Genomic DNA, 66,344 nt, shown 5'->3' with positions numbered 1-66,344 from the left:
TGGAACAACTACATTTACTGAAAGCTTGTTTGGTGCAGAATATTTGTATAAATAAAAAACAATGGACTAAAGGAAAATTGTGAAATAGTCCATAAAAATTTATATTTTTTTCAAACATGATTGTTATATCATTTAAAATCCAATGTTTACAAATGAGTACCTACACATTTAATGTAAACCAAAACATCATGAAAGGTAAAAATATGTATGCACAATATAAAGACCCCAAACAATTTTTAGTCCTACCAAAAGGTTATTTATAAAGGAAAAAAAAAACATTCGTAATGACAATTCCGAAAAAAAACCAGGAATATCAAATATTGTATTTTAAAATTACTACTTTTATTGACAAATAGAGACCAAACATCCATTTTATAAAATATGTACCCATTGTGGTAGCAGTATCAATTCTTTTGATGTGTTTGAGCTTTTGCCATTTGATGGTTGACTTGCCGTTTTAAAATTTCATCGGGAATTCGGTATTTTTGCTACATATATCTTTTTGAGATCCTCTATAAAAAATCCATAGTTTGTGATTATAGAGTTACATGCATAGTTACAGTAAATAAAGGCAACAGCAGTATACCGCTGTTCAAAATTCATAAATCGATAGAGAAAAAACAAATCCGGGTTACAAACTAAAACTGAGGGAAACGTATCAAATATAAGAGAACTACGACACAACATAGTCACAACACTGAAATGTAACACACACAGAAACGAACTATAATGTAACAATGGCCATTTTCCTGACTAAGGACAGGAAATTTTATGAAAAAATGGTGGGTTGAACCGTGTTTTGTGGCATGCCAAATCTCCCGCTTTAATGGCACTGTTACTTATAACATTAAAATGACAACATTACACGACAGGGTTACAATAAATAAATAAGCAGTAAAGGATTCATTTATAAGAGCCAATATATCTGCTGAACCTGCCACATTTCATCGTCTGTTTAATTGTCACTTTAACACACTTTAGATCTTATTCAAAGGCTACACAACCTATTTTAAAATCAGTTATTGAATGGGTGTTGAAAGTAAAACAAAAATGTGCATACTATAGAGATATAGATAAAATTGAGAATTGAAACGGGTAATGTGTCAAATAGACAACAAACCAAATCAAAGAGCGGAAAACAGCCAAAGGAAACCAATGGGTAATCAATGTCAACTTTCGTAGTGTGTCAACTGATATTTTATCTACATCTATGATATACATATGTGTACATTGTAATGTCTTACGTATATCTAGGACGAGCCTTTTACCCTTAGAGAATCAAAATAATGTTTGGATGTGTATCTATATGTGTTGATGGCGATGGGTGGCAAACAAGTGTCCACATGGCTCATCCCCGTACCATCAACAGCACAGGTCTATATAGCTTCTATATTGTTTATGCAAAATTGGAGTTTTACTTACTCCGAAAAAGTCGCCTTACTATCTCCGAAACAGAAAAAGTTCAGGAATATTTTACTTTTGATATACACTCCCCTTTCCATTTGAGTAGGGCTTTCCGTTAAGAATTACCTCGGAGTTCGATATTTTTTATTATGTTACCTCCACCTTTTCCCAGGTCTAGCATTAATAATAGTGACAAGTGTTTTCTAATTGAATATAACAAAAAAAAACTATTGGTCAACTTTAAGCAAAATATGCTCTAAAATTAACCTACTTAAACATGCATATAATTCTAAATCTATTTTAAAACTATCAATGTGAAATATTTGAAAATAATTCTAATATTTTTTGGACCGTCGACCAATAACACAGCACTTAGTATTTCCTGTCATAACTTTTTGTATTACAGGAAATTGCTTGTTTGATAATTGTTGTAAATCACAATACCAAATTAATATTGTGTGATCTAATTTCAAATACATATCATTTCCTGATTTTTATTGAACAAGTCTAAATACAAGTAAGTTTTATTCATATACCATTTCAAAACCAGAAAAAAACTGCATACTTGTTAAAATCAAATTTGTAAATGTAGCAATTTTATCTTTCTACTAAAAAAGAAAAATCTGTGTTTACTATTAAAACATGATATTGTTTTTGATCCTATATATTAATGTGTTAAATTCCATAAAATTGGAAATACCTCAGTGTCGAAGATATATAAACAAATATACAAAAGTTGAAATGAGAGAGAACTCTTGAACTTGATCATGTCATTATGAGTTCTAGTATAATAAGTATTCAAAGAAGACATTTCATCAACTATATCATGTCTCATCATGCATCTGAATGACAATTTGCAGGAATAAATTGTAAGTAATCGATATGCATCATTGTACATCTCACTTTTAGTATCGTCAGAAGTCACATTTCTTTTTTCAATGCTGGGCACACTGCATTTACAGAAATGGTGCATGCTATTTATTTGTACTGCATTCCTGTCATGTAACGTTGTCATTTTAGCGGTATTTTTAACATTGCCATTATACGCGAGGTTTGGCTAGCTATAAAACCAGGTTCAATCCACCATTTTTAATGAAAATGTTCTGTAACATATCAGAAATATGGCAGTTGTTAAATTCTAGTTAGTTTCTAAACATGTTGCATTGGCGTTAATTTGTGTTGAACTAGAGTGTTTCTGTTGTTTCGTTTTTCACCTTTTATAGCTGATGTGTTTCTCTCGGTTTTAGTTTGTAACTCGGATTTGTTTCCTCTCAAATGATTTATGACTTTTGAACAGCGATATACTATACTGTTGCCTTAATTTATGGCCATTAACTTTAAGTGAAACTTGTAGCAAATGTTTTGCACATTAATGATACAAACATATATCAGAGAAGGAAGATATATGGACTTAGTTATTTAATTGTATTGACAGCATATAAGGAAGAATGATGGATACAGTACTTCAAAACATATGGACATCATATTGAGAGAGGCGGAGATGTTGATATTATAATTTATATATTTTGACAGTAGGAAAAGAACCAATAAACGGACACGGTATTTAAATGTGTTGACATCAGTTTGGGAAGATATATTGGTTCTTACTGGTATATATAATTATATGATAAACATGCTACCTCTTTCGATTATCAGTGCATGCCAAAAATGAAATTTTTTTCCCGAAGAAAAGGGCCGTCCCCTTCTACTTTCCACTAATATGCAATTTTTAATTCAGGACGGAGAGAGGTGGGTACAATACATATATTCATGCAAACATAAGAGAATATATAATTTTATTTATTATGCCATTTCAGAATGAAACTCCTCCTTTTTCTCGCCACCATAGAAACAGTTACAGTTGGAATTAAGAATACAGATGGGTGTCCAATTAACTGCACATGCTTCCAAGACAAAAGAGTGGTTTGTAAAGGACTAGATAGATTTCCAACAGGTTTGCCAGACGGTATGAAAGATATTGTTTTTGATGTTTCGTCGTTCAACAATTTCGGGAAAAATAGTTTTCAAACGTTCAAAAATTTGAAAAACATAAGTTTCATTAATTCGAATTTTACATCTATAAACCCATGTTCAATATCAGACTTGAGTAATCTAACAAAACTAGAACTTTCAAATGTGAGGATTGATCAAATTGAAACACACGGATTTTCTCACCTTTCACAAATAAAGGAAATAGTCATGAGAAAAGTGCTAGTCCAAAGGTTGCATAAATACGCATTCAATAATATAAAACACGTGGACAAGTTTGTGATGGAAATTTTCACTGCTGGTAATATGGAGAACTTTGTATTCCACGACTGGTCAAATATGAGACTAGTGCAGCTAAACAAATTCCAAGTACTGTACATGAAATCAATACCCTTCAAGAATTTTGATGCAATCGATCAGTTTGAAATAACCGAATGTACATTTCCGTCACCAATGTGTGGACTTAAAGACATCTTGCGAAATCCATCTGTAAAGAAAATAAAATTACATGAAAATGCAATTGACTGTTCGTGTAATACGAAATGGATTTTTGAAGTCGGTCGAAGTGCAAAAGATTTTAGACTAGTGAATAACACTTGCTCATTGAACTCACCTTCACAGTTAGCAACGAGAGAAGTTTTATCTATTAACAGAAACCTTTTCTGTAAGACAGACGAAGTTCCTACATGTGGTGACGGAACATATAAAACAAGGACACCAAGTTGTCAAGAATTTCCCAATGAAAGCCACAACGCTGGCACACACAGACACGTACACATGTATACTTTGTGTATTGTTGCGGTTCTTTCAGTAGCGTCAAAGCTAAAAGGATAATCCAATAAACAATATTTAACTAACAGTGTACAATATCATACTCCGACAACTAAACTTTGAAAAAGTCAGAAGAAATGGAATGAAACAATTAATTTACATCTGATATGGTATAGAAACGTTAAATTGAATATCCAAAACTGTACAGGTTATATTATTTTGTTTTTAAACAGTCTATTATTTGCTTTAATAAACATTAACACGATTAACTATTCTATAAAACCAATTCAAAAGTTATATTCTTTTGATCACAGATAGTTCAGGAATTCAGAAGAGAGAGAATAAATACATATCTGTACAGACCAACTACAAGTACCACAAATACCCGTTCTGTTATGATTGAAAAAAAAACCAAGTTGTAATGAACAATTGAATAATTGCACATGGTGCATTTCAATAATAAAAAAAAAAGAGGATGCAGTATGTCTTAAAGTCCTTAACTTGAATATTCGCTGTCTAAAACTCTAGTATTGGTTGCTATTCTGGATAGAAGATTTCATACAGTATTATCATAATTGAAAAGAAAGGATACTTGTTGCATCAAATCATGACACAACACAACTACATGTACATGAAAACATCAAAAGCATAGTAGAATAATGCTTATTGTTGTTTTTCATATCAGTCATAGTATGGCCTTCAACAGCAAAATACTCATCATACGCATCTATGAGTTTGACTGTCCCTCTCATTACTAAATATAATCCAATGACAAAACAACCTTAGTAAAGTTATAAGAAAACATTGGAGCAATCTGCAAAAGACAAACAATGTAGTGAAATCTTCACCCAGGTGCCTATCATAGCGTAGAAACGTGTAAGAAAACATTGAAGCAATCTGCAAAAGACAAACAATGTAGTGAAATCTTCACCCAGGTGCCTAGCATAGCGTATAAACGTAACTAAAATATAAAAAATACCTTGCTAAATCAAGGAAATAGTTGGGAGACTTATGAAAAGTGACCCATGCTTTAAAAGTGTAAGCAAAAAATTATAGGCAACAAACTTTCATTAAATGAAATAAAAATTTTAAAAAAAACGGTGTAAAGTCTTGAGATTTATTACGTATTTTGGTTGAAGGAACCGCATTTAATTACAAATAAAGTTAAAATACCCTTTGCTATAATAATTACAGCATTTGCACTATTTATTACAGCATTTGCACTATTTATTACAGCATTTGCACTCATTATGCAGTATTTAATATAGCATTTGCAGATTTAATATAGCATTTACAACAAAATATTCCGTTATGGAATAATCGTTTCACAAATGATATCGGATATGTTCCTTACGTCGTCACTACAATCCCCTTCCCTTTCATGAATGAAACCTACCGAATTAGACTATTTACCGGATTTGTTATCACATAAGCAACACGACGGGTGCCACATGTGGAGCAGGATCTGTTTGTCCTTTTCATTTTTAGCCATGGCGTTGTCAGTTTATTTTCGATTTATGAGTTTGACTGTCCCTCTGGTATCTTTTGTTCCTCTTTTATGAATTGAATCCGAAGTTTTGATCCATCAACAAACATGGCCGTCATGGCTAACAATAGAACATAGGGGTCAAATGCAGTTTTTGGCGTATATTTCAAAAACTAAAGCTTTTGGAGCAAATCTGACACGTGGTAAACATTTTCAATTGGTCAAGATTTATCAGCCCTGAAATTTTCAGACGAATCAAACAACCCATTGTTGGGTTGCTGCCCCTAAATTGGTAGTTTTAAGGAAATTTAGCAGTTTTTTTTTGTAATTATCTTGAATATTATTATAAATAGATAAAAACTGTAAACAGCAATAATGTTTAGAAAAGTAATATCTACAAAAAAAAATTAAATTACCATAAGTATCAATTAACCCCTTAAGGAGTTATGGCCCTTTTATACACAATTTAACACAATTTGTTCATCAAGTTTCAGAGAGAGTTTTTTAAGAGCCTCTTGTTTATATTTTGTGTAAACCAAAAGTATCATTAAACGTAAAAACATATCTTGTACAATATACATTACCAGCAATTTTTGTATATACCAAAATTATTAATAAATGAAAAAATACTTCTTTGCATGATAACGGACGATATCAAATATAGTGCCAACAGCAGTTGTGATGGTTTGGGGACCCTCCATAAAGGATCCCTATTTTGTTTCATTTGTCCAAAATAAACAACGACAAAGCCATGGTTGTTATTGGGTGCTACATATTGCTTCTGATTAATGATTTTTTTCTTTATGATATTAAATGCTGAGAGTGTTCTTTGGTGATTTTCATACCAGCTTCCTGTTCCATGTTCACGGGCATTTGCTGTTTTTTAATTTCTCCCGGTAGCTTACTCAAAATAGTTGGTACAAATTATGTTCCATAAGAATCTTGTGATTGGCCTAAAGATTCTAGCCCTCTTATATAAGTTTCCATTTTATCATATAAGTGTCTCAAACTGACAAGATTGTTTCCTGGCGGTGGAATTTCTAATAATATGCATATGAAGTATACATATTTATTGGTGTACAGTGATTTAATCAGATAATGGCTGCAATTATCCAAGAGACTTAGCCAGTCAGTGCTTAAAAACTTATTCTGTTTCCACGTTTGATTACACTCAAAGCCGGGACACATGATATGCATTTCGACTTTGGAAAAATATAATTAAGTATATGGAGAATCTTTTTTTTTTCTTTCATTTCATTTAGCTAAAAGTAAAAAGTGACTAAAAAGATAAACTGTAATATTGCTTGATTTTAAATGCAACATAACTGTTTGAAAAATTTAAATTGTTACGCTAAATTTGCACAGGTAAAACAGAATTGCACATAACAATAAATACACATAATATTTCAATTGAACAAAGCAGTAGTTCAAAGATTTAAAACCATGCCAATATAAGAGCATAGCTTCTGCATATATAAATCAATAACTTGTATAGCAAGTACTATATAAATCAATGACTTGTATAGCAAGTTCTATATAAATCAATGATTTGTATAGCAAGTTCTATATAAATCAATGACGTGTATAGCAGGCACTATCAAGCACTATATCAATCATTGGCACTCATACTACATCTTCTTATATCAATTAAATGCTCTATCTGTAACACGATTTAGTATGATAATTATATTAATGGGTTGGATTTAGGGGAATTTTTATGATGACGATTATGCTCAGGCAGTGTGTATACATTTATTTGTGCTTTGAGTGTTTTTCCTCATCTATGCTATACAAATGTGTACATTAATATGTCATACCCATATTAAGCACGAACGTTTTTCCTTTAGAAGTCAGAATTACATGTATATTTAATTGTATGCATTTATCTGTGTGATTTGGTGGAGATTGTAGCGAATATGTGTCCTCCGTTGCCCATCTCCTGACCGTTAACACCACTAACCGACTTCTGTGTGTTTATTTTACTCTTGCACAATTGATTGAATACAGAAGTGATGGAGGATGAAGGCAACAGTCGCATACCGCTTTTCGAAACTAGAAACTGAGGGAAACGCATCAAATATAAGAGAAGAACGACACAACAGAAACAGAACCGTTACGATAAATGTAACACACACAAAAACGAACTATAGGAGCAGATTGCCCAAAATGTGCTTGAATATAAATCTACATCATTTCCTTTAATATTGTTCTTCTACAAGTGCTTGCATAATAGTACTTGAACACTTACACTATATATTTGATTCATTTCTTTTTTTAACTGTCAGATTACCAATTAAGGATGCATACAAAGAGTTTGTACAAAATGATAAGTGTAAGATACCACTTTTGATAAAGTCCTAATCATTGGTTAAATTCGACTTTAATTAGATTCCGTAATTTCTATTGCTGGACAAATATAAGTAAGAAAACTTTATTTTGATTCCGCATATTGACATACATTTAAGCATAATCTTGAATGAGCTTTTCACAGAATCCATTCCTAAGTCATAATTCATATCCCAATGAAATTCAACATCAATGGTCGCTGCAAGTGCATATCATGATAACATTGCATAAATGTTTGGAAAACAGACGAAAAGCAAAAAGTGTTATAATAGAATAAATGCTTACGTACCTTTACAGAGTTATAAAGCGTTGAAAATGTGCACATGTTTTTGTATGATTCATGCAAAATGTGTACACAGTAAACGCTTTGGAAAAAAAATTGTAAAGAAGCATTCAATTCTTAAAAAAACATGAACTATAAAGTTTCTTTTTAAAATCTTGACTAAGAAAGTGGGCAAAATAGCTTTCAAATGTCAGCTAAACCTTGTCTTAATCTCGCCTGTTGTGATTGTCTTAATCTTAAGTTATCGATGAAGATTCATATGGTTTCAACATGGACAGCGTAAGATTTATGGAAAGGGCAACAATTTGGACAAAATTTCTGCAGTAATGCATTGCATATGAACGAAAGGATTATGACTAATATCCCTTAAATTTATCACACACCAGGGCCATTTAAAAAAGGGTCATTGCATCTTTCCCTTGCCTTAAATTCCAGTATAATATACTTTACGGTACTTACAACAGTATTGCATATTTCTAAACAGTTCATAAAATTATAAACGTTTTTAAAAATAGTTATCAAAGGTACCAGGCTTACAATTTGATACGTCGGACGCACGTCTTCATAATACTCGTAAGTCTCAGATCAAAATAGTTAAAAAGTAAAAAAGTATAAAGTTGAAGAGCATTGAGGACCCAAAATTCCCAAAAGTTGTGCCAAATATGGTTCAGATTATCTATGCCTGGAATGAGACAATCCTTAGTTTTTAAAATAATTCATACTTTTGCAAACAAAAAAAATACATATAATTGATATTCATGTCAACATCAAAGTGCTGACTACTCGGCAGGTGATACCCTCGGGGACGAAACGTCCACCAGCAGTGGCATCGACCCAGTTGTGTAAAGATTGCCTCAAACCGCAAACTTAGGGAAAATGTTCATATTCTCAGTGAAAAGTAATGAAATTTATTTAACGAACGCAAACTCCAAAACTGAACAGTAAATAGGTATGTACCTTACATGTAAGGGCATGCATTCTTATGTACCATAATTCCACAACAAATAGGCTAATTTACAATTCATCCACCTAGGGTGTCAGTAAAAGGGTGGATAATTTATATTCGTGTCGGGGAAGTTGATCAATGTGAACTAAATATCTTCTTTGTGCTTATTTGTTTTAATTTTTTCCCCGGTCTTGCGAATTGTTTTAAATTTTACAAGGTACAAAGTTATTTCCTGCATTTCGTGTTGCAGAATATTAATTTCTATGTTGGCTATTTCCAGCTTTTAAAGATCATGGTATTCATTTCGAAATCTTTCTTGACAGAAGCACACATGTTCAAAATGTAGACAACTACCAATTGTCTATATAGGTTAGAACTATCAGGCGACTTCTTATTTGCGATATTGCCGTTTGAAGACGATTTTTATCACTTTATTTTGCGTGTAGGCATTTCATCTTAAAAAATTAACTAAATAGATAGGAACTTAAACAAGAAAATCATCAGCAAGACAAGATCAACAAGCAAGACAGTATGGAGGAAAATGTCCTCATTGAAATTGTTGCCTTCAAATGACGATTTTTACCTTTTTTTGCGTTTAACTGATATCATAAAAATCATAAGAGATAGATAGAAACTTTAAATAAAAAAGCAAGGAATAATCTACAAATAAGACAAGACTGGCATTTATTGTAGCAGTGATAACCCTTAAACGAGGATTCCCCCAACCCCCCTCTAATGTGCTTTTCTTTTTTATACATTTTCTCGATCCTATTAAAATTCATTAATTGTATTGGCATGTTCAAATCGCTTCTGCATGTCTGCTTATATTCTTTGTGAACAGTCTTGAAAATCACCTTACGAATTCAAAGCAAATATCGAAACTGGAAAAATGTTTTCTTTCCAGTCAACTGTATTATACATTCCCCTTTCCCTGACTGGCAGTAATAACTACGACTAATGTTTTCTAATTCAATATAACAAAAAATATGTTAACTTTAAGCATTGAAATTAACCTACTTAAAAATTCATATAATTCTAAATTTGTTTTAATACACTATTCCGAACAATGTGAAATATTTGATAATAATTCTTATTTTTTTGCGACCGTCGACCTATCACCCTGTACTTAGTATTTCCTGTCATTACTTTGTGTGTCACAGGAAATTGCTTGTTGGATAATTGTTGTAATTCACAATCTAATTTTAATATAATGCGATCTTTTTTTCAAATGCATCTCATTTCCTGACTTCTTCGTAAGAAGCCAAAATAACAGGTAAGGTTTTTTTTAATATTTAATCCGTTAAAAAGAGTGGAACAAAAAACCGCATTTTGTACAATGTAGCAAGCAATCTAACTACAGAAAATAAATTCTGTGTTTAAAAAATATCCATGTGAATTGTATATGTCAGAAAGATACGGTAGCTATATTTGCTTGATAATATATAATAACTTTTAAGATCAATATTGAAAAATATAAACCTCTGCTATTTACAATCATACACATTCTAGCACCTATTATACAGTTTTGTATATTGAATAATGGACTTGACTGGATTTATATAAAAGTACTACAATTCCTTTCAGTGACAAAAATACAGAACAAATAATGCACAAAAGTTAGAAATTGTAGACAACTCGTGGAGATATGACTTTCTAACTAAATTATTTCGTGTTCAATTATGCATCGGTACTTTTAAATGTCATTTTGAAGGAGTAAATTGTAACTGATTGAAGTACAGTTCTCTTTTCGTGTCGCCCGGAGCCGCATTTCATTAATGAAAGCTTGACAAAATGAAATCAACTTTACTTAAAGTATGTAGCATCATATATATGATACAAAATATTCCTACGGTTTTTGAATATGCTTATACTATTCTCATTAGAGAAGAAAAAGAGAAGATCGCAATATTTAGATATTCAATGGGAGGGCTACATTATCTAAACATGAGAGAGAGAGAGAGAGAGAGAGAGAGAGAGAGAGAGAGAGAGAGAGAGAGAGAGAGAGAGAGTATATATTTTTAACATGCTAAGATAAGAGGTCTTTAAATACATACAAAAGACTCTTTATTTCATGTGCTTTTTCAGAATGAAACTCCTCCTTTTCCTCATCACCATAGCAACAGTTGGAAGTCAAAATCCAGATGAGTGTCCATTTATGTGCACATGCACCCAAGACAAAAAAGTGATTTGTAAAGGATTAGATAGATTTCCCATAGGTTTGCCAGACGATATGAAAGATATTGTTTTTGATGTTTCATCGTTCAACAACTTCGGGAAAAATACTTTACAAACGTTCAAAAATTTGAAAACGATAAGTTTTATTAATTCCAATTTTACATTTATTCACACATGTTCAGTATCAGACTTGAGTAATCTGACAAAACTAGAACTTTCAAACGTGAGAATTGGTCAAATTGTCACAAATGGATTTTCCCACCTTTCACATGTAAAGGAAATAGTCATGAGAAAAGTGACTGTCCAAAAATTGCATGAATACGCTTTCAATGATATCAAACACGTGGACAAGTTTGTGATGGAAGATTTCATTGCTGCTAATATGGAGAACTTTGTATTCCATGACTGGTCAAATATGAGACTGGTGCAGCTCAGATCAGTGCAAGTATTAAATATGAAACCAAAACTCTTCCAAAAGTTTGATGCTATCGACCAGTTTGACATTATCAGATGTACATTTCCGTCATCAATGTGCGGACTTAAAGACATACTTCAAAATCAATCTGTAAAGAAAATTAAGTTACATCAAAATGCAATTGACTGTTCCTGTAATACAACATGGATTTTTGAAGCTGGACGAAGTGCAAAAGATTTTGAACTAGTGAATAACACTTGCTCATTGAACTCACCTTCACAGTTAGCCAGTAAAGAAGTTTTATCTATTGACAAAAACCTTTTCTGTAAGACAGACGAAGTTCCTACATGTGGTGACGGAACATATGAAAAACGGATACCAAGTTGTCAGATGTCCTTGTTAGATGAACCTATCATGCCGGGAGAAACAGTAGAATACCCCAACCAAAGTCATAACGCTGCCTCACAAATACACCACATTTCTACAGTGTGTGCTGTGATGGTTCTTTTAGTGGCTTTAAAACTAAACGGATAATTCGACAATTAATATTTGCCTTATAGTGTGCAATATCATACTCCGACAACTGTCAAAAAGTTGGAAGAAATATAATGGAGAGGGAATCAACGTAGAATAAAACAAACTAATATAACAGTGATATAGTACAGGAACGTTTATATTCAATCCATAGTTTTAGGATTCTGTTCTATTATAGTCAAATTAACCTGCTTTGAAATAGAGTTAACCCTTGATAGTCAGGGTGCTTCCCTAACAATCAATATAGTTTTATTCTAAATAAAGATATAATCTCTACATCGAAGCAAATAAAGTACCTGAATTATGCAGAGAAAAAATAAAACTGATTATTATTATGTTTACAGACAATCTTAATACCATTTCTAATCGTTCTTTTAACCATATCACTTTGAAATGTCTGCAAACATCAAATTAAATAATTGCTTTTAATGTGAGGACTGCTCAGCATACGTATTGGTGACTGATAAAAGTTTGTACAACAATAAACAACACGTTAAACTTTTTCCAGGTCATTGCTTTCTGTAACATAAGTTGCTGCCTTTCTTTCATCCTCCTTGTGACTTATTACTTTTGTTGTGAATACAGATGATTCATTATAATTCGTGGGATGCCAATTTTCGTTGATTTCCTGGTTACAGATGAAACATGAATGTAAATGATAAAAAAGTACAAATTTTGTTTGCATGTATGCAAACCACGAAATTATATATCCATGAAAATACAATGTTTCCTCAATCCACGAAAAATCGTACCCATGAAAATTAATGAATCCACAGTGGGCTTGGTAGAAGTATGTTACTCTACTCATGCATTTCAAAGTTTGTATTTTTTTTGGATGTTGCTCATTTTTTTGTTTATTAACATCAAACAACAATTTTGTAAGGTATTTATTATATCTGTATGTTATTGGGATGACTGATCGATCAATGGCGGCTTTACTTCAAGAGGCAAATGTTCAAGTGTATTTAGTATAATAACATGTAAATGAGATATGAGTATATAAAAAAGAAGATGTGGTATGATTGCCAATAATACAACTGTCCACAAGAGACCAAAATTACAACAGACATTAACAACTATAGGTCACTGTATGGCCTTCAACAATGAGCAAAGCCCATACCGCATAGTCAGCTATAAAAGACCTCTGATGAATCATAACAAGGATATTTTGACAAATCACTATAAAATTTAAATCAATTTGATTTAACGGTAGCCCAACATTACTGTTTGTCTCCTGACGGGAAAGGGTTTTACTACCCTCAGTTAAGCAGTGAAGTGACCTTTCCCCTAACTCATACACATATATTTGATTCCTCAGCAGTTAGAATATGTAATCATATTGTGGTATGCCTGGTGGAGAAAAAGTAATCACCAATTTTGATTTGAGCAAGCTAAGGATTTATTCTTTGGCCTCAATAAAGGAAGGATGGGTTAAGTGTCTCAAGATCACATAGTTCAATTCACTTTCTTATGAGAGTTACTACATTTGTACCTTAATTTCAATAGGCTTGTTTATTTGCTTGCGTTTCTATGCATATGTTTGCATTTATTTTCACAAACCAAGGTCAAGGTGACTGAGTTTTGTTCCATTTGCTCAGTACTTTCTGAAGGTCAGCTTTTAAATAGATGGATAGAAAGACTTGCAAAGAAAGAAAGCTAAATAATGCTTCTCACTTGTCCTTTTTCAAGGTGGTGTAAAATTAAATATTTGAACAGCTCAACATTCATAACATTGTTCTTATATCAAAGAAAAACAATAAATTATAATTTTTAATCATAAAATATTTCTACAATATCAAAAACCAAAATGAGTAAGTTAAACTGGAATAAGACTTAATAATATCACAGATAAATATACATTCTTATAAAAATAATGATCCATAAAATAATTTTCTTGGGTCAAAGTTGACATCAACAATATCATACTAAAAGTCATTGGTCAATATTTACAAAATGATACATATAAATGTAAATTAAAAATCAATGAAGAATTTAAATGCTGACATTACTTTGAAGAATAATTAAGAGTACATCAGATGATAAAATGTATTGTTTTACATAAATAAACAGAAGTTTGATGCCAGACATCAAGAAGTCATTAATTACATGATAGGCCTCGTCTTTTTTTTTCCCTACTTCCTTCCGTAACATTTCATAAGATTAACATAATTATCATGATTATACTTTAAAGAGATGGATGAGACATATTTTCAATACAATCAGGTTGAGTTATGATGATATAAACCCCTAAATCCAAGTAATTTTACAATTTTACAGAAAGTTTTGTACTTTAATACACAGAAAATTTATATTATCATTATAAAGATGCATGAGGAATACTAACTTACAAATATAACTGATTTACATGTTATATTTGTGTATTAAACTTATTTTATATTCTAACAGTAAAGTGTTAAAATGATTTTTTACATGGTATAATAAAGTATTAATCTGTGTTTCATTTAATCTGAGTTTCATTTAATCTGAGTTATCTGGCTGACTTTGTACTTTACACAGTAATTTGTCTAATTATAACTAACATTCAGCTGATATTCTCCTTGTATAAAGGGAGATAATTCAACAATGCATATAACAACCTGACCTCTGCTTGTAACTTTGAATAAATACTAAACTTTCAAAAAATGATTTCTTACATTATTGTATAAAAGCTGCTGCAAAATAAAAGACAACCATAAATTAACATGCTGGTATAGCATAGATAAGACTGAAAATAATTTCAGTATTTGAATTAAAATTATGAAACTTCTAAAATAATCACATCCCCAAATTTTATTTATATTTAAAATATTCACTTTTACTTGAGTATTACAAAGAAAAAATAAAAATCCATTAATATAATATGGACAAAAATATTGCACAATTTTCTTCAATTAATAAAATAGTACAGAAAATTACAAGATTATAAACTATTGATATTCATAAAATTAAATATGTGTCAGAGCCATATAAATATCACATACAAAAGCTGACAGCCGACAAATAAAATAGAATTGATTTCTAAAATATCTATATAACTTCATATCAACACAATAAAATGTTAAAATATGATGTAAAATAATAAACAGGAAACCATCTAATGGTTTCATCTCATTAAAACTGACCTATTCATTTGGAGGTAAATTGTAGAAATCAAATTTAATATGAGTATTTATATCACTTACAAAAAGCTTTATCATAGTAACACATTAATCTGTAAATCCGTTAAATTCTTTACATCATAGCTTTATAGTACATTTAATTTCTTTAAGAGATTGTGCAAACAATCATTACAGTTACAGAACAAACAATACAAAACAAGATTTTTCAATCTCTAGTCTCAGACATAAATCAAGTCAATGAAGTACATGCCTCTTGTTGAGTATTAGTATTGATGGTACTAACGAATTACAAAATCTGTGAATTTGCTCCTCATGGAAAATGTACTATCTAAGTATATAAATTCAGGAATTTCAGGAAATTTTCTCCAATCGCATATTTTATTCCAATACACTGGCACACAACCATCTCAAACAGGAATTGTTTTAATACTTAAGCACTAGATCTTTTGGCTCGTATAACAAGAATGATGAAGGAAACAATCCTAAATCCAACAAACAATGCTGAAATCAGTCCAAAGTCTAAATACCAGTTGTCCTGTGGAGACAAAATATTACTTAAGTTTTTATTCTTATAATTAGACATAGGAAGATGTGGTATGAGTGCCAATCAGACAACTCTCCATCCAAATAACAATTTATAAAAGTAAACCATTATTGGTCAAGGTACGGCCTTCAACAGGGAGCTTTGGCTCACACCAAACCGGAAGCTATAAAGGGCCCCAAAAATCACTTGTGTAAAACCATTCAAAGCTTATCATTGTTATACACACATGTACACTCACTGTTCTACAATCTGTCGATTTAACCGAAAGTTTGGCATTACACAAGGTCATATTTTCTCTGACTGATAATGATGTCTGTACACTAAATCAATTGGAGGTTAGATGTGTACTGATTGACAGTTTAGGCTTAGAAACATGATTCTTTATTAGTTGTTATAGGCCTTGAACTAGCTTTCAGTAACTGCAAGTACTCTTAAAGTCTTATGATTTGTGTCTATTATATTTTTTGGGGTTTTTATTTTGTGCTTTATTTCCATCTGATGAGTTCAGCCCTTTTCAACTGATTTTTTATAATTTGTTCTTATGGCTTACTTTTACACCACTGTTCTAGGCCTAGGTTAGGGTTAGGGTTTGGCTTCAGGAAACATTTTTTACCCCACCTACATGAATATATGCCAAAGAGTACACAGGACAACTTTTATACATGAGGTTGAGTATATCTAATTAGGTAAACTCAGTTCAACAATTTTCAGGTTTATTCATTAAGATTTCTGTTTCAAGGTTTAGTTGAAAATGTTAAATTGAATATTAAATTGATGAATGATATTTTATAGTTGCATCTAAGTTTCACTGTAACAAGGTATACAAACCTCATCAAAACTAAGAGACTCTAAAACTTGACTCCCTGTAGTAAAGCACCTTGAAGGAGTGCCTACTGTTGAGTTCAGCGCCACAGTCACATTTTTACAATCTGCAAATAAAAACTCACCCTTCAGTATAATGTAGTTCATTCATTAAAAAAAATCACTGGAATATTCACCTTAGATGAAATAAGAGGTATTGTGTATGGAATAACAACAGGTCCAATTAGGAAATTACAAAATAATCCTTCCTTGAATTAGTATCAATGTGCATTATATCTTCTTCCAAATGTTAGACTGACAACAGACCCCATCATTTTATACATTTGTTATATTGTAGGTCTCAAATTATGTTGTCTTTCATGTAGATTTTTTTTTTAAACAATACTCCTGATAATTAATTTATTAACTTGAATACAGACAGATTATGATGTCAACAATCACTACACAGAGATCTGATTATAAGGAATAGACTGATTTCCTGTTTTTTTATATTTCACTACTGTGGTCTGAATTATTTTCGTGGGTATCAATTTTCGTGGATTGAGAAAAACTTGCATTTTCGTGGATATTTGATTTCGTGGTTTTCCCAATCTTTCCATACAAAGCCTTTGGAAAATTTGTAGTTCATTGAACATTTGAATTTGTGGTTCACCTGTACCAACGAATCCCACGAAAATTGGTATCCAATGAATAATAATGAATCCACAGTATCTTAATTTACCTTACAATGTGAAAAAGTTTTTAATAGTCAACTTGAAACTATAGATCAAAAAAAATCTATTGAAAAAAAAATAGTGAAGTATAATATTATTGTGTTTTAGGTATATCAAAGTTGTGAAAATGGAGAGACAAAAGTATAGAATTATCACTGATTTTGAAAATATATTTGACTTATAAGAATTGTCTTCCATCAGAGTTAACAACAACATTAGGACACTTAGTTTCTGTGATCTGAACTTGGCTGCAAACATAAGTGTCTCTCATACACCTTAGCCTTTTTTTTCATTTCACAGCTAGAATCTTTCTTGGAAATGCTGAGTCCAGGTGTGACAGTCGTGCAATGTCACTGATGATATCACTAACTTGTCACCTCAAGTAGTGGCTATAATGCCTGTCTTCGCTTGCAATAAAACCTAGATAAATATTTATTACATCACAACACTACCACAGCCTGTGTATAAACCCAGATAGGTACTCCCAAAAGTCTTTTTCAACATTCTTTTGGAACACAATACGGACAGATTTCTTTATACATACACAAAATTAAACTATTTCATTCAGGATACATCAAAATATTATACCTATATGATCTATATCGCTCCACTGGTTTATGTTTAAAACTTCATTGCTGTACTGGAACCAGGACAAATACTTCAACCAAAGTAACCAGTCTGGAATGGTACTGAAAATAAGGTAAAAACAAACATAATTTTTCTGAAACCAGAAGCCAAATTAAATACACATGAATTTATTTGAAATACCTACCTAATTCGTGAAATAAATGCACACACTAAAAAGTACAAATACAGTCACTTTCAGTTTTTGTCTTTTGTTGAATAAAATGTGTATGGGTTCTGAAGAACCCAGTGTCTCACCTACTTTATGAAGCTAATAAATGTTTTAGGAACTTTAACTACAGATTGTATGTAATGTGAACTAGAAGAAAACTATGTATATAATAAAGTAACATACGGAAAAACAAGAAATATATTTTTACAAAATTTTCTTCTAGATACTAGCTTTTGATCATAAACCAGCTTCTGTCCAAGTTTGGTAGAAATCCAGGATAGTTTAAGAAAATTTCAAAAACTTTAACCACAGAGTGAATATTTGTGAACACCGCCGACAACAACGCTGATGGAATGTAGGATCACTATGTATCCCTTTTTTCGACAAAAGTTTAAGGCTTGACAAATATGTAAATTATTAGAAAGTCAGTGTTGCATTTAAATTCTAAATTCAGCCATTTTGGTATCATAATTTTACTGCTTTTTTATAACATAAAAATTTAAGTCTAATGTTTATAGTATAACTAATCGCCGTATTTGAATATCAAAAATAACGCGTGACCAAACAACGCATGGATTAAACGAGTGCGCAGCACGAGTTTAATCCATAGCGGCGTTCGGTCACAAGTTGTCTTATTTTTGATATTCAAATACGGCGATTAGTTATTCTCTTTATTACATTGGCAAATGGCTTTTTTTTATGAAATTAATGTAGAAAATGTAAGGAACTATATCTTTTTCCTACGCATTGACAATTTGTTTTGATCCGACGTTATCGACGTCTTGACAACGCCTATTATTATACCTTACATATATTTTAAACAATTCTATTGGGTGAAACGTTATCACGTGACATGGAATAATTCAGTTGTTTTTCATTCAATTGCAAGGAAGGACGAATAACCCTAAAAATTTGCACCAGCGGTGAATAACCCTATTATTCACCGGTGAATAACCTTTTCAGTTTGTTGATTTGTACTTGAGTTACCTCCCATGAAAATGACGTCACAGACGTAAATAAACAAAATGGCAGCGTTCACGTTACACTGGAAGCCCACCGAGAGAAATGGAAATAAGGCAGTGGTCATGAAAAGAGTGCCAGCAGCCGTGTCTCTTATAAACGGTCCTTTTCAGGGCCATCAATATTTTACAAAAAGATTCTACCTTTGTTGTACATTCGAGAAATTCTAGAACACAAAGCCGTTAAAGGTATTTTCAGCTTGTGTGTTTGTGTTGACTTGTGTAAAGTCCAAAGAAGTGTTCGAAAGGCCTTTCCAATGTTAGTTCGGTATAATAAAACAATTGTGGCCCCTTAGAGTCGATGAATATCCAAAATTGTCAACCCTTAAAAGTTATTTCACTTCGGGCTGCGCCCTCAATGAAATAACCTTCTCGTGTTGACAATTTTGGATATTCACCTCTTCAACGGGCCATAATTGTATATTGTTGTATGACGTCAGAGAGTGAAATAACCACGTTTATTTCACATGTGAAATTATCGGTTTTTATCTAACTGGGAAATCAATGTAATTCATTGCAACCATCGTAATAATCCTTTTTATTTCTAAATATATAGAAATTTTATAAAATAAAAACCCAGTCTTTCCCTTTGGAGTCTTATAATTGAAAAAATATTGTAAACAATAAATGGAAGCATTTAAAGGGCAAGCAAGTGTGTAATACATGTTTAAAATGTTTAAACAAAAATCTCTGTGAATAATTTCAATCTAGATTATTTGTAACAAATCTAGGTTTGAAGTGCCACAAAGTTTCTTGTTCCATTGATTGCAATGAACAAATAAATGTTATGTCTGTACCCTCTTGATACAGATACATGTACAAATGAATGTCCCTTTTTCAGTATCTCTGCTGTTTTGATATTATTGCACACTGATAATTTTGTAATACACAGGCCTACAAAAAAAGGGTCATAAATTTTAATATTGACCAGTAAACTGACCTTATCTCAACAACATTAAATGTTGAATCAGATAAAGATCAGGTGATCCCTGTCCAACATGCTTTTTTTTATAAATGATTCTAATAATATACAAAATACAGATTTCCTATAAAGAGTAAATAATAAAATTATGAACCCTAGGTTCCAAGTCTTCTACCATATGAAATATAATCTTGAAACAAATATTTTACACTGTCAGCCAAAATTTTAAATTTCTATAAGTCCATTATGTTTTTACATGAATTGCTTTGCTGAGTTCAGCTGGATACGACTGCAGATGTCCACCCTCTCATGTGTTTAATTCTTGTCTGAATTTTATGACACTCATTCCATAGGTTATATCAGCAATGTGTTTGACAATTTATAAAGTAAGTTATGATCAAATATCTTCAACAACTTATGCCCCTCGGAAATATTAATTATGATGGAAATTACATTGCATTTGCTTTTAAACCTTTATATTGATATATAATGAACACAATATTCACACTTGATACAGGTCTGAATTTGGATTGTAATTAAATTTTTGACACATAATAGGTTTCTGACACAGAATAACTGTAGTCAAAGAACTTCAAATTGGTTATATGATTTGAATTTATGTTTAATATTTTACTTTTGTGCAATACATTATGCTGTTGAATAATAACCCCCTCCCCCCCCCCAAAAAAAAAATAATTTCTGTAATCCGAAAAAATTGTCCCCCCTCCAATTTTTTCACCTTTCCACTTTCCCTTATTCCAAAAAAAAAAAATCTTTTCCTCAAGATATGGTCAGTATTTCAATTCAAATTTCTAATGGAGTTTGCAACCATAATTACCCATTTAAATACATCATAAAAGTTTTAAACTAGATGTGTCAAAGCAACACAAATGACCCTGTCTCCAAAAGTTGAAAAATCTGCAATTTCAATAACACATGTGGACACAAACATGATGGTAGTCTCACATCAAAATCTAGAGGCGTATAGAAAAAAAGTCTGTATATAAAAAAGAAGATGTGGTATGATTGCCAATGAGACAACTGTCCACAGGAGACCAAAATGACACAGACATTAACAACTATAGGTCACCGTATGGCCTTCAACAATGAGCAAAGCCTATACCGCATAGTCAGTTATAAAAGGCCCCGATACAACAATGTAAAACAATTCAAACGAGAAAACTAACGGCCTTATTTATAACTGTGATTTTCAACAATTTTCAAAGTTGTAAACCCTTAATTTTGGCAAAAATTAGTGGGGCAAATTGAAAATTAAACTTGATCTGTAACTCATCATGGGAAACTCACATACCAATCAAAGAGCTGAATAGCTCTGAGGGGAAAGACGGCCCTTGTTTCTATTTTATTATGTTTTTGGAAAGGGGGGGGTTATGTTTTGATAGTTTTCATATGAAGAATGAAAAAAGTAAAATCACAAAAATACTGAACTCAGAGGAAAATCAATATAAGAGAACAGCTAGAACATGTAGAAAGGTTGACAATATTGAAATCAATTGTTGTTTATGTAATTTCATTTCCTTAGTTTAGAATTCAATTTGGACCAATGGAAGTGATCTGCATCTTCTAAATCTAAACATTTGATTAAAGTTGATAGCTAATTATCTAAAACTCAACTGAATTCTGTCATTTCACAACAACTACAATATTTTTTGAAATCTTGATTGTGTACCACTGAACTGCAGGCTAGGGCCATTTTCCATTTTTTGTGACAGTACTCTTGGATTTTTAAGTTTTTTCTTTAGAAAGTGTGGACTGAAAAATCTATTCAGTTATAAATTTCCATTGTTGAAGTTCCGAGTTACAACTCTCATCACAGGGAAACAGGTACTAATAAAAAAAACAATATGAGTGATGTAAACTGTGTGAAGCTTGTTTCCAAATCATAATTTTGAAATATTTGTAAATAATAAATATGTTTAAACTACAAAATGCAAATTTTTATTATTTATTTTTTTACCATTACAATGATTATGTAGGTACACAAAAATTTAGTTTTAATAGAAGACTACTAATCCAATGAAATGTCACATTTGAAGTGTTTAAATACATTAACTTTTATTTTAGTGGATTATTACTCATCAATTGATTGCTCCTGAATTGGAGGAAGATTCTCAGAATTTTTACAGAAAAAAGTGGTCTCACTAATTAGCGACAAGAAGAATTTTAGCGACAAAAAGCGACAAGAAGAATATTTTTTTCTTGTCGCTAAATAGTCTTCTTGACGCTTCTTGTCGCTTCTTGTCTCTAATTAGTGAGACCCGAAAAAAGTAATAAAATCGTTTCTTTCCCCCTGTCTCATGTAACCCCACGATCTTTGTTTATTTTGAAAGTTGTTGACCTACAAATTAAAGTATTGCATGTTGATGTTTAAATCATCTACAGTAAACAATATTATGTTTAAATTTAACAAATGCAAATTTGTGATTAGTACACGATCTCTAAGATTGATTTAAATAACCAGTGAACTAGTAAAGGATATCCCTGCTTCTTCCAAGAATGACGTCACTATAAAATACAATGTAGGTTGGATATATTTAGAATATCTCGTCATACTAATTTTTCCGGATTGTTAAATAAACGTAAATAGTGTAAAGGAGAGTTCAAGATACGATAATTTCGTTAGAAACAGAACGGAAATGTGTAAAAAAAAGTGTTTAAAGTCAAACTATTCATTTCTGGGTCTCCTTCTCTTCAATCTAAGTAAGATTTGTTGGGGGGTTTTCCACACCATAATATGTATAAAAACAAAATGAATGATGTGAGGGAGTGTCACTCTGGTCAATCCCATAGGGGATTGACGGCTTGAAGCCGTCTTTCCCCAAAAATAAGCCCAATATCAGAAAGTGTTTAGAAAAAACGCCTGTATAACTGTGATTTTCAACAATTTATCAAAGTCCATAGCCCGTAATTTCGGCAAAAATTAGCCGAGCAAAACAAAACTTAAACTTGATCTGTAACTCATCTTGGTTAACTCACATGCCAAAAATCATCACAATATCTGAAATCGTTTAGAAAAAAAGTCTGTATAGCTGTGCTTTTCAACAATTTATCGAAGTCCAAAGCCCGTAAATTCGGTAAAAATTAGTGGAGCGGAAGGAAACTTAAACTTGATCTGTAACTCATCATGATTAACTCACATACCAAAAATCAACTCCGATAATGGTTTGTTGCAGAATGACGGAATGAATGAATTACGGAATTTCGGACAAGGGTAAAACTATCTGGCACCAACAACTTCGTTTGCGGGGCCATAAATATAAAAAGACATACATAGTCATGACTAAAATTAAAATGTATTAATAGTAACTGCTAAAATAGATTGACAAATAACCACCTCATTTCTTAATACATAATTTACAAGCAGTGTAAGGGAGGTAATCAAACATTATTTTTTAAATTGATTTGGATTGCCTCCCTTACACTGCTTTTAAATTGTCTCAATTGTCCTTTAACCAGAAAAAAAACTTGTCTTTACCTTTTTTTTGCCCCTATTTCAGAAATGGTTTGAGCCATAACCCCAAAGTCAATTCTGACCATCCCTTTGTAGTATGGAAACTTGTGGTATAGTTTCAGAGAGATTGATACACTTTAACACAAGTTATTTTCTGGAAACTACAAAAATGCTTATTTGGGCCCCTCTCTGGGCACCTAATTCTTAAACAGTTGGGACCACAAACCCCAAAATCAATCCCAACCTTACTTTAATGGTAATAAACCTTGTGTTAAATTTTTGTTGATTTCTATTTCCTGATAATAAAGTTGTTGATACCCGGAAAAACGAGGACGACAACTTGATGGCATAATACGACCATTTTTTGTTTTGGATTTTTGCGGTCGTATAAAAATGCAATGTTCAGGCAACAGCATGTAGAGCTTTGAAGGAACTGAAAACATGCCAAATGATATCAAATAACAATATGAAGCTTGGTGCATCATATTAACAAGCTATGACTTGTAGTAGCTTAGAAAACAGAAATGGGTTGTTGTCAGACATATATACAAAGGATTATATATACTACCCTTTTTTGGAAAAGAGTCAAATAAATTTTGTTGCAAGAATTTCCAAGACAAATTACCCAATGATAAAAGTCATGCAACTTGGTTTCAAATCAATATAGACTTATGCAATAGTAAAGGAATACTCTGACTTACTCATTTTGTACAAAAAATCCCCCAAACAACATCAATGGTATCAATAATGGAGGTGCTACAGCTAAAGCCATGGTGGCTGAACTAGACAGTGTTGATATTATCATTCCTACAAATATATATAAATAACAACTAGCTACAAGTACACACACAACATATATATAGAGAGATACTAGCTACAAATACACCAAATATATATAGAGAGATACTAGCTACAAATACACCAAATATATATAGAGAGATACTAGCTACAAATACACTAAATATATATAGAGAGAGACTGAGCTACAAATACACAAACAAAATAAGAAACTGATACAAAACCTAACATTAACAATTTGATTTTCAAAATTTAGCACAAGAAGGGAACATAAATGTGACTTAACCAAGACTGAAACTGATAAAGATGTCTGGTGATGTTGGATTAGGCTTATAGTAATTATAGTTTATCTATACAAATGTATTCAAATACTGTGGATTCATTTATTTTGATAAGTACCTATTTTTTCGTTCGTTAAGAAAATTTTACATGTTCATGGATATTTAATTTTGTGGTTTTGCCGAAGTCTGCATACAAGCCTATGGGAAATTTGTTATTAGTTGAACATTTTATTTAGAGGTTTACTTGTGCCAACGAAATCAACGAAAATAGGTATCCCACCAATAATAATGAATCCACAGTAGTGAGCTAGGTCAATTTTCAATGATTCTATGAACAATTTTTTCAATAATACAAGTTTTTGTTTTAAACAGATCATGCTTTTTTTTTTTTTATCCCATTGATGAAGGAGAATATCTATTGATAAACTATTCTGTATATTGATGTAATTAAAACACCAATTATGGTATGAGAAGCTCAAAATTCATTCTAGTAAAAAGGCAATGAGTTGTCCTAAATTTTACTTGTACCCTTAGTTGGTTTGTGAATATGATAAACAGTTAGATGGACAGGTTTTTGTTTATTATCTCTGTACGATCTTACCGGGCATACTGATGAATGGAAAGAATCAGATCCAGGATTTTTTAAGGCATGCATGTTTACTTTTAAAACTTTATTGAGGTGAACATATATTTATTTAGTCCAATAACAGGATAGTTGCTGTCAGCCTATTCAGGTATTCTCTATGTAATTTACTTAGAATTGTTTATGAGAAAGTAAATCCTGATATATAACCTCTGACTTTCATATCTATTTACATACCAAATGATGCTGCTGTATTAGCCACAAGTATAGAAATGCCACAACAAATCAGGAAAGATTCAACATTATAATATAAACCTGAAATGGACAAATAATTCTTTTTCATTATCTTGTCAAGGCTGTGTTTTAATGTTATAGAAGTCAATTTGATACTCTAAACTAGAGACTCTAAACAGCCTGTGTCGCTCACCTTGGTCTATGTGCAAGCAGCGTATTAAACAAAGGACACAAATTATGGACGAGAATAGAATTCATGATAAAATTGTGTTTTAGTGATGATGATCATGTTTGTCAAACTCACTTTACTGAACATTCTGTTTACAATGTTCTCTATTTATAATAAACTTAGCTCATAAGTTTCAAAAGTGACATTTTGTAAAATTTTTCAAAAATTTACATAATTTACGAAAATTGTTTAAAATTTACTATACAGGGAAATAACTCCTTAAGGGGTCAATTGACCGTTTTGGTATAGTTAACTTATTTGTAGATCTTACTTTGCTATACATAATTGCTGTTAACAGTTTATCTCTATCTAAGATGATATTGAACATGTTGAAGATAATAACCAAAAACTGCAAAATTTCCTTAAAATTACTACTTCAGGGGCAGCAATCCAACATTGGTTTGTCAGATTTGTCTGAAAATTTCAGGGCAGATAGATCTTGACCTATTACATAATTTTACCCTGTCAGATTTGCTCTAAATGCTTTGGTTTCAGAGATATAAGCCAAAAATGTACATTTTACCCCTATGTTCTATTTTTAGCCATGGCGTCCATCTTGGTTGATTGGCCGGGTCATCGGACACATTTTTTAAACTATATACTCCAATGATGATTGTGGTCAAGTTTGGTAAACCCAGTAGTTTCAGAGGAGAAGATTTTTGTAAAAGTTTACAGACGATGGACGCCAAGTGATGAGAAAAGCTCACGTGGCCCTTTGGGCCAGGTGAGCTAACTAGAGGCTCTAAAGAGCCTGTGTCGCTCACCTTGGTCTATGTGCATATCTGTACAAAGGACACAGATGGATTCATGACAAAATTGTTTTTTGGTGATGGTGATGTGTTTGTAGATCTTCAACTAACTTTACTGAACATTCTTGCTGCTTACAACTATCTCTATCTATAATAAACCTATGAATCTATCCCAGTAGTTAAAATATTTTGTAAAAATTAACAAAATTAACAAAATTTATACAAATTGTTAAAAATTGACTATAAAGGGCAATAACTCCTTAAGGGGTCAACTGATCATTTTGGTAATGCTGACTTATTTGTAGATCTTACTTTGCTGAACACTATTGCTGTTTACAGTTTATCTTTAACTATAATAGTATTCAAGATAATAACCAAAAAAATGCAAAATTTCCTTAAAATTATCAATTCAGGGGCAGGAAGCCAACAACCAATTGTCCGATTCATCGGAAAATTTCAGGGAAGATAGATATTGACTTCATAAACAACTTAACCTCTCATCATTTGCTCTAAATGCTTTGGTTTCAGAGTTATAAGCCAAAATCTACATTTTACCCCGATAATGTTCTATTTTTAGCCATGGCGGCCATCTTAGTTGGTTGGGCCAGGTGAACTAAAAATAGGATGACTGTATTCAAATTTTAAGGAAAATAAATCTCAATGCAAAACTGAACTTAGTAAATGAAATGAACAATTAAAATATTATGGTTAATGCAAACACATTACAATGATCACATACTAAAAATATACTAAAAATAGGTGGCTTTGTATAAACTGATTTAAAATGAGGTTCATTATTTTAATATCAATTATATTTGTGGTTTTTTTTTTTATAGTTTTTAAATCCCTTCTTTAAAAATTTGGCTCTGTAAGTCACATCGACTATCTCAACCTAATATTTACTTACAGTGTTTTGATAGAAAAAGTCTAGTTCTGTAAAATCATACATATGACTAAAAATATAAATATGTCAAAATTTGGTTTACAAAACAACATTTGCAGAAGTATTGGTTTAAAAATACCAACCTGCCATCCAGTAGAGTATAGATACAAACAATGTAGGAAGGATGATCAATGCTGGTAGTTCTGTAATAGATTTACTCAGGTAATATGTATCTACTCTGTATAAACCACTGCCATGCTCTCGTAAGAAAATAGGTAATTCTGTAGGGAATGTCTGAAATGTACAATTTAATTCATAAAGTTTACTGTAAAGTTATAATTATACAGTGAATAAGAAATAACTTGTGATAGCCATGCAATTGTACATTGCTAACATTCAAAGGATAAGGTTCCAATATCAGCGCAGATGAAACAAATGAGTAACATCTTTTATTAACTGCCTTTAATACAAGGTTAGATAAATGTCATGAATTTTCCAATAGATTTTTAAAGAAATATTGGAGTTATCTCCCTTGCATGAGCTTAAACGTATTCATTAGAACTGATAAGGCATAATTGAACTGGTAAAAGTATTTTGAAAAATTAAATAGGAATTTCTACATCTGTATACACCTTAAATAAGATATGAAAATATTTTAATGCATAGTATTTCAACACATGAATCCCATTTTACGTGAATCAGATTTATTGGACTGGTACTAATATAATGCAATGCCAAATAAGGAACAATCCAGTGAGTATTTTCCTTCCATAAGCACAGTAAGTGTACTTGCAGTACAGATGAATGTTGGAGAAAACCGAAAGCTTAATAAAACCTAAATGCTAATATTTCTATGTCTATTTTTAATTTCCTGTCGTTACATTTAACAGGTGTTTAACCCTTTATACATGCAACACATAAAAGGCCTAAATTAATATATTGTTTGTTTCCCCAATCCTGACCCTGCCAAGCCAGGTGTGGGAAGGTAGGTAGGGAAATAATTTTATTTTTTCCAAAAAGCTGGAACATTATTGGTCGATCTGGCAAGTCTGAAAATTGGAACTGATTAAAACAATATTTGACTTAGTTTTGACAATAAAAGTTTATGAGTCAGACCGTTTTTGCAGGGTCGGTAGCAATTGGGAAAACAAATAATATTTTATTTTAGGGCTAATACACTTGCAATTACAGCTTATGTACATAAAAACCATATGATTGAATAAATATATAGTGTCAATAACAGCAAATATAAATTAATATCATATTTGTTTACAACCTTAATGTCCCTTTTCTATGGATAGCTGTCTCATTGGGAATCATGTCTCCTTATTTCATATATATATCTAACCATTCTAAAATATGTGACCATTTACTAAATGTGTCAAAGACAAAAGATGTTGAGTAAACACTAATTTAAAATCAGTATACATGTCATTTGTTTTCTTTTTGATCAGTGCATAACTTAGTGTATATGGAAGACTAAATTTGGTAGACTTGATTAGTGTATATGGAAGACTAAATTAGTGTTTATGAAAGACTGTAACAGTATATATGGAAGACTTGATCAGTGTATACAGAAGACTTGATCAGTGTATATTGAAGAATTGATCAATAGGACCCCCTATATCTTCCATTGTTATGTTTCATTTAATTTTAGCAGTGTATATGGAAGACTAAAGCAGTGTATATGGAAAACTAAAGCAGTGTATATGGAAGACTAAAGCAATGTTTATAGAAGACTAGATCAGTGTATATAGAAGACTAGATCAGTGTATATGGAAGACTAGATCAGTGTATATGGAAGACTAGATCAGTATATATGGAAGACTTTATCAGTTTATATGAAAGACTTGATCAGTTTATATGGAAGACTAAATCAGTGTATATGGAAGACTAAATCAGTGTATACAGAAGACTAAATCAGTGTATACAGAAGAATAGATAAGTGTATATAGAAGATTTAATCAGTGTATATGGAAGACTAAATCGGTGTATATGGAAAACTTTATCAGTGTATATAGAAGACTTGATTACTGTATATAGAAGACTTAATACGTGCATATGGAAGATTTGGATCAGTGAATATATAAGAAGATACGCATCAGTGAATATATACAGACTTGTATCAGCATGTATGGAATACTTGATCACTGTATATGGGAGATTTGATCAGTGTATATGGGAGATTTGATCAGTGTATATGTTAGACTTGTATTAGTGAATATAGAAGACTAGATCAGTGTATATAGAAGACTAGATCAGTGTATATGGAAGATTTGATCAGTGTATATGGAAGATTTGATCAGTGTATATGTAAGACTTGTATTAGTGTATATAGAAGACTAGATCAGTGTATATAGAAGATTTGATCAGTGTATATGGAAGACTTGATCACTGTATATGGAAGATTTGATCAGTGTATATGTAAGACTTGTATTAGTGTATATAGAAGACTAGATCAGTGTATAAGGAAAATTTGATCAGTGTATATGGAAGACTTGATTAGTGTACATAAAACACTTTATCAGTGTATATAGAAGACTTGGATTAGTCTATATTGAAGAACTGACCAATAGGATCCCCCCCTCCCCTAATCTTCCATTGTTATGTTTCATTTAATTTTAGCGAGGGGCACTCTTAAATATTTTATTGGTGTCTATTTGAGTAACAGTGACCTTGAATTTTTACCTACTGACCCCAAAATTTCCACTCTCAAAGGTATAACTTTAAATTTAGTTCCATTATAATTTAGCATGGTCAAGATTCCTCCAAGAAAGAATTTGTTTCAAATAAAGTCAAGTATATATTCTTCCAAAATGTATTTTATTCTTTAGGGGAGCATATTTATAATGAAAAAAAGATCCAACAAAACAATGATGAAAAGGAATGGTGATTTGATTTTTACATCCCCACATCTATAAGTAAACAAGCCCCATTACTGGACTCACAGGAAAATAACTAAGCTAGGTATTTGCAATGGTTTCAAGAGACTTAAAACTCACAAGAAGGACACCAAACATGGTATTTGCTGTGATTTCCACGAGAAGTAAAAAGATAACACCACTTATGTTGATCAGGCGTTCTTGGTTATAATCGTTGTCTGTATCTAAGAAGATTAAACCAACAAGACTGGCTATTATCTGTAAAAATATTTAAACTTACATTCAGTATAGCAAACATGTTTGCGAAACTCATGTTGGTCAGCAATAAGAAAAGCACTCCATTGACGTTGAGTACTTGTTTCTGATCATAATTGTTGTTGTCATGGAGATATATCAGACCAAGTACAACTCCTATAAACTGTAAAATAAAAAGACATCAATCATTCCATATACAGACAGATTAACAGACTAATTGTATTTTAATTTTTGATTATGACATCATCAGCAAGAATATTACAGTAGCAAAATGAGATGAGTTGATTTTTTTTCCAGATGATGAACAAATAAAATGCAATTTATGTTATTCTTTATATCAGCATTTTGTCTGAACAATATGTTGTGTTTTTTGGGGGCTTTTTTTTTAAATAACAAAACTTAATAAAATCAGCAAAACTTTTTTATGTTAAAAAATGGTTGGTTGGTTGTATGTATTAAGTTTAAAAATTGATGCAAATGGACGTAAAAGTGTGACACTGCTGCATTGGCATCATTGCCTTATATTTTAGAATATAGTATCCTTTCCATGATCTTAAAAAAATAATGTACATATTGCAGATATATCCAGTACAGTCAAACCTGATTAAACCGGACCCTGAATAAACCGGTTTCCTGTCCATTCAGGCCGAAAATGAAAGTCCCAATTTTCCCCCTTCAAAGTCTTTGTTAAAATACCCTTTGTAAACTGGACCCTGTGTATTCTAAATTCCAATCTAATTATGAAGTTCCAATTCTCTTAATTACATTAATTATTACCTGTCAAAACTGGTTTGTCTAATTAATTTCAATGATCAATATGCAATCAAAACATATTTGTTTATACAATATGGCTTTTCAGGTAATCAATTAGTCAGGTGTTAATCTGTGAACTTACAATCGTACAGTAGTGAGTTGTATTATTTATTAAACATTACAAATGTGTCAATTAAACGAAAAGACACAACGAATATATCTCGGAGTGAAATTACGTTGTAACTTAGATAAACAAATTTAAATCGCGGAGTAAGAAATTTACATCATGATTTAGAAGTCCCGGATTCCCTGTTGTGAACCCCTAAACAAATGACCTTGATAATGAAAAACAGCCGGATGACAACAATCAATGGGTATTGTACACTGTACGACAACGTTTCGATAGTGATGAAATTACGTTTGATAATATTCTGGCTTTTTAATCGGCCATTCCAACATTTCAAATTAATGATCATGAAGGTAAATCAAAACTCTCGTCTGACAATCGAAAAAACGCGAGAATTATGATGCAAATTCAAACAATGAAAAATGAAGTGAAGTATTTTAATTTATCAGATATAATTTACAATCAGAAAGAACTTTTACATGCAAAATATCGGACGTCACAAGTCATTAACTTCCGGTCAAAACAGAAACCTGAATAAACCGGCTCACCGTCCAAACCGGTCCTTTTTCATAGTCCCTTAGCCGGCCGGTTTATACAGGTTTTACTGTACCAGTATTTACTCATTTAAATTACAATGCAGCAATTTTTGTTAGCTTTATAAATTATATATATATATATAAACTGACCCATATTTTTATTTTAATATCTAACCAAATTTAGTTGGAAACAAACATAAGATCAGATAAACCACAATATCTTTCCATACAGTGAGGTAAAATAAATCAATTACTATAATAAAGCAATCTTATTCTAAAGATAGCACCTGCTTACAATTGTTTGAAAGATTTTGACTTTCATAATCAATGGATCTCTGATGTTCTGTGCCCAGGCTCTCCATGTTAGGCTTCCAAACTGTTGGAACCAATTTGCCCCATAGCTAAAAAAACAGAATAGCTAGTCTTAATTTATCTTGCTAAAAAAGTTTAAATTCATAAAAAAGCCATTATTTGTAAAGACAGATCTACACCTACTCTATAAACAATCACAGTTTTATATAGTCAATAGAAACAAAATAATCAAAGTACAAAACTAGTCTTTCTTGAATGAGTGATTGAGTTATAAAATCTTAAATTTACATTGATCAATGAACCATGCAGATGACATGCACACCTTAAAATGATTCCATTAGTTTTTTATAGTTGGTTAAACCAGTATGTAGGCACCAACACTCCCCTAACCTCGGACAGGTGCATAACAATACAACATAAGATCACATGTATGCTTGTATTGCTGGTGTTTGGTGATATTGGTCTGTTGTGCTTATTTTAGCTATTTCTTTTTATAATTTATTCTTTTATGTATTTCAAGAACTTTATGAAATATCATCCTACCTTGATTCTCTGTCTACAACCTACAAAATAGAAAATAAGAAATTGTCAATATGGACAAATAGCTGCAATACATGTACATGAAAAACAACACGTAAAACTGCCCTGGTTGTATCATGAAATACTGTAAGAGAAATCTGTCTGAGATAGTCAATCAACAAACAACTTTGATGAGCTGTTTTTGATTGAAGATAAAGTAACATTTTTCAAATGAACAAGATATAGAAAAGGGGTTTAGTTCATCCAAAAGATTAAAAAAGATAAATTTTACATATTATACTACAAAGTTTGATTTTTATTTACCAAATCAAGGCCTCTGTGACCCTACTACTTGTTAGAAGAAAAGTGGTTATCATGTGTAATGATAAGGGTAACCAGATGCTTCGCAGGGCGCAGATTTATACTACCACAGAGTTTGAACCCTGAACAGTTGGGGCAAGTATGGACACAACATTCAAGCTTGATACAGCTCTGAATTTGGATTGTGATTAAATAGTTGACACAGAATGAATGTGGTCTAATGAACTTTAAAATGCGTTTGAACAATTCACTATGCTTTTATCCGGAAACCATCTGTCTTGGACGGCGCTGACGACGAAGTGATACCAATATACGACCAATTTTTTTTTAATTTTCGCGGTTGTATAAAAACACTGGACTTTTTGTAAGGGGAATAAAAATAACTACATTCAACATCCTGTCATTTGCGGAAAATTTAGAAGACAAAGGAAATTCAGTATATTTGCACATAAGCAGTATGTAATCTAACATCCTGTATAATACAATAGTTCTGGATTGAAACCTGTAGGAGGTCCCTTACCCAACATTCAGAATTTCCACAAAATTGACAAAGTTCAACATCCTGTCAATTGTGGAAAATTTAAAGAAAATCAAAATCCTGAAATTATCCACATCCTTCATATATGTGCTTATATCCTGCAACATATATAACAAGAAATTTCTAGCTGAAATATGTAGGTAATAAATATAAATGTTCCCCTTAAGCCCCCACAAATCTTCATAAAAATTATTAAAATGCACTGCCCAGTAGTGCATCTTAATTTTTTCTTCTTCTAGCTTTTAATCGAATAGGGATTTAAGACGAATACACATGTATATGACATCAATGCTTGCCTTTAAGCTAAAAAATTTCATGTAGATTGAAGCATGCAGCTTTAAATAATTACATAGTTAAAAGCTTAATGCATTGAATCTACTTGAATATTAAATTGTATACATATCATTCTAATATCAGTGAAAAGAATGACACACTAATTCTTCAATTATCTCTCATCAAGATGTTAACTTATATTGTATGATGTATATTTTACTGCCTTTTATGTTTAATTTTAATTAATAGTTAAAACAAAAATCTAAAATCTTAAATCTGAATTTTCCTCTAATCTAATCAATTGAATAAAAAAATTAAAATCTTCAGTGTTAGTTATGATTTACAAATAATTTTCCAAACAAGAAACAATCCCTGGAACTATTACTTTTCTATTCTGGAATATATCTGGTTGGAACAGAAAACTCCAGAAAGTCTTGAGCTATCGTGTGTTGTCACTTGTATTAAAATTGTATAAGACCCAATATACAGTAGGATTACAAAGAACATATTCTGTTAAAAATAGTTACATATTTAAATTTTGTACACAATTTTTTATCCCAAGGCTTTTCAGATGGTTTGGGTTTTGCTCATTTTTGAGTGATGTATGACGACCTAAAGTTATTTACACCCTTGACCTTTGGTCTCCTTATTGCTGTTTTGACCTTGTTTTATACAAATTCCTCAGACCATACATCTACCTATAGTTCCTAACATCTATGTCAATTGGTCTCTGGTAAATTATAGTTGTCTCATACGAAATCATACCACAGTTCCTTATTTTTACATTAAAAAAAACATGTTTCTTTTCACTACTTTATTATGGCTGTTACTAGTAAAGGAGTTTTTTTTAAATCCAAGCTAGATTTAATTTCCTGTAGACACAGATATGACAATATTTTTCTGGTTTGAGGATATCTTTATTCTTGAATGCCTAATTCACTACAATGTTATTATAACTTTTATAGTCTTATGTTCATTTCCTATGTTTCATTTTCATAACCCATATTCCTTGATAGTTTAAAAAGATGACCTGTTTTAATTTTTTTTTATGATTTTCACTTTCAAATTCTAAATATAAAATAATAGCGTGAATTGCAACATCCTGCTTTAACCAACAAATTTTTATGGTCCCAATATATACCTATCCTTGTAGAAAAAACCTGAGTAATTCCAACACCCTGCTTAATCTGACATTTTTTTTCTGGTCCCCCAGTGTGTCGGATAAGACAGGTTATACTGTATCTCTATTTCAATCTCTTCTTCATAACTTTACAAATCTTTTTATTACAAACTATATATATTTTGAAGGTAAATTACATAATAACTACTGCTATCTTAAGTATACATATTGTATTCACCTTAAAAGTCTGCCGTATTATATCCCTACAGGCTACAACTAAATATATACTAGTATTTAATAAAATTGTTTGTTTTCTGAAAAACAATAGTTCATTGTAAAACCTCTAATTATGAAAGAAAAAATGAGGAAATAATTCTAAATTGAAAAAAATTTAAAGGTTAGACTTCAAAGTGTCGTAGGTGTTTTATTCAGTTTTAACTTCTTTCATAAGGAAATTATCAAACATCTTAATTGTAAAAAAAAAAACGAAATTGGGTTCATAATTCAGTTTTGAACAACACAAGACAGGAAATAACAGATATATATGAAATTGTCAAAATTTTAATTTTGAAATTCAGTGGATAGTGACTGGGATTTAATATATTACCTGTAAGACCTATCTATAAAAAAGAAGAAAAAGACAATGGCTAACATATTAGAAAACATCAACTTTGCTAATTCATCTTTAAGTGATATAAACAAACATTTTGTTCGTATTTTCATTCCAAACATTGCTTTCCTGGCAATATATATTCTCATTGGAATAGCTGGGAACAGTTTAGTGATATATATTTATCTACGTAAAATGGAGAAAACTACAGATAACCACTTTTTTATTCCATGTTTGGCAGCGGGGGACATGTTGGTATGTACGGTTTGTAGCACTGCCGCCATCATCATGTTTTTTTATTATACTAATTTCACACATGAAGTAACATGTAAAATAATGTGGTACTCAATGACATGGAGTGCCAGTGGTGCCGCTTTAATTCTCGTCTTTATAGCTTTTCAGCGCTACAAGAAAATATGCCAACCTTTTAAACCCTCTACTCTACTGGATAGAAAACTTACAATTGTAATATGCCTTTATGTTTCATCTACTTTTGTATCAAGTCCATTGCTTTATACCTCTGGATTAAGTCACCTGACATTAGAGCAGGGAAACGAAACAATAACTTTACATATTTGTGAAAGAATCAGGCAGGACTTGAGGGAAGACTGGAGTATCAATATAGCATTAGCCTTTACAGGCTTGGAAGCTTTTATAGTGTTGAGTGTCGCAACAATTTTAACAACACTGTATTTAAAAGTCGGATTGAGGCTTGCTAAACATTTGAAGTCAATGGGCAAGAAAAGGAAGGAGGGAAGAAATGGAAACACACAAGAAACAGAATCAAGTTCAGAGGTCAGCACTATCAAACCAGGCCAATCAAAATCCATGAGAAAGAAAGGGGCATACAAAAGTTTTAGACACAAAAGAGAAAAGTTTAACCAGGAACACCATTACACATATATATTCATAGCTATATCTGGTGTCTGCATTGTTACATACTCTCCCAGGTTACTGTTGATGATTTTAGAATCTATTAAAGAAAATTTCTGGTTAAGTTTCTATGAGAACGAATCTTTACTTAGATTTCTGAAGCTCTTAAACAGGTTCCATATTATTAATAACATAGCTAATCCATTTCTTTATGCAATGTTTGACAAAAAATTCAAAGCACAACTCTTACAGATTCTACAGTGCAAATGATCAAAAGCATTTCAGAAATCCTAAGAACTATTGTCATATTGTTAATTTTATCAGATATGAAAATATAATTCCATGGTACTTAAGCAAACATTTTTACAATAAAAACTTTTACAAATAATTTATTTTATTTTATCTTTTTCAATACTGATCTGAAATTTCCAAAGGAGTAGGTCTTTTTTTGGCCTCAAATTTCAGGTCCATCTGAAGAAAGATTTTGAACACTTTTAAAACACTTAAGTGTCTACTTCAGTCGATTCAAATAGTTTATGTGAAATATTTGAACTGATTTAGTCATTTCAGACGCTCATATTCAAGCTTAAATATGAAAAATCTATCAATTATGCCATAATATGTCAGACTTTTTCAGATTGTTTTTGTCAAAAATGAAAGTGGCCACATCTGTGTTCACCCTCAACCTTTAGTTTAGTTTAAACATATTTATTTATACTGTGGATTCATTATAATTCATTGGATACAAAGTTTCGTGGGTTTCGTAGGTAAAGGTGAACCATGAATTCAAATGTTCAAAGAATAAAATATTTCAATAGGCTTTGTATACAGAGATTGGCAAAACCACGAAGTCAAATATCCACGCATATGCAAGTTTACAGCAATCCACGAAAATTAAATGAAATAATTCTTTTCATTATGACTTTATTGAGATTTTAATGCTCTTTCTTAAATATTGGAACACTCTTGTAAGTCATTTTTGAAATCTATTGCCCACTGATATGGCACAAATTTGTGATAATCAATTGACCAGCACATAAAATTCATGCTTGAAGAAAACCTTTCAAATAACTAACAAACCCCAGATGACAGAATACAGCAGAGGTGACGGTTGGGATCTTACAACCTGCATTCTAGGGCTATGTATATAAAGTGTTTACATCCGATTGTCAGGGTTGTAAAACATTTGCTTGTTTTAAGTATATACGTCATCATTTTTCTAATTTAATGATACATAAAAGTCATTGTATTAACAAAGATTATTACAAGTGATATGCTACAGAAGCACAAAAAAAAAGTCCAAAATTTACACAGTAAATAAAACTAAATATGCTAGTAATCAGATCTATTGCCTCATACCTTTCATAAAACAATTACAAACTTATAATTAACAAATAGTTATAACTAGAGGCTCTAAAACGCCTGTGTCGCTCACCTTGGTCTATGGGCATATCATAAACGAATAAAAATTTACAAAAATTACAAAATTTACAAAAATTGTTTAAAATTGACTATAAAGGGCAATAACTCCTTAAAGAGTCAACTGACCATTTTGATCACGTTGACTTATTTGTAGGTCTTACTTTGCTGTACATTATTGCTGTTTACAGTTTATCTGTATCTATAATAATATTCAAGATAATAACCAAAAGCTGCAAAATTTTCTGAAAATTACCAATTCTGGGGCAGCAACCCAACAACAGGATGCCTGATTAGTCTGAAATTTTCAGGGCAGATAGACTTTAACCTAACGAACAAATCAATCTCATCAGATTTGCTTTAAATGCTTTGGTTTCTGAGATTTTAGCCTAAAACTGCATTTTACCCTCTGTACTATTTTTAGCCATGTCGGCCATATTGGTTTGCAGGCAGGGTCATCAGACACATTTTTCAAACTACATACCCTAATGATGATTGTGGACCAGTTTGGTTAAATTTGTCTCAGTAGTTTCAGAGGAGAAGATTTTTGTACAAGATAACAAAAAATTAAGAAAAATTGACAAAAATTGACTATAAAGGGCAATAACTCCTTAAGGGGTTTATTTGTAGATCTTATTTTGCTGAACATTATTGCTGTTTACAGTTTACCTCTATCTATAATAATATTCAAGATAATAACCAAATACGGCAATATTTCCTTAAAATTACCAATTCTGGGGCAGTAACCCAACAACGGGTTGTCAGATTCATCTGAAAATTTCAGGGCAGATAGATCTTGACCTGATGAACAATTTTTCCCCCGTGTCAGATTTGCTCTAAATGCTTTGGTTTCAGAGATATAAGCCAAAAACTGCATTTTACCCCTATGTTCTATTTTTAGCCATGGCGGCCGTCTTGGTTGGTTGGGCGGGTCACCAGACACAATTTTTAAACTAGATACCCTAATAATTATTTGGCAATGTTTGGTTAAATTTGGCCCAGCAGTTTCAGAGGAGAAGATTTTTGTAAAAGTTAACGACGCCGGACGCCAAGTGATGATTTAAGAATTACATATTTGTCGCCTATGATTATTAAAGGTTGAATAAAATAGGAAGGAAACAATTATTGTATATGCGTCACTCATAAAATCAAAAGTTATATTGGTGTCAAGTAAGTGTTAATTGTTTCACATTAAAGATGCTATATAATTAATTATCAACGATCATTAAGTGGTTGACATTTTGTGAAAACTATCAATAATGGAGAACATTAGACATAAAATTTGAAATAACTGTGAATCAGTGAATTCTGAATAAATTCTCTCATAATTGGACTAATTAGATTCCTTCATAATTGGACTAAATAGATTCTCTCATAATTGGACTAAATAGATTCTCTCATAATTGGACTAGTTAGTTAATCTCTAAAATGGACTAAATAAATTCTTTCATAATTGGACTAGGTTGATTATCTCATAATTGGACAAAAAAGATTCACTCATAATTGGACAAAACAGATTCACTCATAATTGGACTATCAACCATCATATATCACATTTAGTAAGACTGAAAGTATGTACACTTTGAGTTCAATCATTGAGCAGGACAAAACTAAGGCAATAAACAATTCCTTTAACAATTTAACTTTGTTCAAAATGGACACAAATTCATCAGATTGGATTATGATTTATCCATCGGCAGATGATATAAACAAGAAATTATCATCTGCTCTTATTCCCCATATTGTCATCCTTGGACTTTATATACTGATAGGAATAATTGGTAATAGTACAGTTATACATGTCTATCTTTATAAGATGAGAGAGTCAACAGACAGCCGCTTTTTTGTACCATGCCTTGCAATTGCTGATATTCTGGCTTGTACAATTGGAGGATTTTGTGGTATTTATATGTCAAATCACATTGTGGATTTTAACAGTGATTTAGGATGTAAAATGATATGGTATTTAATGACTGCCATTACAAGCGGAGCTGCAATGATCTTGGTGTTCATTGCTTATCACCGTTATACTAAAATTTGTAGACCATACAATCATACAAATCTAATGGAAAAGAAAATAACTATTGTGATTTGCTTGTACGTTACTTCTTTTGTCATTTCGAGTCCACTTATTTTCACATCAGGTGTGACAACATTTACCAGAGGCAACAATACGTTTCAAACTTGTGAAAGAATCAGTGGTGACTATATCGATGGGATGAAATTTAACATTGCTATAGGGTATACAGTGTTTGAAGCTTTAGTTGTCATAACCATTGCTACATTGATGACCATTTTCTATACCAAAGTAGGTTTAAAACTTTTCCATCATTTTAAACAGACAAGTAGGAATTTGAACAGTTTAAAGGCATCAAACATAGAAAATGAAGAACATAGTCGGGACTCAGTTGCCTCTATAGATTCTCAATTAAGTGTTGAAATACATGAAAATAAGCCATCAAACTCATCTAATAACACAGCATCCAAAAGGATAAAACGCAAAAAGGAGAAATTCAATAGGAAACACAAGTACACCTTTATCTTCATTGCAATATCTGTTATATGTATTGTAACATATACACCACGTCTAACTCTCATGATCATTGAATCAGCAGATAGAAAATTTTGGTTTATGTCTACTAGTAATTTAACTTTGTTTCCTTTCTTGAAATTTCTAAATAGGTTTTATATTGTAAATAACATTGTCAATCCTTTCCTTTATGCCATGTTTGATCCCAAATTCAAAAGATGTCTAATAAATATATTTACTTGTAACAGTCAAGAAACTCAATTTAACTAGTAAATAAGAGTGTGAAAATTATTTTTGTTTTCTTTTTTTATTAAACAACAGTTTTTAAGCATGATGCCATATATATGGTCCAGGTTGACATCAGTGTCCATCTTTATCTTTAAATATTGTTTGTATAATTTGAAGATGAAGACAGGATTTATTTTACTCTCTTTTCCAAACAAGAAATTTATTTTACCCTCTTTTCTAAACAAGAAATTTCAAAGTTTTGCATCTTACTATTTTGATGAATGGTATTAGGATGAATACCAGTTGATGATGAAACCTTGTGTTATTTCAACTTCCAAGCAAGAGCTGAAGCTTATAAACTTAGCAATAAGGTTCAACTTCATAAAGTTTGGATAGCTGACAACCTTGTTTTTGAAGTTAAAGATATTCATGGCAGAAAGACATTATAACCTTTTTAAACATTTATAAATTAAACTGTGGAAGCTGTGGCAGTTTTAGTATATTCAATGTTTTTTATGACTTCAAGATTTCATTCTTTTTGAAACCAATGTATATTGAACCACACCTGACAGGAGATCAAGTTTAGAAGTTACTTCATCATAAACTGGATTCATTAATATTCGTTGGATATCAATTCTAGAGGATTTCATGGGGACAGGGGAACCACAAATTTAAATGTTCAACAAATTACAAATTGTTTAAAGGAACGTATGTAGACTTTGCCAAATTAAATATTAACAAACATGCAAGTTTTCCTTAATCCAAGAAAATTGGTACCAATGAAAATAAATGAATCCATAGTAACGACTTTTCAGAAGAAAATATTGGATATATATGCTTAGTGAGACTGCATCCAAATAACACTAAAAACTTTCTAGAGGTCAACCTAACATATTGTTTTCAACAAAAGAAACTTTTAAAAATAAGGAGATGTGTTATGATGGCCAAAAAAAACTATTCACTAGAGTTAAAAGGACAGTAGGATGAAAACTTATATGTTAAGCTTATTATCCTTAATTGAGATGAACTATAGAAAATGGAAACTTTTAAGGGTACTTAAGTCTTAACATTTGAAAAAAAGTTTGGGAAACATGAACTAGGTGTCTTACAGATTCTGAAAAAAACTCACACATAAAAACTCATCACTCCTAAGCTGATGGCCAAGTATGGAATCTATTTGTTCACCAAAACATGAGAAACATGTAATGGAAATATATCTTGGAGAAACAGACAGACAGACAGGGTATATGCAATATAAACCCCAGAGTAGGGATATAATTTTAGAGTGTGGTTAATACAAATTGTTTCTGAATATAGAAAGGACAACAATAGTTTACCGTAGTAAATTGTATTTAATATACAATTTAATCCTTTTAACAAGTTTTTTATATATATATTTGTTTAAAATTTGAAAGTCCTGCAATAACAAAATTCATGGAAGCCTTTGGCTGTTGTCTGCTCTTTGGTTTGGTTGTTGTCTTTTTGAAACATTCCCCATTTCCATTCTTTAAATTAGAAAAATTAACAATTTTCAAAGAACCAATAAAAGGTGATTTACTGCCTAAATTATGCCTAACTGGTGAATTGTATACATTTTTCATTTTGATAGATATTATTGTGAAAATTTTGAAAAAAAACCAAACAATTTGAACTTTCCATTTGCCTGTGGCATTTGCCAATATGACCATGATAATTGATAAATCATAATCATGGCATATAATAATGTAATTTCTGACAGTTTTAAAATACTGCCGTAATAATGGCTTATAAATATCATGTAATAAATAATTACATTAACGGAACCAATTTAACTGCACCTGAAAAAATATAATAGGATAGCCAAATCTGTACAGGGAAGCATAGCTTCCTTAAAATATGATAACAATGAACCAGTATGAACTTATTACTTCAGGAAAAGGTTGCACAATACATCCGATGTATAAACAAAACTACATCCTTCTAATGTGATAGTTTTAACATGTGTTTATACTATATGTCACACTCTAAGTTGTCTTCAGTCTAAAATAAGTTGCTGATAAAAAAAAATGATGCTTTTTTTTTTATCTGTCCAACAAAAGCAGTTTATAAGGTCACTTATAGAAATCCATATTTACACCAATTATACTGACTTAGAATAAAATCAAGTCTTTTTTCAAAGTGTATAAATTTTCAAAGGGTATATTTGTTACCATGCCAGTTGTTTTTATGACTATTTTGTTTCTTGATGCCACATCAGCTCAGAATGGCTATATCAAGATGATGATTAACTTACCAAGTTTGTCGTGGTTACAGGATTGGTACCATTGCAAACTGTATCCGTTTCCTTGGTTAACTCAACTGCATGTTTACTTTTGGAAAATGCATCACAAATTTTCTGCAATATAAAGATGACTACTGATATCTGTTTTTCATCTCAAAATCACAGTTAGTTTTACACCCTGGTCATAATGATGTATGGTCTTCAACATGGTGTCAGCATCAAGATATATACTTTTCTATATCTATTTACATCTATCTATCTATATCTACAGTAGCATTGCTATTTTGGCAATATGGTTCATTTTTTTTTCAGTACTAGTAATTTTGCTATAACCTTGCTTACATTGTTGTGTTGCCTGTCAAGTAAGCAATAGCAACATAAAGGGACACTTTCTCAGATCAGTCCATGTTATACTCTATGTTATTATCAATTCGTATATTTTAACTAATTTGATTCGTTCAGGAATAGTCACATGTTAAACTATATTTTCAAAGGTAGAGAGAAAACGGCAGATAGCAAAAAGCATATTGTACAGCAAAAAGTATATTGCACGGTTATTTTTAGAAAATCTAAAAACCAATATACTTTATGACATCATGTAATGAATTTCATGATATTGTTGAAAGTTTTATAAAAAAAAATCTATGATCAATTATTTAAAGATAAAAAAATCTTCAAAAACATAAGATGTAAAAAAAAAATAACAAAAAAAGTAAATGAAAAAACAACTAATGTGTTGTTATTGTCTAGTAAACAATATAATATCTATAAAATCCAACAAAATGAAATGACGATTTTTATACAAATAAGGTCAGAAATTAATAATATAACAATTATAGCCTATATTTGAGGTCAATACAGGACATATTGACCCAAAGAAGTAGCTCAACCTCTGACTTCATCCTCAGTCAATATACTTCTTTCAGGTCAACATATCCTTGTATCAACCTCATACAAAGGTTATAATTGTATATTAGTAGTCAACTTCTTAAAACAGCTTAATAGAATTAAACTAAGGTACTACATTACAACATTGTCCTCCATACATCTCTATGTCCAGAGTGTGAAACTCACTGTGACACTTTAAGATTTAAGATGAAAAACAGCAATAAAAGCACTGTTCCTAAATTGTTTGTGTTTTTTTTTTGCTGTGTATGTACTGATAATGTGTCATGAATGAATACTTCATATCCTTTGTCAATCTATTATTATAGTATATGTTATACTGAATCTTTGCTAGCGATATGGGTTCATATTTTCATATTTCTGTCAGTATTTGATATTTCCTGAGCTACCTGAAGAAAAGAATAAAGGAGGGTCTGGATTTGGGGGGGGGGCAATGTTATTGAAGCCAGAATAACCTTTATACTATACTGGAGTGTCCTGATTTCAAATTAATCACAATTCTGACCTTCAATTTTGTTCACAGGGTAAATGGGGATTAAATAATCTGTCAAGGTAACCAATCAAATTGCATTACTAGCCTGGATATTTCACTCAAGCATAATATAAAGGTTATATTGAATGGTGACACCATCAATAAACCATACAGTAAATATCTCTATGACAAGGATGTAAACAAGATAAAAGATAGACAATCTATCGTGACACAATATTAAAATGACAAATGATGTCAATGATGCTTATTAAGTAAAGTTTGACCGGTGATGACACAATATTGAAAACATTTTGGTGACATCACAATGACGATGATGTTTACAATGTAATGAAAGGTTAACCCTTGTTAAGGTGTTATTGAAATAATACCATGAAATATAACAAAACCATGATTTTGACAATGTTAATTAACCAAGCAAACAAGGATGGTTATGTTTTAACACTATAATATTAAAATTATAATGTAAACATCTCTGTCAATGTAAATAAGGTATATTTAGTTTGACCAATGACTGTCTAATTTTGTTGATTTTTGTACCATATCATAAAGTAACAACTAATAGTTTAATAAATAAAGTTTGTAATGAAAAAAAAAATGTTTAATTTTTGCTGAAAAAGTTAAATTGCCAAAATGTGGCATGTTAAGTCAATGGAAAATATATTGTATTGGCTGAAAAAATGTTTTTGGAATAGCTTACCTCTACTCTCTTCCTACAATTATCTAGTTGATCAGGTAATATGGCCATTGTCATAATGAAGTAGTCGGCTGGATTGTAGTTCACTGGACAAGCGTAACCCTGCCTGCAATGAAAATTATCATTTATAACATGTTTAATCAACTTTCGTTATCAACTACTTGTAAAACGTGTTCTTATAAAAAGCTTTTCTAGGTAGTTAATTCAAGTCTTGAATAAAATGAGAATGAATTTAAATACTTTAAAAATACAAACACAGTTAATCATGAGATTTTCCTTCTATTTTTTTTTCTAGAACTACTTACTTTTTTACTTCATCACACTGAATCATTTAAATATATTGTAGGCCCCATGTTAATATACACCTTGAAAAAAATTCTATTGAAATTCAACATGATACAACTTTTGCATCAATGGGCATAAATGTGTATTGTATCAACAATCTCAAAAATACCTAGTTTTTACTTTCTCTATTATTTCCTACTTACTCTTTGAAGAAATCTAAGCCTTCCTTGGCAGGTCCCATATAAGCTGTTCTTCCCTCCGCTAGCAATAATAACCTGTAAGCCAAAGGAAGACAAATTATAAACTTATAACTTATAACTCACATAATTTTTTAAATAATTACATTGTAAAATAAAATAGAGTCTTCATCAGTTTTGAAACTTTGAACGCAAAAATAAAATATTGAGAAAACCACTCTGAATTTGTCCAAGTTAGTCATGGGTTGACCAATGCCTAGATCTTATTGCATGTTGCTCTTTTTTATAAATATATTTGTAACTAAATGCTAGAAACAAAGGAAAATGTACAATTTGGTCCAAATCAGCCCTATTAAAAATCAATTATTTTTAAAACTATCTTGTATTCTGATATTTAAATGTTAAATATAGGAACTGTAATAAAACCAATTCTTGTTTTCGTTAAAAATATACCCTTTTCATCATTTATACAGTCATGAATCGACAGTAAATTCAATAAAGTGGTGAAAATTATGTAAAATCTTAATATCTATTTGACTTTTAAATGTGCATTCTAAGATATATAATAGAGCACAATCATCATCCCAAAAATAATATTTAAGGGTATGTGTATTTTGATATAAAAATATAGAGATGTGGTATGATTGCCAATGAGATGACTAAACATCAAAGTTGAAGTGAAGCGCCTATATATAGATGTAAGCAATTGTGGGCACCATACAGCCTTCAACAATGAGAAAAAACATGTAACATATAGTTGGCTATAAAATTGGAGATAGGGCCATATTGTTTCTTTGGAAATGAGAGTTGCAAATGCAAATACATATATTTACCGAATATTATTGACTTAACATAAGTGATTCAGCTAAAGCTGATATAATCACAACCTTTATCATGTAAACTATGCAAAGCTTCATTGTCAATAGACCATGACTGAGTAATCAATTTGTTTCCACTATACATGTACTATTTTGCTGTTTGGATTTGTACCACATTTGACAAGAGATTTTTAACTTCTTAACTAACTGGCATCATACAACAATCCCATTTGCACAGTAGTAAAAATAATTTTCTCTTGTGATATCAACAGTTTAAGCTAAAATTGTTTCCCCCTGTAATGGCAGAATAAAATATAACTATGTATAAGAAGGCATAGGTTTTAAATGCTAAACTAATCAATCAATTGTTTTTTCACATTACAAGGGAGATAATTACATTCTCTTTTATTTACTTACTGATCAAACATATCGTAGACCTCAGAAGATGGCTGATGTATGGTACACAATATTGTATGGCCTTTGGCTGCCAGGCTTTTTAACATATCTACAATATTCATGGCCATATAGGAATCTAATCCTGAGGTAGGCTCATCACAAAATAATAATGGTGGGTTTGTTAGTATCTGAAATATAAATACTCTTTTAATTAAAGAACCTTAGTGAGCACGCTCACATACCCCACGTCCCCACATTGTCATTGGAGAAATTAAATAAGTATAAGAAAAAATATTGAGTAATAATTTCCTGTCAATATACATAGTATGTCCTTATTATCTACAAAATTTCATGAAATTCTGTTGTGTGTTTTCAGAGGAGTTGAGATGACAAACTGTTGCAGAAGTACATTGAAGCAAATAAGTTCAAAGGGGCATAACTCCTAGAAAAAAATTGAACCGTAATTTCCTGTTGATATGCACATCTACATAGTATGTCCTTATTATCTACAAAGTTTCATGAAATTCTGTTGTGTGGTTTGAGAGGAGTTGCGATGACAAACTGTTGCAGTAGTACATTAAAGTAAATAAGTTCAAAGGGGCATAACTCCTAGAAAAAAAATTGAATCGCAATTTCCCGTCGATATGCACAACTACATAGTATGTCCTTATTATCTGAAAAGGTTTCGTGAAATTCTGTTGTGTGGTTTGAGAGGAGTTGCGATGGCAAACTGTTGCAGTAATACATTAAAGTAAATAAGTTCAAAGGGGAGTAACTCCTAGAAAACAAATTGAATCACAATTTCCCGTCGATATGCACAACTACATAGTATGTCCTTATTATCTGAAAAGGTTTCGTGAAATTCTGTTGTGTGGTTTGAGAGGAGTTGCGATGACAAACTGTTGCAGTAATACATTAAAGTAAATAAGTTCAAAGGGGCGTAACTCCTAGAAAAAAAATTGTATCGCAATTTCCCGTCGATATGCACAACTACATAGTATGTCCTTATTATCTGAAAAGGTTTCGTGAAATTCTGTTGTGTGGTTTGAGAGGAGTTGCGATGACAAGATACAGGACTGACGGACTGACGGACGGACGGACGGACGGACGGACGGGTCAAAAACATTATACCCTCCGCAACTTCGTTGCGTGGGGTATAATTAGTTTTCATAATAACATTTGCCATAATTATTCATTTCAATAAAATTGCATATTTGAAACTTCTTTGGAAAAGACAAAGTTAATCTTAAATATTTTGGCGGTTCTGTTTTTAAACCCCCTTTTTTCTTTCTACTAAGGGGTTTCAGACCTTTGTGTTTTGAGTGTTCCACATGAAAATTTTGAGAAACTGTCAACATTAACATATGACAAGGGAGATAATCACATTCTTTTTTAATTACTTACTGATCTAACAGATCATAGTTCTACAACATAACAAGGGAGATAATCACATTTTGTTTTTAATTTCTTACTGATCTAACAGATCATTCTTCTAAAACATGACAAGGGATATAATCACATTATTTTTAATTACTTACAGATCAAACATATTGTAGACCTCTTAAGATGGCTGATATATAGTACAATATATGTTACTTTTCTCAACTGAATTGTTTCATATTTTCATGTCACAGTCTTTATAGCTGTCCAGTTTTTTTTCATGTTAAAGTCGTACCTTTGCCTATAATTGCTTTCATGAATTTTATTTGAACTTTGGTGGAAAGTTGTCTCATTGGCAATCATACCACTTCTTATTTTCACAGCATTGTCTCATGTGCATCAGTATAATATCTTTATATACATGTACAATACAGAATACAAAATTCTTATTTTAATTAACACCACATTGTTAGTTCATGTGTATGTCTTACCATCTTTTCTGTACATAAACATCATCAAATTACAAACTATCAAACATTCAAATCTACAACATACTTTTTATAAATAAATACAAATGTTTTTACCTCTGAAGCGAAAGAGAGTCTCTTCATTTCGCCGCCTGATATACCTTTTATCCTTCCTGGAGTACCAATCAATGTATTAGCACACTTTGACAGACCAAGCTGCAATAAATAACATACATATCATACAATTGTAATGTAAAACTTTGAAAATACTTTTCTGCTGTTTATATTTATCTCTGCTTGTAATGTTAATTCTGATATATTACTCCTCCAACTCACCAACCCCTCAAAAAGTTATTAATTTTTTTTGAAAAAAGCAGGGATTGTAGGCTAGATGGAAGAGGTCCATGAAACCCTTTGACATTTTACTTTTTTTTAATTTCAGTGAGAAAAATGAATCTTACCTGCAATACCTGTTTTCATTGTAAAAGTGTAAAGTTTATGATAGCTAAAAATTAAGTACATTTAGCTAGTAAATATGGGGGTAAAAAAAAATTCTGCTTGACCATGAAGAAGCATATGCTGAAATTTCAAAACATTCCATGAAGGCTTGACAAAGTCATCAATGTTTAAACATCTTTATCCACAGACTGAAATTTAATGTTAATTACCCGGGCTACTCTGATTTAATTGATTGCTACTTTTGCTGCCACTACTTTTGTCACTGGTTAACATAATATTTCTAAAGAAAAATGAAATAAAATTCCTCGATACATTAAACACTTTTTCTTTTTTTTTAAATATTCTTTGTAAAAGTGGATGTCGAGCGAAGTCGAGATTCACGTTGATAGTAAACATGCATATTTAAAGTAAAAATATGGTATATTAGTATATATATGGTACAAATAAGTGATATATATTAAAAAATCTGAGATTTATGATAATAAGGGGGAGGGACTATGGGGGGCTCATTACAGGATCCTGTCCTCAAGCACCTATGGTTAAATATATACAATTTTCTGTCTTGTATCCTTTACCTCATGTATAACCTCCTCCACTCTTTCCAATCTTTTACTTTTTCTTATACTTTTATTCATCCTTAAAATGGCCTAAAAATATATTGAAAAGGTCAATACCAAAAAAAGTAAAATTATTACAATTCCCTAAATCTGTATAGTTGAAAATGTATTGACTGTAAAATATCAGATCTGTCCTTTGCAAAAGAATTATTGATTAACTAATGTCATTGAAATAAAAAATGATGCTCTTGAAACATTTCATTATAAAGCTTTAATTTAATAAAACTTCAAAAGTTATTGTGAGATGTGTTTTATATATGAATAATGCTACTTGATGAGTATACCTATTTAAGAACTTCCTGAAATGGCAATTTAATTAATCTCACATTTTTGTCAATTCTTAAAAATGGCAATAATAAATGCCAGCAATTATTACTGAATTGATAGTATCCATCTGTAATCACTAGTAACCAACTTAATCTAGCAGATACTTTTTCACTCTATGCATTGTCTAGACCATTGTTCCCAATTTTACATTTGTTTTATTTTCATATTTGTAAAGTCATGCAACATTAGATTGTGTAAATCGATTGCTCACAAATTCAGTTGTCCTTGTTAATGCATGAGAAGAATTTTAAAACAACATTCCTTTAAAAGAATGTGAACAAATAAAAACAATTCATTGTTTCTTGTTCTGATTACATACCCTGAATTGTAAGTGTTCCCTGACTGTTAAGGCACCTATAAATAGATCATCTTGTTGGACATATGCTGAGACGTTCCTGATACTTCGTCCAATTTCTATCCCATTGACCCTAACATCCCCTTGAACAACAAGTTTCCCACAATTTCTGAATGTTAAGATGTTCATAAGTGTTGACTTTCCAGCACCACTAAAAAACATCAAGTATATTTCATGTGTATGCTTCAAACACCAATAAATCATCAATCATACTAATAATTTTAGTTTGAAGAACAAGACTGACACATATGGTTATATTGGTCTTCAAAAATCATGTGGTCGGCTAGATTTTATAGTTTACGGTAAAGATCAGAAGACCACCTTTGAGTGAAAGGGGTGTAATTCTAAATCTAAGTGAAAATGAAAATCCTCTCTAAAAAAATTTGTGGCAGTAAAATGTTAAATCTTTTGTGTCCTCTCTTATTTTTCATTTAAACTATTTTTTAACTTCATTGCACATTCCTGTTCAACACTTAAATACAGCTTTTGGTGTTGCTCTCTTTATACAGCAATAATTAATTAATCAATGCGTTTTCTCCAGTTATTTCAAAATAGAAGTTTGGCATATTATACATAATTCTTACCTTGCACCCATACAGGCCATCAATGTTCCTGGTTTCAAAATTCCATTTACTGAAAGTAAAACATCAAAAAATCTTTTAAAAAAAAGTAATTTGTGATACTTGTTTTTTTGCAATGGTTTTGTTTGCAATTATCATGCCCAATTTTGGTCCATTGCTCAACAGTCCCAATAATAAATGCATGCAAATATTTCTGAATTTAAAGTTTTTTTTCATGTTAAATGACCAACCACCATATTCCTAGGAAAGATTTCGAGCATTGATGTGTAGTAGCATCACTATTTTCAGGAAATATTTTGAGTATTGATGTAGGATTTATGTATCCATGTGTTATTAATACTTGTCATTCTCAGGAATGTTTTCCAGTATTGCTGAAAGATTATGTATTCCATGTATGTGAAGTACTCACTATTTTCAGAAAATTCAGGAAATTGCTTGAGTATTGATATAGGGTAATGTATTTCATGTGTGGTACAACTCATTTCTCAGACATTTTCGAGTATTGGTGTAGTATTATAGGGTTATTGCATTAATATTGGGGAATATTGTCCCGAGTAGAACTTTATATTGCACGAGCTTGCAAGTGCAATATATGTTCTACGAAGGACAATATTCCCCAATATTCATGCAATAACCCTTTTATTGTAAAGCAATATAATATTTGAAAGTAAAAACGGGTTTAAACTAAGATTTTGTCGTTGATGACGTCATGAATTTTGAAGATTTATTGCACTAGTGTAATATTGGAATTTATTTTTTGGTTACTTTCTGTGGGAAATATTATATTGCTATGCAATAATACGTATTCTATGTGTAGCACTCACCATTCCTACATTTGTCCTAAGAAAGTATTGTATGTTTTTGGTGCATCAACATATATAATATATATCCAGAATTTCTTTAAAATGTACTTTGGTATCTATTGTTTGTCTTAATTTTTTCTGTTAAATACCTACTGTTCAAAACATTATGTCACAATTGCTGTACATCTGTAGCGTTTACTCTATAAGTATCTACGGTTCCTAAAAATAAGTTTCGGTATGTCTACTAAATTTTCTCTTTTGAGAACTACCTACCATTCCTAAGAATACGCTTTGGTATAGCAGCAGGATTACTTCCACGACAGCATTTCTTGTCTTCAGGTATAGAGTACACATTGACATCCTTCCAAGAAAGTGTTATTGGGTCAACAGGGTCAACAACGCTGGTCCTTGGCCTCTGAAGGTAAGTTTCCCGCATATTTTTGGGTGGTTGAGATCCATCATACGGTTGGTATAAATCATTGTCTACATAGATTGTTTCTTTTACAGATCGACTGTTTTGATCAATATTTACATACGTATGAGAGTTGCTATCAGCAGACAGTAATGGGGTTTTCTCAGACTCCATCGCAAAGTTTAGCTTTTGTATTCAAGGGCAATTAGTCAATGCATTCTGTTCTGAAAACCAATAACAATGTTCTGAAAATCAATAGCAATGTTATTAAATGTGCATATATCTATTCAATACAATATAAATGTTATTGTGATTAATAAGGCAAAAAAATCCTGTTCTGTTTTCTGTCTCCCTACAATAAGTACTATTTAAGCCTACCCTTGTCTCCCTACGATAAGTACTATTTAAGCCTACCCTTACACATTTTATCAACATTTTTGGTCACTGTCAAAGGAGAGTAGTTACTCCCCTTTGGCTGATCATTAGACATTCTTGCTTTAATACCTGATTTTTTATTTGAGTTGACTCAACCTTTTAAAGTGAATTGTTTTTCTAGTTATTACATTAGATTTCTTTATGGTTATAAGACTGAAAATTTAAGATTTGAAATGAAGTTTTAAAACAAAACCTTGACAAAGAGATATAGACTCAGTATCTTAATCATTGTAATATATGGAACTGTTGAATAATTAGAAACTGTGACAGTGTATTTGAATCAAATAAGTTATCATTTTGCATCTTTGCCAAATTGAGATATATATATAATGAATTGCTCAATTTTTGTAAAAAAAAATTATTTCTCCCATCTGAACTATTGTAGAATTGTATTCCAATCTTTAATTCTCCAAAAAAAATTAAGCTCTCCCGCCCAAATATATTTAGATTATAAATGAAAATTTCCTAAGCTGATCTATTATTGAGGGGGGACACTTCCTTTTATATATATTACAAGGTGATAGGATGTGTGCCCTTTGAATGGGTCACATTTTCTAGACAAGATCTGAAAAGGTATACATTTTTAATCTAAATTATATATGAAAAGGGTGGGATAATGAACCCCAGCTATATCTTTTATCAATTAAGTATTGAAGTGTCCCACCCTTTGAGGGTCTATTCAAGCAAATACTTTATACGCAATATTATTATTGATTTGTATATTTAAAATTAACTTATTTCATTGGTTCAGGGATATTCACATGTTAAACTGTATTTTTGAAGGGAGATAGAGGACGGCTGATTGCAAAAGTGATATTGCACGGTTATTTGTAAAATGTCTCAAAATTGATATACTTTGTGATGTCATCTAATAAATTTCACGATATTGTTAAAAGTTTTCAAAAAGTGTATTTTAATGATCTAGCTACCATTTGGAAAAAAAATCTTCTAATACATATTAAAGATATACACAAAAAACTTACCTAAATAAATATTTGAAATAACAACTAATATGTTGTTATTGTCAAATTCAATATGATACCTACATGTATAACTGTATAATATTCCAATAAAATCAAATGATTGAAAAAAGAGAATATAATGCACCGACTTTGAAACAAATCTTGTCGAAAATTAATAATATAACAATTATAGTCTTTGTATGAGGTTAATACAGGATATATATATCTATCCAAAGGAGTATATGGACCACGGACTTTGTCCTCAGTCAATATACTTCTTTCAGGTCAATATATCCTTGTATGGATTTCATAAAAAGGCTATAATTGTTTATTAAACAGTCACAGACAAAAACTATTACACAAGTCCCAAATAATTCATTTCAGTATACCTGGGAACAGTATATCTAGATATAGGAATTTATAAAAGTAAACCATTAAAGGTAAAAAAAACAAGGCAATGTACGGCCTTCAACTCGGAGACTTGGCTCACACCGAACAACAAGCTATAAAGGGCCCCAAAATTACTAGTGTACAAATGGTGTAAAACCATTCAAACGGGAAAACCAATGGTCTAATCTATATAAAACTAGAGGCTCTAAGAGCCTGTGTCGCTCACCTTGGTCTATGTGAATTTTAAACAAAGGAAGCAGATGGATTCATGACAAAATTGTGTTTTAGTGATGGTGATGTGTTTAAACATCTTACTTTACTGAAAATTCTTGCTGCTTACAACTATCTTTATCTATAATGAACTTGGCCCAGTAGTTTCAGTGGGAAATGTTAGTTAAAATTTAGAAATTTTATGAAAATTGTTAAAAATTGACTATAAAGGACAATAACTCCTTAGGGGTCAATTGATCATTTCGGTCATGTTGACTTATTTGTAAATCTTACTTTGCTGAACATTATTGATGTTTACAGTTTATCTCTATCTATAATAATATTCAAGATAATAACCAAAAACAGCAAAATTTCCTTAAAATTACCAATTCAGGGGCAGCAACCCAACATCGGGTTGTCAGATTCATCTGAAAATTTCAGGGCAGATAGATCTTGACCTGATAAACAATTTTACCTTGTCAGATTTGCTTTAAATGCTTTGGGTTTCTAGTGATAAGCCAAAAACTGCATTTTACCCCTATGTTCTATTTTTAGCCATGGCGGCCATCTTGGTTGGTTGGCCGGGTCACCGGACACAATTTTTAAACTAGTTACCCAAATGATGATTGTGGCCAAGTTTGGTTTAATTTGGCCCAGCAGTTTCAGAGGAAAAGATTTTTGTAAAAGATGACTAAGATTTACGAAAAATGGTTAAAAATTGACTATAAAGGGCAATAACTCCTAAAGGGGTCAACAGACCATTTTGGTCTTGTTGACTTATTTGTAGATCTTACTTTGCTGAACATTTTTGCAGTGTACAGTTTATCTCTATCTATAATAGTATTCAAGATAATAACCAAAAACAGCAAAATTTCCTTAAAATTATCAATTCAGGGGCAGCAACCTATCAACGGGTTGTCCGATTCATCTCAAAATTTCAGGGCAGATATAGATCTTGAGCTATTTAACAATTTTACCCCCATGTCAGATTTGCTCTTAATACTTGTTTTTTGAGTTATAAGCCAAAAACTGCATTTTACCCCTATGTTCTATTTTTAGCCATAGCGGCCATCTTGGTTGGTTGGCTGGGTCACCGGACACAATTTTTAAACTAAATACCCTAATAATGATTTTGGCCATGTTTGGTTAAATTTGGCCCAGCAGTTTCAGAGGAGAAGATTTTTGTAAAAGTTAACGACGACGGACGCCGCTGTACGCCAAGTGATGAGAAAAGCTGACTTGGCCCGTCAGGCCAGGTGAGCTAAAAACAAGAAACACGTATAAATTACATAAACAAACGACAACTACTGTACATCAGATTCCTGACTTAGGACAGGTGCAAATATTTGCAGCGGGATTAAACGTTTTAATGGTACCAAACATTCTCCCTTTTTCTGAAACAATAGCATAACATCACAACATAAAAAAAACACACGATAAAATATCAATTGGCAATCAAAATATCAATCAAAAAACGTAAATTAACACACTATGAACGAATAAATTAGATCTGCGATATCTGAATGATCTAACATGTTTCTGAGTCACAGGCACTTGTTTCTATCCATTGGAAGACCCACTATCAACGTATATTTACAAGAGTGAAAAAAGTAGTTGGGTACCTTCTCGTAAATATACGTTGATAGTGGGTCTTCCAATAGATAGAAACAAGTGCCTGTGTCCTGAGTATACCTATATTGGGATTCAGTGGCTGAAGAAAAACAGAGAGATGTTTTGAACAGTTTTTTTATTTAGCTATTATTTTAAACTGGTCAAATATTTACAAATATGACTACTTCATTTTTTTATTAAGCTCAAGCAACTTTCACGCGTTATAACTTACCGTAATATGTTAACAACATGCAATCATGCGTGTGTCAACAATTTAATTTATACTGTTTGTGAGTTGTTGTTTTGTTATTTGTGCATTTTCTTTTACAATTTGCGATGGATTTATAATATTCCTGTCTATATTCAATCATGGAACTTATTAAATATTACAAACATTACCTTTTTTACAGTCTTTTACTTGTTGTAAATAATATATGTTTTTATACTTGATCAGTGAACTTTAGTTTAGGGTCAACCTTTGTACTGATATCACGTGTTCTGTTGAGTATATCTCCCGCCGAAAATGCAAATGGTTCGCCTGCACGGGGAATGATTCTATTTTATGAGCCTCGGGCTACTCATGGAGTTTCAAATTCTGATTATGTGATTACTTGACCGTTTTTATAGTGATTACCAGACCAAATATAAAATATGATAATTTGATTTTTAGATAATCTAGTGCTGTATTTTTTACTGATTATGTCATTATATTGGCAAAAAAAAAAATATGATTATGGAACGACCATTTAACTTCAAAAGAGGAGGGGTTGTGTTTTTTTCTTCTAAAAAATATTCTGCTCCCTAATTTGGTGAAAAAGATGTTCTGGTCATATCTTATAGCAAGGAATTGTATATTAAATCAGGAGCATATAGAGATATACTGTTCCCAGATTAACTACACAATTCCTTGTGTTTGATATAAAAAAAAAAATATCTTTAAAATAATGAGGGGGGGCAAGGGGTTTAACTGTTATGCTGTTATGGGGCAATTTAATTCTTTGTTATCTGTTATTTTGAAAATGTATTTGCTGTTAGCTGTTATTGTCTTATTCTTTGTTAGCTGTTATTGGGCTTTTAGTTTTTTTGTTATCTGTTATTGTGATAATGTATTTGCTGTTAACTGTTATTGAAAATTGGAATGTTAGCAATTTTTTTTTGACAGTCAATATTCGGTATAAATTGAAATCATTGGACATTGGGGTCGACCACTACTAATATGTTTGTCCCGTATTCAGAGAAGGATTCCATTAACATATACCCATCACAGAAGTGAAGTCCAGGACAATTCAAGTATATCTTCTTTTTTTTTTAACAACATTATATATTTATTCATCAAATATGCTTGTTACATTGTTACACCAAGAAACCAAGCTTTTCTTGATGCATCCTGTAATATTCCACCGATTGCCCAGGTTAGCAATCAGTATATCTTATGATTATCCTTTGTAATAAATTCCATTTTTTTATGAATGTGTATTTAGAATTATCTTAATTTTTAGTATGAGAATAATGTTCCTTGTTTCCCCTACGAACGTATTAAATTTAAAACAATTCTTAATATGACAAAAAGGAAAACATATGGCCAGGAATATCTGACAAGGATAGGTCCTAACAACCACTTAACCTTTTATATAATATGGTACACAGACTCAGCTCTGTGATTCTTTTCAAAGCAGAACCAAATGCATTGTACAATGAAAGTTCCAACCATGCATGTACTTGGGTCCGAAGCTGCCTATAACTCATCACAAACAAAAATTTATTTCGTTTCAAGCCATTGTTTCCCTACTAAACTATGTATTCTATTTACTAGTACACTTGGTACAATCAAAAACCTGATAAAAAATTGTTCAAATAAGGCCTTTGAAAATAGTGGAATAACTTGCTTTTGGAGTGTCAAAATTCGTTCGAAGTACTTGATAAATTTCATGCTTATAATTGGTGCTTTTGATTTTTCTACCCTATATACCACTTTGCCTCATAGTCTTATTAAGAAAAATTCACACACCTCATTAGATGGTCATTTAGAAAAAGTCAGAATATTCAAACTCTTTTAGGTCAGTTTTTTATTAGCAACAAAGGGAGCTTCAGTCAATATATATAAACAATACACCAACGTTTCATGAGAACTGCTGAAAGCATTTTTGAGTTATTTTTGAAAACTAGAAAATACCACCTTTTTCTAATAAATAAAATCCCTTAACTCAATAACATAAAATCTAAAATTAATAAAAATCGAAAGGGAATTTACAACAATAGATATAAACACTTCAGCAAAGTTTCATGAGAACTGCTGAAAACATTTTTGTGTAAATGTCTGAAAACTGGAAAATCCCCCCTTTTAATTAATAAAACCCGTTAACTCGGAAACGTAAAATCTAAAATTTATAAAAATTGAAAGTGACCTCATGTTAATAGATATAAAACAATTCACCAAAATTCCTTGCTTTGTGAAAGCATTTTTGAGATATTATCAGAAAACTGAAAAAAAAACCACCAATTTTATTGAATAAAAACCCATTACCCAGAAACTAAAAATCTAAAATTTATATAAAAAAAAAAAAAAAAAAAAGGGAGCTCACGTCAATAGATATAAACAATTTCCCAATATTAAAGCAAATTGGTGAAAGAGTTTTTGAGTTAATGTCCGACATGTTGACAACAGAGGGACAACAGTATACCATAATACGTTCCGTTAACGAGCGTATAAAAAAATATTATAATATATTGAGAAGTAATTTAAACACATTCTATATACATAAATTAATCCTAAAAACATAGTCATAGAAAATTGAATGCATTACGAAGGATTATATACGTAATAAGAAATACTGATTTGTCAAATAGATATAGGAAGATGTGGTGTGAGTGCCAATGAGACAACTCTCCATCCAAATAACAATTTAAAAAAGACCATATTATTTTAATATTTCATTTACTGTTATCTGTTTTTGTCCATTTTAATTCCTTGTTATCTGTTATGAGCCAAATCAATTTGCTGTTTTGCTGTTATTGGGACCCCCCTTGCCCCCCCCTCAATAATGGCTGTACTGTATTTTTTCTGTAACTACATTCACACGACCCTCATTTATAAATTCATTGGGGAGCACAAACCAGAGGCGGATTTAGGGGGGGGGGGGCAGGGGGCCCGGGCCCCGCCTTTTTGGGAAAAATTTGGTTGCTTATATAGGGAATCATTGAAGCGTGACTGGAGCGGGCCCCTTCTTATGTTAGTCAGTGGGCCCCCACTTATGAAAATTTCTGGATCCGCCACTGCAAACGTTGGCCGAAGCACATTTTCAGTGTACATTGTATGTTCAAAGCGCGGAAGATACCATGCCCATGGGTTTTCCCATAAAATCTCATTTTTTTATTCATTGTGGCAATCAAGGACTTTTATATATATATAGTGATTGATCGTAAAACAGTGAAAATATATTTGCCCTTTCAAGTTTTATAAATCAAAATACCTATGTCTCGCTTTTTGACACCGCCGTCACAGTCAAGGCGAGACAAAAACGAGAAACGAGAAACGAGAAACGAGAAACGTATATTATAAATTTTTGAATTATTGGTTTATTGCTGCTAAGTGTACAACCATCTTTAAATAAAGTATCTACTTACCTATTTATCTACTTGCTTGCTCCGTGATTAATGATTACATAATATACTAGTATATAACCGCGAGTCCAGCACATATATAAGTAATGTTAATCAGATAAGATTAACAACTGGGTGAAACATCAAGAAGTCAATAGGTATATTAAACTGTTATAATTATACACTGCAGCAAAAATCATGTTACATAACTTGTATAGCCCGTCAAAGATCAACCTGGGACAATGGTATAACAGTACAACATAAGAACGAACTATATAAATCAGTTTAAAAGGCTTAACTCACCAGATGGACAAAAATACAAGTGGACGTGGCTGGGTACTTGTACATCCCAACAACAAAATGACACTGGGAGTAGATCTGCGAGTACTCGCAGTTAACTGTCAACTTGTTCAAAGCCACTTTCAACGAATTAAAAAAATCATGCATCTAAGACTAAATGGATTCATAATTTCGGTTGTCATAGTTATTCACCGGCTCCATCAATAATTTTTTTTCAGGACGGACACATAAAGGATCATAAAGCTTCACTCATACATGCATCATTATGAATATTTCTATTACGCCGGAATGAACGAGTCTTTTCGAAACATCCGTCAATAGACCTGCACATGTTAATCTTGGATGGAGCAGAAATAAAAGCCTTATTCCTTAACCATTTGTGTTTTGTTAGGCATTGCTTGTAATATTGCCCCATACCGTATTTTACTCAGTGTCCCTTTATTTTCTATCATAATGTAAAAATCAAGAATGAAGATTGGAAAAAAAAACACTTGTCCGTGAGAAATTCTAGACTTGTATATTCTAGCACACGATGTCAAATGGGGTTTTTAATTATTTTTTTTTCATTTCCCAAACAAACAAAAAATACGAAAACATTATTTTTTAAGTCCTGTGCTCAATAAACCTCAACAGTTCGATGCCAAAAAAAAAACGTCATTTTAGGGAAATCCGATTAGTCCGCTGCCAAGCAATTTTGAAAAAAGCTTTAGTTTAGTTTAAACAATATTTTATTCAAAAAGTGCATGAAATATAATTATACAATATAAATACAAGGATTCGGAAACAAGAAAAACTTATATAAATCCATCTCTCTTTAAAAAAAAATGACAAAATTAGGAACATAGTATATAAGAAACTCGTATAATTTTTTTTTCCATTCACATTTACACGGCTGGTAATCTACACACGCAGAACATTTGGTTCTGCAATGAAAACCGTGAGAGGATTTTCCGGTTGTGCTTGAGTGGAGTAATTGTCACCGCTTCAAAAGGTATGTACATTTCTAAATCTCAATTTTCTTATTCAACTGATCTAAATATTGAAAATCGGAGAATGCTATGCTGTTGTGAATACTTTAACGAAGAGATACATGTATCATTTCCTGTTGTACGTAGAGTTGAACTCCTACAAAATCAGTTGTCCCACGAGAAATTGCCTAAAAAAGTGACATTTCAATTTTGAAATGGTTCTATTTACAAACCTACAAGTTCAAATTTAGTTTTTTTTCGTGCAATGGGTATGAATGTTGTTTTTTGGCGGCGTGTGTGCTGTCCTGTGTTGATAGACGTCCTAATAATTCAAAAAACAACATTTTCCCATGAAGTCATGCGTGAGGGGATCGGTTCTGATTGAGGACATCGTGAATGCGTGAGGGGAAGTACAAACATTTTTTTTATCTTTGGCTTTGTGACTTTTGTTGACTCAATGAATAAATGTGATCAAATCAATGCTGATTAAAAAGCACAGATTTATCCTTATACTTTAATAGACGTAAACTGATCACTGATTAAATGAAATCAAACTATAAATTATTTGTTCAATTTCAGAAAATGCCATTGTTCAAAGGAAAAAGGAAAAGAGGACTGAAATTGACTCTCTACAAAAAGCCATGGAGATACAAGTTATCCCCGCCCTCGAAGTGAACTAAACCCTCTGGGAACTGTAAAAATCAGTTGAAAAAAGCTTAAAAATAATAAAAATTCATGTTATACACATTTATGAAAGGAGTTATCTCCCCTAAAATAGTTGATTTAAAAAAAAAAAGATGATTCTAAAAACATAAAATTTGATATTTGTTTAAATATTTTGATTTATACAATAAATCACCAAATATATATTCTTTATATGAATAAGGTCTAACTATTGAATTGCAAATCTGTCTCCAAATTTGCAGATGTGGGCAAATAATCGGTCTAGTTTTTACTTGTAGCAAGAAAACAAAATCGTTGACAACATTTTTTGTCTTTATTCTTCGTGAAACATATTATAAAACCTAGGTTCCTACAATTATTTCATAATCCAATCTCATAAACTTTTTTAAGCACACTCACATATGAGTTTTTTCATGAACAATGTAGCCAAATTTAGGTAAGCTTCAACGACTCATAGCTTGAATATAAAGATATGATTTGTACCTCCCCTCACGCATTCACGATGTCCTCAATCAGAACCGATCTCCTCACGCATGACTTCATGAAAAAATGTAGTTTTTGGAATTATTAAGACGTCTATCAACGCAGGACAGCGCACACGCCGCCAAAAACAACATTCATACCCATTGCACGAAAAAAAACTAAATTTGAACTTGTAGGTCTGTAAATAGAACCGTTTCAAAATTGAAATGTCACTTTTTTAGGCAACTTCTCGTGGAACAACTGATTTTGTAGGAGTTCAACTCTACGTACAACAGTAAATGATACATGTATCTCTTCGTTAAAGTATTCACCACAGCATAGCATTCTCCGATTTTCAATATTTTGATCAGTTGAATAAGAAAATTGAGAGTTAGAAATGTACATTCCTTTTGAAGCGGTGACAATTACTCCACTCAAGCACAACCGGAAAATCCTCTCACGGTTTTCATTGCAGAACCAAATGTTCTGCGTGTGTAGATTACCAGCCGTGATTTAACATGTTTATTCTGTGGTTCGCCCGTTGATGTTTATGTTGAAACAATTGTAAAATATAAGAAAATGAAGTTGAGAAGATACATCATTTAACTGGAGGCATATAATACCATATAAGCAATTTTTGATTTAACCTACTCAATGTTGGTATTTAATATGTATCTAAAAATAAATGTCGAATTTTGAATTGCCTAATTTAAATAAAATTAAGTAGTTTAACCATCTACTTCATAATCACATAAAAACATACAATACTTTTTGGACAGTATTTATCAAGATATAAGTTTTAATTGCGAAAAAGAAATGATTACAGCTTCCCAATTGTGAACTTTCCATTTCTATGGAGTACATACCTGCCAGTTGATATGATATCTATATCGACATTCCATAGATCGTTTTTCCTATCATGATTTCCATGATAGAGGGTTGATTAATACATACAACGAAGCTATTGAACCAATAGTTTCAAGTGGTGAAGTTGAAATCATTCGAAAAAATTGTCAGACGACATCACGAGTAGGTTGACTGTTATGCATATCAGGTTCACAGATGACAACAAAATGTTCCAGTTGTCGTAACCACAACCCTACACTCGCATATGCCCTACCAGGTTTGTACTTACATAAGCAACACGACGGGTGTCCCTCGTGGAGCAGAATCTACTTTCCCTTCCAGAGTACCTGATATCACTCCGGTTTTTGGATGGCTTCTTGTTGGTCGGTCTTTAGTTTTTCTATGTTGTGTATTGGTTGGTAGTCTTATCATTGTTTTACGGTTTTTGTTTCTAGTCGAGGACTTCAACAACCAAACCAGTGATCAAATATAAAAGAAGATGTGCTATGATTGCCAATGAAATAACTCTTCACAAGGGAACAAATGACTCAGAAATTAACATCTATAGGTCATTGTACGGCCTTCAACAATAACCAAAGCCTTTACCGCATAGACGGTCAGCTATAAAAGGCCAGAAATAACAAATGCAAAACAATTCAAACGAGAAAACTAACAGCCTAATTAATGTACATAAAATGACCGAAAACAATTATGTAACACATCAACAAACGACAACAACTGCATAAATCACTGGCGGATCTAGAAATTTTCATAAGTGGGGGCCCACTGACTGTGCTAAGAGGGGGCCCAGTGGCGGATCCAGGGGGGGGGGGGGGGGGTGGGGTTCCGGGGGTGCGCACCCCCCGTTTATTTTTGCCGATCAATGCATTTGTATCGGGACATGTTTTGCACCCCCCCTTTGCCCTGGGTTAGCACCCCCCCTTTCGAAAATTCCTGCATCCGCCCCTGGGGCCCGCTCCAGTCACGCTTCAGTGATTCCCTATATAAGCAACCAATTTTTTCCCAAAAAGGGGGGGGGGGCCCGGGCCCCCTGGGCCCCCTCTAAATCCGCCTCTGTAAATTACAGGCTCCTTACTTGGAACGGGCACATACATACAGAGTTCAACATGTTAGCGGGATCCCGACCCTCCCCTTACCTGGGTTAGTGGTGTTATAGTACAACATAAGAACGAACTCATGATAAGAATCAGCCGAAAAAGGCTTGACGCATGAGATGCATTACTTACTGCCCGGTATGCCATCGGCATGTAGGGCAGCAACAAAGGTTCTCCATTTCTGTCTGTCTTTGGCCATCTTTTCTACTGTTCCCCATGTATTATTCATGGTCTTCAGTTCTCCTTCTACAGTACGTCTCCATGTGTTCTTTGGTCTACCTCGCTTACGTCTTCCTTCTGGAGTCCAATGTAGAGCTGTTCTAGTGATGGAATTTCTATCTCTTCTGATGACATGCCCAATCCATTTCCAACGCCTTCTCATTAATATTGTACCCATGCTATCTTGATGACACGGTCTTAAAAGGTCTTCATTAGATATTTTATTTGGCCAGAAAATACGTAGGATTCTTCTTAAGCTTTTGGTATGGAAAATTGACAGTTTGTTTAGATCTAATTCTGTCATCCTCCAGCATTCAGATCCGTATAGCAGAGTAGATAAAACACAACTCCTGTACACTTTAAGTTTGGTCTTCTTACTGTACTGTGATGATTTCCATACATTGTTTAATGATCTGAAAATATTTCTGGCTTTGTTTAATCTGTTCATAATGTCATTTCCTGCACCTCCATCGTTTCTTATTGTACTTCCTAGGTATGTAAATGTTTCTGTGATGGGAAGATCTTTTCCATCTACTAGGATAGGAGCTGGATTATTGATGTTTAGGGTCATGATTTCTGTTTTGGTTTGGCTAATTTTAAGTCCAACTTGACTGGCAAATGTATTAAGGCGGTTTGTCTTCTCTTGTAAATGGTTGTGGGTATGAGATAAAAGAGCAAGATCATCAGCAAAATCAAGATCTTCTAATGTTGCTGAAAGGTTCCATCTTATTCCTCTTGGAGCATCTTCTGTTGTTTTTCTCATCACCCAGTCAATGACAACATTGAAAAGAAGAGCAGACATCATACATCCTTGCCTAACTCCTGTTTTTACCTCAAACCAGATGTTGCTATGCCCTACACTGCAAGTGAAATTGTTGTAAAAACTTTTGATAAGTTCAATTATATCTTTTGGAATTCCATATGCTCTTAGTATTCGCCACAAGGTCTTTCTGTTGATACTGTCAAACGCCTTCTGGAAATCCACAAAGTTGATGTAAAGCTGCTTTGCCATTCTGTACATTGTTCGATGATGTTGCGTAGAGCAAAAATTTGATCGATGCACCCTCTACCTTTACGGAATCCTGCTTGCTCCTCTCTTAGTTGTTTATCAATTGCATCTATTATTCTTTGGATAATAATTTTGGCTATGATTTTACTTGGAATTGACAGGAGGGTAATACCTCGCCAATTGTTGCAGTCGCTTAGAGCTCCTTTCTTGGCTAGCTTTATTATTATGCCTTTGGTCCAATCGTCTGGTATTATTTTTCCTTCCCATATTGATGTAAATAATGATTGAAGAATTTCAGCTGCGAGTTCTGGGTCGACTTTGAAAAGTTCTGCATTCAGGTTGTCATGACCTGGTGATTTTCCATTTTTTAAAGATTTTATTACTTTTATTATTTCTTGTTTGTCTGGAAGGTTGATATTAATTTCTAAGTCTTGAACTGCCTCAATTACTATCGCTTCATCATCTGGCGGTGGCCTGTTAAGTACTTCCTTAAAGTGCTCTGCCCATCTGGCTTTTTGCTCGTCTTCTGTTGTCAATAGCCTTCCATTTTTGTCTTTTATATGGACATCATTAATAGTGTTACGAAATTTACCACAGATTTCTCTTGTGAAGATGCATTAGTCTGAGATTACTCTGACGTCCAACGGCTGTTTTGTCAGACAAGTCCCACGGCCCCAGCTTGTCTGTCAAAACAGCCGTTGAACGTCAGAGTAATCTCGAACTAAAGATGCATACGAATAGAAATACATCAAACAAAAATACAGAGTGGATGTGGCCGAGTACTTGTACATCACAACAACAAACAGATATGAGAGTACTCACAATTACTGACAGCTAGTTCAAAGCCAATAACAACTAATAAAAACATGAGTACACACGCTGAAATATCTTGCATTCTTCACTAACCATTGATTTTATGTTGATAGTCCTATATCACATAAACTTAACATGATCTAAGAACATGAGGTCAAAGTGAGATAAACCAAGAGAGAAATATATGCACATCTTGAAATCATTCAATACCCCAAATAAGTTGACCGATTGCTTTATATCTTCTAAGAATCAGATTTAACCAAGAAAACTAAACATTGACCAATGCACCACGAAAAAGTGGTCCTGGTAAAATGAACGATGCCATACAGACATGTACACCTTACAATCAATATATGCATTAATTATATTTGATCTATTGTTTATAGTATCTGAGAAATAAACTTAACTATGAAAACTTTTACATTAACTAATGAACCATTAAATGATGAAAATGAGGTCAA

At 31.8% G+C, this 66,344-nt stretch overlaps 2 protein-coding genes and 1 long non-coding RNA gene across 5 annotated transcripts; 2 read left to right on the top strand and 1 right to left on the bottom strand.

Moving 5' to 3' along the window:
- The first annotated feature begins 1,833 nt into the window (after positions 1 to 1,833).
- On the top strand, positions 1,834 to 5,469 carry LOC139512859 (uncharacterized). 2 transcript variants are annotated; one of them, XR_011662352.1, is made up of 3 exons: positions 1,834 to 1,921; positions 3,222 to 5,016; positions 5,100 to 5,469. It is a non-coding gene; the product is annotated as an uncharacterized lncRNA (long non-coding RNA). The 2 variants fall into 2 exon arrangements; XR_011662353.1 differs by lacking the exon at positions 1,834 to 1,921 and adding an exon at positions 2,851 to 3,014 and having other exon boundaries at positions 5,100 to 5,262.
- A 4,730-nt stretch (positions 5,470 to 10,199) lies between these two features.
- LOC139512858 (leucine-rich repeat-containing protein 4B-like) lies at positions 10,200 to 12,852 on the top strand. The gene is made up of 2 exons (XM_071300789.1): positions 10,200 to 10,498; positions 11,311 to 12,852. The coding sequence occupies exon 2, from the start codon at positions 11,312 to 11,314 to the stop codon at positions 12,347 to 12,349; it is 1,038 nt and encodes a 345-aa protein (XP_071156890.1). The 5' UTR covers positions 10,200 to 10,498; position 11,311; the 3' UTR covers positions 12,350 to 12,852.
- A 1,255-nt stretch (positions 12,853 to 14,107) lies between these two features.
- On the bottom strand, positions 14,108 to 56,366 carry LOC139512857 (protein white-like). 2 transcript variants are annotated; one of them, XM_071300787.1, is made up of 19 exons: positions 56,267 to 56,366; positions 52,121 to 52,483; positions 51,048 to 51,096; positions 50,428 to 50,614; positions 49,740 to 49,811; positions 48,823 to 48,921; positions 46,880 to 47,046; positions 45,651 to 45,722; positions 45,166 to 45,268; positions 43,082 to 43,183; positions 32,922 to 32,941; positions 32,362 to 32,467; positions 30,676 to 30,813; positions 27,657 to 27,807; positions 25,656 to 25,733; positions 24,458 to 24,563; positions 18,136 to 18,236; positions 16,841 to 16,941; positions 14,108 to 16,003 (listed from the first exon to the last, which is right to left on the bottom strand). In XM_071300787.1, the coding sequence occupies exons 2-19, from the start codon at positions 52,431 to 52,433 to the stop codon at positions 15,899 to 15,901; spliced, it is 2,070 nt and encodes a 689-aa protein (XP_071156888.1). In that variant the 5' UTR covers positions 52,434 to 52,483; positions 56,267 to 56,366; the 3' UTR covers positions 14,108 to 15,898. The 2 variants fall into 2 exon arrangements, with proteins under 2 accessions (XP_071156888.1, XP_071156889.1); XM_071300788.1 differs by having other exon boundaries at positions 52,121 to 52,504; positions 56,267 to 56,338.
- Between the last annotated feature and the right edge of the window lie 9,978 nt (positions 56,367 to 66,344).

This window comes from Mytilus edulis, chromosome 2 (assembly GCF_963676685.1).
Source record: "Mytilus edulis chromosome 2, xbMytEdul2.2, whole genome shotgun sequence".
Taxonomy (NCBI): domain Eukaryota; kingdom Metazoa; phylum Mollusca; class Bivalvia; order Mytilida; family Mytilidae; genus Mytilus; species Mytilus edulis.
This window is presented reverse-complemented; position numbering and strand designations above follow the sequence as displayed.

Excerpts from the sequence above, each read along its gene's own strand:
- LOC139512858 (XM_071300789.1), top strand. The coding sequence starts at position 11,312 with ATGAAACTCCTCCTTTTCCTCATCACCATAGCAACAGTTGGAAGTCAA.
- LOC139512857 (XM_071300787.1), bottom strand. The coding sequence starts at position 52,433 with ATGGAGTCTGAGAAAACCCCATTACTGTCTGCTGATAGCAACTCTCAT. Across the intron at positions 49,812-50,427 it reads GGGAACACTTACAATTCAGG|GCCATTTTAAGGATGAATAA; the intron begins GTATGTAATCAG and ends ATATATTTTTAG. Across the intron at positions 30,814-32,361 it reads TCAAAATCTTTCAAACAATT|TTTATAGGAGTTGTACTTGG; the intron begins GTAAGCAGGTGC and ends TTTATTTTACAG.